Raw genomic sequence first — 52,052 nt, 5'->3', positions numbered from 1 at the left:
ATGCATAAAAGAGGAAACCTATTAGTTATCAAAATAGTCCTTTAAACTTTTAATCTTACATACTTCTTTTACAAAATCTTATGTTGTCTTAAAGCCATAACTAGATTAGTTTATGTCCAAAGCAGACCTATCCATTTGCTTGCTTGCTTGCACAATCTACATTTAGGGGAAACACCATTAATCAGAAAATTGTCACAATTTAAGTACTTGCACTTTTTTCTTAAGTGGACAGCAGTTGAATCCACCCTCCTTTTACAGAAGGAATCTCCACTTTTTCAGTTCAGAAGCAAAGGAAACCCCTCTCATCGGCTCCTTCAATGTCTCTTGCTTTTCCTATAACACAAGGCAGAAGTCAGGAAATGTCATTATGGCACATATTACTTGCCATTCTTGTATTCCCTCCATCCTGCAGTCCCCACACAGGGCATTGAATGTCACTTTTGGCACGGTGTTACTTAGCCACGTGCATACACGCCTCCATCTTTGTAGTTCAGTCTGGCATTGGCAGAGCGATCCCTGCCGGTATGCGTTGGCTCCACTCAGACTGTTGGCTCCAGGACCAAAACTGAAACTGGAAACTGCTCTTGAGCTGAGCAGACTTCAGGCTAAGTGTCTTTTTTGCATTTCAGTCCATCTCGTTTTTCAAATATCTTTTGTAAATTGTCTTTTTGCGGCATCGGTAATGCCAGGCAACTTGTCTTTTCATCTTTATACTTTCTTTCCTTCTTTCTTGATATTAAACACATTTTGTGTTCTCCTCTTCTTTTTTGGGCAGAGAAAAGGTATTGTGACTTGTGACCACCTTCGAATTTTAGTGCCCCAAAACCAATTGCAAGCATAATAATTTCTCTTAGAATAGACTTCAGATAATCTTTTATCAATAGTGAATTCTTACTAAAAAGGGGATTTATTTGTTTATCTAACTCTTCAACCCAAATGCTAAACCTTTACATTGCAGTGCACTGTAATCGTTTCTTCCAGTGCACTCTCAGTTAACCAGCTTCTGGAAGAGAAAAAAGGAAATGTTACACATTTAAAATAGAACCAAGGGATTCTCAAACCTTCAAAACTGTTGCTCCCAAAATCTCTTACTTTTTAATTAATCACGATGTTATTCAAAAGATTTTATTACTTACCCACAAACCACAAGGTTTACTGTTTTTTACTGCAATTTAGAGCATGCTTTTTAGCCTACTCAGATGTAAAACTTAATTAAAATCGCTTATTAACTTAATTAATTTTTTCTAGTTAAACTCAACAGGTCTAACCTTTTTCTAACAATTCAATCTAGCTTTTTATTAGACCTACAAAATCAAAGATTCTGTTTTGTTTTGTTTTTTTTTGGAAATAAATGTGACCAATCACACTTCAATGATTCTTACTAGATTTAAGAGATCATTTTTACTTAAACTTCAACACTGAACATTTTTCACAAACAAAACAGACATTTTCATCCTCTTTCAATCACATGAACAACGTACACTCACGTTTTCACACATGTTTCAGAGAACTATGTTTCAAATAACAGGTGACAATGCAATTTAACGCTTTTAAACAGCTTTCAAATCCCAATTGAGAAACAAATGGTTACATATCAGTGTCTCTATTTTCCGTATATCACTGAAACCCCTGTAAGGTATTTTCACAGTTTCAATAAACCTTATCCTAACTTAGTTCACTTAACACCTGTACTCACAGAGTTTAATAAACCCATATTCTTACTTAGTTTAATTCTTACTAAACACATGTCACCTCTTCTTTTATTTTTTATTATCTCATATGTCTCTTCAGTGTCTTAAGGGCACAGGCAATTTAACTTAGATGTTTCATTTTATCATATCTCCAGTGTCTTAAAACACAGGCAATTTAACTTAGATGCTTTATTGTATCATATCTCCAGTGTCTTAAAACACAGGCAATTTAACTTAGATGCCTTATTTTCAGTACAAACCAATTCTTATGTTAAGCCAAATCAAAGAATGTACCATTAGATTTTATTTCCTAATCAATTTATTTACTTTAATGCTTTCTTACAGATTTTTAAGATAAAAAATCAGAGCTACTGTTCAGTCTCTCCCTCCGGCTACAGGCAGCTATTATTAGCCTGCCTGCATATTTGACACTCAGGCTTAGAGCAAAAACGGGAAGGAGGGGGGAGCGGGGGAGATTTTTCTTACGAGGAGACTGCTGAGGCGGGTCTCGGTCCCCACACAACAACCGTGGTGTAATCAACACTTTTGACTGCTCTCTCCTTTAATCTAGCAACCATGCCACAGAAATTTTCAGGCTGTACACAACTCAGTGCCACTCTTTGCTCAATGAACCAACACAACAGCTATACAATTATACCAAAAATCAACGCAACAAACAGCATTACATTAGTTAATTTACTCTTTATATTTTTTCCCATAATCTTATCTCGTTTTCTATCTTTTTTCCTCAGGTTTTTATCATCTCTTTTCTACGTTTTTTAAACCTCTTCTGTCGGGAAACTACGTCTATGACCCTGTGATTCTGTCGTACTTTATTAAGCATAGAAATGATCAGGTAAAATGCTATTTTCAGACAGAGCAGGTTTTCATGCTTATATGAAAAACAAACTCTCCCAGGAGCCCTTTTTCAATATAACGCCGTCATTTTGAGCAATGAATGTCCGACCCCGAATATTTTATTATTTCAGCCAGCTGTGAATAACAATTTGACGTATATGACCACCGTGGGAACATTATTTGTTACCAGACAAATATATGTGTGCTCGTGATTCATGCCGGCCGCGTCGACAGGTAAACTCTTTTCTTTTTAACGCTGCAGCGAATTTCTTTACAATATGGAATGTCAAAACAGGAAAAACACCAAGAGGCCAACCAACTAAAACAACACAACCATTTCTTCCCAACAAACCAAGTTTCTTAACAATTTACAGAAAAGCCAAGATTCAGTTATAACGACTAGCAGATATTTTATCCTGACAGTCTATGATTCTGCTGGCCTTAAACAAGCACGCAAGTTTAACAGACTTTCAAAGAAAAACAACAGATGACAAGTAGTGACAAAGGGCAACAATACATTACCCAGATGCCGTTTGTCTGTCTGCTGCAACTTCTGAAGGTCTTCCGTTTCGACAACGCCATTTATGTAGTATCCTGCCGACAACGCCATTTATGTAGTAAACAAGGAGGTGTTGACAGTGGCCGAGTGGGCCAATTGTTTACCTACATTTGATATTACTTGAGAGAGAAGGAGACATCTCACAGGCTTCGAGATAGACACGGAGGAGAGGGAGATCGGTCTAACGGGTTCTTTATTGAAGGGTTGACATAACAGGATATCAGCTTAGTAGACAACTTCTACTATGAACACAAAGGTACTTATTCATTACAATAGTTCAGATCTCATCCTACCCTGTCCTAGTTATCTAGCCTCAACTCTGGGGGTAAGGAGTACCCCCCTCAGCAGTCCTCATTCCTCGGGCGTAGGCAAAGGCCAAGGCCACGATCTAGTGCAGGCGGTTGGTTAAATACACTATCTGTCTGGGTGTGTGTGTGTGTCTGTGTACGTGTGCATGTGTGTGTGTGTCTGTGTGAATGTGTGTGTGTGTGTGCAAGTGTGTGTGTGTGTGTCTGTGTGTGCATGTGTGTGTATGTGTGTGTGTGTGTGTATGGGGTGGGGGTGTGTGTGTGTGTGACAGATCTTATATCAAGCCTTATTAGCAATAGTGTGCTTTTAATAGAGGCCAGGTCTCGCAATCGTGTTCCTATATTCTGCTGTGTCTGCAACAGTTGTTGTTGCCGTCTGTAAGGTCACTGTGTGACCTGTGTGTGTTGTGGTGCAGTTATTGCTTTTCTGTATTACCTCAAACCTTACTAACCTATTTTAATATAACATAAATGTTGCAGAACACTACAAAAGCAAAGACATTAAAGTGACGGTTTACTGTTTGTTTTCTTTTTAGAATCAAGCCACTCAACCACATGGACAGGGAGCCATGTTTACCTGTGGACACAGCGTCCATGACATTTACACCAACCACAAGCTCAGTAAGTCCATGAGACGTGTTATTAGTCAATAGGGAAGTAACATGCTATAAGTTAATACCATGGCTGTATCTGCTTTGGTGAAGTTTAAGGATCTGGACCCCCATATGAGGAAGCTTTTGATGCAGGCCAGACTCACTGAGAAAGACCTGAGAGACACAGAGGTTGCTGATGCTGTGGACTGCATCATCCAGCGGTTTGGAGGACTGAAGGCTGTGCAGAGAGAGATGAGGAGCAGAGGTATACTTCAATTCATTGTGCAATGTAATGCTCCTCTTATGTTGATTTGAAACATTTGAAAAATGTATATACAGGATCAGGGGCGTTGCACCAAATTCTGGGCCCCTATACAGGAAGTCCTGATGGGCCCTCTGAGAGGCGGTCTCTATGTTTGTCTATAGTCCAAAACGTATGAGTGACTGGTCCCTCTCTGAGCCAGATAACAACACAATGTTTCTATTGATGAATGACCAAATCATTACGCGTACTTGAACACAACCCCTGGTCTAATGACTCTTAATAAACATGCACACACACAGTGTTTCTCACAGGAATTTGGGAGACTGTGTCGTGGACCCTGGACCTTCTAGGGGGGTCCGGGGGAATGCTCCCCCGGAAGATTTTTTTTTAAATGTTTAAGTAAAATTCATCAATCTGGTGCACTTTGAGAAGAAAACTAAGGCTAAATCAACTGTTCCTATGTAAGCTATTTAGTACTATTTTCTGGAATAATTTATAGACACAGAATGACCAAAAAGCAGAAAGAAGAAATGTACATGTTTAAAAAATCCAGTCAGCTTTGGGAATTTTCCCTTCGTTTGTATTTATTAATGGCCCAATATAGGCCCCTGATCTTCGTAGCCCCGAACAATGTTATTTAAAAAATAGCAAAAATGTACTGACGAATGAAAGGCCCCTGATATATATTTTTTTTTCCTAAATAAAATTTTTCGGGGCCTAAATTGAGCCAGTAAAAAAAATTAAATAAAAAAAATACGTTTTTATATTTTTTGGGTGCAGCCCCCCTCTGCCTTGGGCCCCCCAAGCCTGTTCGCAGTCCTACGGCCCTGAACGGAACTGACCATCGTCAGATGCTCATAATTACCGAGTAGAAGTTGAATGCGTCATAATACAATACAATGCAGCCTCTGAATGGGCGCATAGGCTACTGGAGCACTGTCAGACAGTAATATGTGTAAAACACATAGTCACTGTAGTAGTAACGTTCAGTTATTATAACTACAGTAGGAACCGTTGCTCTACAATGAACTGGCGACTTTTTTTTTTTTTTTCTTAAATGAACTGGCGACTTGATCAGAGTGTAGCGCGGCCAGATGACAGCTAACGTAGGCTCCAGCCTGCGCCCCGTCAAAGGTAATGTTATGAATAAACAAGTAGTAGGGTAGGCCTAATTGTTTCAGCCTCCCTCTGTAGTTTTACTCTCACCATTCTTAGAACAACTGTTTTTGATGTCCTGGGCCCCTGCTCTGCTGCTCATAGCCTACTCTGGTCTCCTTCTCATCTCTTTTCTGGTGTGCGAGCTTGTGCTTTTTTGGGGGCATCCTCGCCTGCTGGAGTTCACTTCGCTCGCGCTCACTTAATTCCAATGAGGAAGAACGAACCGCGGGGTGGACCAAACCATTTTTTAAGAAGGGGCCAAGGGGGTTATTGAAATGATTACAATTAGAATATTGTATGACTTGTGGCTTTGTTCTAATTCGGACTCATTCGTATGATTATATATTAGTTCACTGTATAGGCCTACACAATAATTTTGTCATAGATTCTACTGGGGGCTGTGTGGGCCCTAGCTGGCTGTGGGCCCTTATAATCGTCATAACCTTTACCCCCTTAACGACGGCGCTGTACAGGATACGTAACAACAGTGCTGCTCTGGCATATTTGACAGGCCCGGCATCACAGACGGTGCACAGAACAGAAGGGGCGTCCATCTCCCTCGCTCTGAGAAAGGGGCCTTTGCCACCTGTCCCAAACACCCAGCAGACACCACCACGGGGCAGGGACACACTGAGTCAGATTCCCCCTTGGGTTCCCCCTCCTCCACTGACTCCTGCTCCGCTCATCCCAGAGAGGATGAGAAAGAGTGCAAGCTTCAAACATGTGAGAGGACCACATGCAGTTAACACTACATCTGTTTACATCTGTTAGAGTTGAAAATCGTTAGCCTCATAGCATAATTGCCTAAATCATGTTTACTCTACTTTACTTTTACTCTACATCTACTCTATTCTACATCTACTCTACTCTACATCTACCTTACCCAGCTCTATAACCCTTAAAATATGACTTAGGCAATTATGCTATTAGGCTAACGAAAAGTAGATGTAGAGTAGAGTAGATGTAGACTAGAGTAGATGTAGAGTAAAAGTAGAGTAGAGTAAATATGATTTAGGCAATTATGCTATGAGGCTAACAAAATGTAAAATGTGCTGACTGGATGATACCAACTTTTTCTTCTTGGTGTTAGGTGGGCTCTGCAGAAAAAGACGACCTCCTGGATGCATTGAGAGAAGTAGTATCCAAACGAAAGTGAAGCACAGCTACAGATGGGAGACCAAATGGAGCAAGACAGTGACCAGCACCTTCTAAAGAGAGTTCGGTTTCAACCATGTTGTGTATGATACACCCATTAAAACAGTGTGATACATCATGATGTATTTGAGATACTACATTTAGTCAGATGGCTATGTCAACCTGTTATAAGGCCCCATGGGGCAAAAGTTACTGCTGGGCCCAGAATGTCAGCAAGCCCTATCACTAAACTTTTTTTTTTAAAGCCAATCATTGCAACTTGTTTATCCCTTTATTTACCACAACAAGTAGACCGTTTCAATAATCATTTGTATGCAGAGAATGTATAATGTTTAGACTGATAGGATACACAAAACGGTCTAAAATACTATCTAGAAAGGTGTGGAGGAAAATATGAAGGTTACATGAGTACAGCCAAACAAAAACAAGGAGGCGTGTGTGTGTACGCGTGCATGCGTACGGAGGCGATAATGAGCTCCCAGCTCAGCTCGCTCTCACTGACTTCATTCATTGCCACCTATGCTGCTGCTGCTGCGGGGACTCGCTCTGCTCAGCACGCTGGGAACAAGAGGCTTTAACCCGGGACCATGCGGGTCTCCTGCCGCCCGAGACAAACGCGGGACAGGGCAGGTAGGGTGCACTCTCCAATGGAGTACTTACTTTTCTTTTTCTCTCTAAATACATGTATTTTTGACACTACTTGTCAGTGTGCAGTCAGTGAGTGCAGTAGAGCAGCTGGGCTAGCGAGCGGATGAAGTAAACAAGTATGTGTCACGTAGGCATGCTTCGCAGAGGCAGAGCTGACAGGGCGAACTACAGCGAGGACAAGGCGGGACACGCTGCGGCACACAGCCGACAAATGTGACGGGGAGACCGGCCATTTCAAGGTTTCATGTAGCGGAGAAACAGTTTGTTACTTTGCAAATGTCTAGGATGCTTCTGTTGGCTAGCACCTTCTTGTCTGCTGCTAAGCCTGGCTGCAGCTAGCAGGGAAGCTAACTGGTTGGGTTGACATATGAGAGTAGAGTAACACAACCACAGGATGTAAACACTGACGGTTACAAAAAGGTTTGAACAACTCATGTCACTTATAATGTCGTCTCAGGTTATAATCCATTCCCATCTGATTAAGTTTAAGAAATGTCTAGATGGATGTGGGACTGCAAATACAATGGTTGGGAGATAGATAGCCCAGGCTACAGTTTGGCCATGCTGTGTCTGTGTGGCAGATGGAGAGAGTAAAACCTGGATCAGATGGTCATTTTTGCATAGTCCTGAACTAATGCTGATAATATGTATGTAATCCAATCAATCAGTTATTAATTAGTCATTATTAATTTGCTCATGATAAGGCTGTTGTTGCATAATTTGGAAGTGTAGCCTAGGAGGGTCTGCTTAACATTATGCTGCTTTGCTGTGTTGTTGACAAACAGGCACACAGAGTGGACACACACTCTAACAAGCCTCTGCTAGGGACTTTGTATCCTAAAAGTGAGTGATTCACTGCTGTTTGTTGTGTCAATATGGTCACGGTGTTTTTAAATGCTGTGGCAGATGTGTATAGGGGATGAACAGAGCTCAGGCTGTGATGGTGAGTTGGAGACGTGCTGTCTGTCTGTCTGTCTGTCTGCCAAAACACTGAGAGGTGGGGCGGAGCAGAAAAACAGGAAGAACATGCCATAAAATGATGTAGGCCTTTTGCATCAAAGAGGTGGGTCTGTTTTATCTCATGATCAATGGCATAAAGCTTCTTTGCATCTTACCCATCCAGTGTGATGATAACAGTGAACAGACACTGCTGCTCACAGTGAAATAAAGTATGGCGTTATCAAGACACTGGTTGGATAAAGCATGGAGCTAGCTTGGTCCAGAGACTGCCCACAAAGCCTGTACAGTATGTGTTTATAACGGTTGCTGACGCAGGGAAAATATGCTTCAATGGCTGCAGACAGCAGACCAAACACACACAGATTGTATCCGTACACAGTGGCCGTTTATACCCCACCGGATATTTAATTTTTTTCGTGCCTGAGCGAATCTGCCCCTTTTCCCACCTTTCCATCATGCTCAATAATCCTTACGTCTTTGGATTTTTGTATCTCCGTCAGATCCCTACTGAACAATCACAATACATGACTCCCTCTCATCCTTTTTCTCTACTCAGTCTGCCTGCACCTCGCTCCCTCCCTCCCTCCCCGTCTGCTCTCTATCTAGGGGAAAGTTCACCCGCTCACTGAGAATCTCATTATAGGCTCCAGGCACACAGCTGTAACCTGCATGTGTGTATGTGGAATGCCCATGCAGTAACATTTTGCTCGCTGCAATCATCCAGCATATGTTTTGAATCTGGGAGCATTCAAGTGCAGGCTTGTTGGGGTTTTTATATGTTTGTTCCTGCAAATGTCACAGCATTTCTGTGTAATGGAGAGACAATAGCCCTTCTTGTTCAGATGGAACAGCCTCTTCCTTTCACCCTCTGTTGCATGACACACAATAGAAACCTGTAGCCCCATTCTGGATTACACTGATGCCAATTAAAGTGAGAAACGGTGTCTATTAAACATATTGGGTCAACACAAAATGAATTGCATGTTTAATAATCAAGTTATCATTTAAGGTTATGTGTTGAGCCAACATACTAGAGTGTTCTCTGTTGGCAGATTTCCTGCAGCATGTCATTGTAAAAATGATTATGTTTGTGTTTTGTCGTTGCACAAAACAAGCAATTTTCACATGTCATCTTTGGCCTCTGAGATATTTTGTTCAGCATATTTCACTGAAGAACCCAACCCTCCCCAAGAGTGGAGGCTGTAAGAGCAGAGGAACTAGGGGGTAACTACATCATCAGGTGTACTGTTGACCTTGTAGTATAGGAAGTCAGAGCATTTCACAAACCTAAATTCTGAGCTCCTGAAATCTTTCTACCAAAACAAGTGAATGTGACTAACTCACTTATAGATTGTAGATTCAATATTATGTATTATTTTGTTCCTCTTTGACCTGCACAACCAAACATAACTTAATGGATACTGAAATACAGGCAAAATAAGAAAACTGTATTATGATAAGGTTGTTGGTCTATGGCATTATTAATTAATAAAACTGAAGATGACTACTATTCTGCCAGAAGCATGCTGTCTCATGCTGGAACTAAGAAAGCATGACCATTAGAATGTGTTACATTTTTAGTATAGACTAGATTTAGAGATTTTCAGAAAGCAATTTACTTTATTTGATGAAAAACTCATCATTCTGGTAAAAGGGTTAGAGCATGACTGATATTGACTCGACGTCATTGAAAATGAGGGTCACCCCTCAATTGGTCTCTCGAGGATAAATAAAAGTTAAATGAAAAAAAAATGAAAAATATTGGTCTATTCATTGGCTATCTGCTTTTTCCTGCTCCAAACTCATTTATCAGCCGCCTTTAAAAATCCACTCTCACTCTAATTGTCAACAATGAAAGAGGAAGTTTCTCTTGACAAAGAGGACACACGGAAAGTGGTCACTGCAACTCAACTAACCAGCAGGGATTTGACAGGATAACTGCTGCAATATACTTAGCCAAATGTGACACGCCCTCTGTAACAGTGTTTTGCAAGGTCTGTATAATCTACTTCCTAAAATTTAAGAAGTCCTTGTTTATGACAGTGGCTGTGTAATGTTGTCGGTTAAGTTCTAGTCCACATTACATGCAGGGGTTTAAAGTTTTTTGAGGAAGATTTGAATCGTTGGCCGAAGGAATCGGCATTATGTAACTTTTGTTTTCCTGCATTTTCCCTAAGAGAAATCTGGGACTAGATGAGGGAGGGCGAGTAAAAGCACTTGAGTGTAAAATACACAGAGAGCAAGGATGTAAAGTGTCGGAAACGGGTTGACTTCTGTCCCTTTCCACCTATGAACAGACTGAATTAAAAATAAATATTATATACTGTATATATATATACCTGTATATACAGAGAATGGAAAAATATTCAGTGAGTGGCACTTGTGAGGATTACAATGCCTTGTTGAAGTTAGAGGTCAGAGGAGGATGGGCAGATTGGTTTGAGATGATAGAAAGGCAACAGTAACTCAAATAACCACTCGTTACAACCAGGGTATGCAGAATACCATCTCTGAACGCACAACATGTCCAACCTTGAAGCAGATGGGTTACAGTAGCAGAAGACCCCACCAGGCTCCACTCCTGGCATCTAAGTAAAGAAAACTGAGGCTACAATTCACAAAGGCTCACCAAAATTGGACAATAGAAGATTGAAAAATCACGCCTGGTCTGATGAGTCTCTATTTCAGTTGCCACATTCAGATGGCAGGTTCAGAATTTGGCGTACACAACATGAAAGCATGGATCCATCCTGCCGTGCACCATCAACCATGCCATGTTCAAAGTCACTTAAACGCCCTTCCTTCCTACCCCATTCTGATGCTCGACTTCAGCCTGTGTCTTGACCACGTCTACATGCCTAAATGCATTGATTTTCTGCCATGTGCCATGTGGCTGATTAGCTATTTGTTTTTATAAGCCATTGAACAGGTGTAACTAATAAAGTGGCCGGTGAGTGTATATACATATAGGCCTTTATACTGTTTTATATTGCACAGAAAATTCCTTTGCACTACAGGGTTCGACATAACGTATAGCCCGATGGCCCGGGGCCAGTAAAATCATATGCAGGGCAAGTTGATTGGCCAGTCACTGTCCCGCCCGGGCCAGTGACTGGCCAATCACGGTTCAGTATCTTTTTGTAGACTACATCATGGTTCATTGAAATGCGCGTTGAGAGTCGGAATGAAAGCAGTGTTTATTTAAGACTCAATATAATAAACCTAATATAAAATATATTTTTTAATGAAAGGCCAGTGGACAACCGATGCGTGGGCGTTTTGACAGGCAGAGCAACAAGCGGGTGCACTCTCGCTCCGTTGGCAGAGCTGCCTACCGTCCGCCTGCGAGTCGACTTGCTTTGCCCCCTTTCTTCCCACAGCAGAGGTGTGCAGAAAATGATAACTGCGCTTTTCCTTTATCTGCCGCCGTAATGTTACAGTATTTGCATCCAAGCTCCAATGGTAATACAAATGAGAGGCGTTATTTAAACGCTGTGAATGCGTCTCCGGTGATTGTGTCGGTTGTAGACAGAAACGAACGGAGGGACTCCGCTCACTGTACAGTTCCTATAGTCGCGCAGTTTGGCACTGTGTTTTCAGGCTCGAGACATTCAATCAGATCGCGGAAGTCTTTCCCATTGAAATCGCTAACGGGGAGAATATCCCCGGTTATTATTTTAGCCACAAACCACAGTTCATCTGCGCAGCGGCTCACTCGCTGCCGAGATCACACGGTGAAACGCTGCTGTGATCGGACGAAGGCATTGTGTGTTTCTAAGGTGATTTAACGTCATAGTCTTAGACGAGCGTTTAACTTATGCTGCATATTTTGCACTGCATTGTTTTTTATCAATAGTTTGAAAAAATGGTCCCACACCGGACTCTTATGTGAAGCTGACACTTCATGGAGAAGTGACACTCCTGCAGCTCACGACCAGACGTGAACTCACATACACGGTGAAATCTCCCATTTAAAAAAACGGCATAACCCACTGATTTTCGGATTTCTATTCTATTTTTAAAGAGGACCTATTATACTACTTTTCTGGTCTTAATTTCTTGTTTTACACTGCTATAGAGCAACCTGACACGAATCACATCACAAAAAACTATGTAGATTTTCGGGAAGCTCTTTCTCTTATTTTGGCGATCCAGCACGTCCTGTCAACACTTGAGTGTGTGTGCTTCGGCAATCTCCGCTCCCTCCGCCTGTGCATCGGCCATCTCCGCTACCCTCCCCCCCCCTCCTGCAAACCCCACTCCGTTGTGATTGGTTACCTTCCTTCCGGAACACTTTCAGTGGCGGGAAGCGCGAGCATGGACCTATAAGGGCGCGAGGCAGACGCGAACAGGGAAGTGACAGCATTACCATACATGGAAACATCCGCGTGGGGACTTCACGAAGTTTTATGCGACGTCACGAATTATGAAAGGGTAGACCGCTTTGAAGACGTGACTTCTCGACTGGCTAGAATAGTGTTTAGTGCTCGGCACAGACACCCCAGACGGTCAGCAGGGAATACGTCGAAATGCATGTAAGTCATTATTTGATAATTTAGTATGGTTAAGCATGACTATGAATCATCATAACAACGTTTATAGGTCATAAAAGTCAAAAAGCATCATAGGTCCTCTTTAAAGTCAACTTGAGCGCAAGTGGAAAACCGGTCATTCGGTCGACACATTCACATCCCTAATTCATATAGAGAAAGTAATAAAAACAGCCTACCACACCACAAAGAATGATCAGACCTTCATATCTTATTTTTTTTTTTATGTTTGATCATGACTTCTGCAGGTGAACTATTCATTAAACTGCCCAAATTCAAGAATACAAACAACCATCAAACTACTGGACTTTAAAATACTGGCCGACTCTTTCAACATACTTTCAGTTGTAGGCTTCTAATTCAATATGTTTGCCTGGTTTTTATATTATGTGTATGAGCAATATCAACATTTCATATAATTAACTATAAGAAAAATAACCAAATCTAAAGGGAATATATATACTGTTACAGTATAGATATTCCCTTTAGATCTGGTTATCTTTCTTTATTTTTCTAACACAGGTATTATAATTATTGACACTAAATTATGAAGAAAAAAAAAGTGTGTGCAGGGCCAGTGAAAATATACAAGGGGCCAGTAAAACTCGGATCCACTGGCCCGGCGGGCCAGTAGGAAAAAAAAGTTATGTTGAACCCTGCACTACTTGGTATTTACAATGTATCGTCTGTAAATATTGTTTATGTTTATCTTGTTTATCTTATTTAACTCTATATTTTTTAATTTATCGTTCCTACTGCACTGTGGGCCAGAGATAAACGCCATTTTGATTCTGATGTATGTCAGAACTGACAATAAAAGACTTTGAAATGCTGATCCATTGGGACTTTATGATATTAATGGGGAACAGTCCAGACATAAAAGATATATTGAGACCAGAGGAGAAGAAAACCCAAAGCCATAATGTCATAAAGCCTTTCAAGTAGAGATCATTTGATTCATTTATAGAATCATTCATTTTGATTGTTTAAAAGGCCTTTGGGGACAGGGGCCTTTTGTGCGTCTGCCCCCACTCTGTGGAATCTGCTCCCCCTCCATATCCGCTGTGCCACTTCAGTGGAGTCCTTCAAGAAGCTCCTGAAGGCACACCTCTTCTCAGAGGCCTATGACCTCTAACCCACCCCCACGCCCCTGTGTACACAAACACTGTACTTCCCCCCCCCCCCTTTTTTGTGAAGCGACCTTGGGTACCTTGAAAGGCGCTATATAAATTCAAATTATTATTATTATTATTATTTATTTATCAACTTCCTCATTTTCTCACTTACACCCAAATGATTGTTGATCAATACAAAGTTAAGTTGTTAAAGGTAATACATGTTTCCTCCTAGCTTTCATGTTCAAACATAAGAGTGTTTGTTGTTGTGCTTCCACAACAGTCATATTATTTAACTGTCCACCAAACAGCTTGTTAAGAAGGGGTTTGTAAAATATTTGTTGCCCTATCAAAGACATGTGCTTTGTTGTTGTTGTGGATTATTGCCAGAAGCTCTGGGGTGAGCTGTCTTGCTGAGAACATTTAGTAATGCTGACTTTTAGACAGCAGTGCACTCAGCCCTCTGGAGGTGTTTACTAGTGTCAGGTAGATGCTCAGATGATAATAAGAGCTGCCAGGACATCTCTGAACTGCATCCTCTACTTTACACTACAGTTCAAACGTGTGGCCTTATTAAAATGAGTGCACACTGCCACCTGGTGTCACAACTTTGAGACTACATGATGTCTCATGAGAACTGAGGAAAAACAACCTCTAAAAGCACTAAGCGAGCGTCCACAGGATGTACTTGTCACGATCCAGCCAGTACTTGAAAGCAAAACCTGAACCAGTTGTGCAGTTGTCCATCTATTGTTTTTTTGAATTGCATATACATATTTGGCTTTGCACCGCTGTAAAGAGGAAAACACACATTCGCAGTAAGAGTTTGCTGTAAGTGAACCTGAGACTTTGTGGAAGCCTTAAATGCACTTGAGAAAAAGAACATAAGGAAATGTCAGAAGAACAAACCATTGTGAAGTCTATAAATGACTTGAATTCTGAGGAACAACCCAAATATAGTCATTCATTCAAAAATGACTGAAAACATTCATTTTCAAAATATTTTGTTTTTATTTTGGTCAAAATAAATAATAAGCAGATTCATTGATGAGAACAATAATGTGTTTGTTTGTTGTTTTTTAAGTATCTGCTTTCTGGTGTGGCTGACTTTGTCTTAACACTAGAGTGATATATTAATAAGCAGCTGATTAAAATTTAGAAAATATTGTCATTGCCATAGATAGACGGATATCCTTCAGTGTGTGTAGTTGAAGTTGTTGATGACTTTTGCCACAATAACACTGTGGACCGAACGTGTGGGGCCCGTGGCAGGGTCGTGGTACCATGCGTGGTACGCATGAGGCTGCGATAGTTTTTGAGGATGGTGTTTAGCCGAGCTCCAAGCAGTCAGCACGCCCCTTGTAGGTCCATGGCACGCCCTTCTTATCTCCGACCTGCTTCTCCTATTGGCTACTGGACATTTCATCTCGTTTCTGATTGGTTCGTTTCGCAGCTGCATTCAGTGCCCATGCGTGCTGCATGTGAACAGCTGAACTTGAGCTGAATGCTTGTTATGCTTCTAACATCTGCTTCTATAACATTTATTTTGCTCATTCCCAGCGTCATTACGGTAACGGTTGCAATGTGTTTTCTTAGGAGAGTGTAGGCTCAGTTGTCTGTTTGTGGTCTACAGATATTTATGAAATGGATTGTAAGAATTGTAATTTGTCTTGTGGCAAGTTCAGTAGCCTAACATTCCTTATACAACGTAAACAACATTTGCAATAAAAGGGGACAAAAACAAAACCTCCCTTTCCTGAACATAGGCCTACATTTCTTTGTGATAAATGTGTTTATATAATGGCTGACGGAAAAGGTTTTTTCTATTTGTAAACTCAGCAATAGGCCTATTTGTGCTTCTCTTCTGTATTTTCACAATATGGATAGGAGAAGTAAAGGCATAGGCTAATGCAAATACCATTTATAGCCTCATTCTAAACGCTGGAAGAGATGGATAGGAGAGTTAGGATATCGTGTCAAATCAAAATAGGCTACTGATATGGATAGCCTATGTGTTAGGCTTTAGGCTACTGACAATAGTTAATTTGAAGTCTCTTTCAAGTTTGCCTGTGATAATTGACTGCGATAACATGCATCCAGTTCATAATTGAAATAATGGAGGTAGTCAGGTGAGGTAAAACAACGCTTCTAAAACAGACAAAGTCGCATCCTGTTCCCAGCTCCTTGTTTTTGCGTCCTTGTTTCTCTTTTGCGCTAAGTCTCCAGTCGTTACGGTAATGAGAAACTGCTGTTTCTCAGCTGATATGTGCACCCCCTCCTCCACCGTCTGCACATTCATACAGCCTGCGCTAGAGCCCACCGCCTCAGTTTCAAACTAGGAGGGTTTCATTGATAGTCCAACAACCAAGATGTTAGACAACGAGGAGTTCATAGTGGACACTTACCCGCGGGAGCTCACCCAGAACCCGCTCAGGAAGATCTGGATGCCGTGCAGAAACGCACACATTGCTCAGAGACGGGGTAAGATCCTGGATATGCAGCTGGTCACACCGGCAAGTGCCGCAAAGGATGTGACTGGGAGATGATGTTGCGCGTCAGTCAGCTCATATAGCCTAATTATTATTTATATTTTTTTATTTAATCTTTTATTTAACTTTAGTCACCATGTTTATTCGTGCCAATCCGTCATTGTCTGCGAACATTATCGATCTTTACGCGCGATTGTTTTATATGTTTCGCACTAACGAAGTGCTGTATAGTCTTGTATTTTTTTTAATGTTGAGCTTTACAATATTGCATCATGCGTAGCCGACTCGCATGTCCCAACAAAAATCAATTAAGCCCGCATCACGGTCCCCCAGCTACCGTGTGTGATGGAGAGTCAGCAGATGCGCCTCCTGTCAGCCGGTCGCTCTCTCGGATGTTTTGCTGAGTCAATCTGTCTTTCTTCTTCAGAGCTCTTTTTTCTTTTTAAACTGGCACCAGATAGTCACGTCCTGCAACTGGCAACAAACGCTTAACCTTCTTCAACGTTATCTTTCTTCATTTCTAGTTTCTAGTAGGCCTACGGAAATCCCCTTTCCCATAACATCGGTGACATGAACGAGGGAGTGTGACTATTTATGTTTTTCTTTTGCAATAGGCAGTTGGGAGTTTGGCACGTTGAGCCAATACTTTTCAAGTAGTGTTTTAAAAATCACATACTTAGCCTTAATACTTTATTTGTTCTATTTATGTTTAACAATAAAGAGGGAATTAGGTGAGAAAAAAACTTAAATGCTGTGATTTGCCTTTTGTGTATAACTTTCCTGAACAATAGTAAAAAAAACACAGGAAGATTGATCAAAAAATCATGAATTCAATTCACAAAACATCTTAAACCTCCAGACACAGCTTCCCAATTTTCAGTCATAGCCTACTACCTGCTGAATAAGGTGCAGCCTAATTTATAGTTTGTGGTTGGGTCATTGCAACAGACAGGAGAGATCAAACCTGACCCGTTGTATTCTGCATTAGTCTTTTGTTAGATTGTTAGTCTTACATTTTTTTCTCACCCTGCATGGGGGGGGGGGGGGACCAAAATCCAAAATGCTGACGGTAAGTTTTAGCGTCCGGAGAGGCATGTGGCTGTTTTTCTTTTCAGTCGGCTCACTGTTTCAGTTGTTGGAGTAATGATGTCATCTCTGATCTCTGGCAGGGTTTTTATTATTTATGTGTGTCACTGTCACACAGGGGAGAATATTAATCTTTACAACAGGTGCTCACACCTCCAACAGTATTTAAACTCTTGCTAAATGGAACACTGTTGAAAAGCCATGCTGTGCAAAATTCAACGCAAGGAAGTTTAATTCATTAAAAAGTGTGTATTTTCTCTCTCTCACTCTCTTTCACAGTATGTATGACCAATTGCCCAACCCTTATTGTGACTGTTGGACTTCCTGCCCGAGGGAAGACTTACATTTCAAAGAAGCTCACACGCTATTTGAACTGGATTGGTGTGCCAACCAAAGGTATACCAGCTCCACCCCACATATGTCCACATACTACTTTACTCTAGAAACCAAGTTATACTTTGAACATTGTTAGCCTCATAGCATAATTTCCTAAATCATGTTTACTCTACTCCACTTTTACTCTACATCTACTCTATTCTACATCTACTCTACATCTACTTTACCCTACTCCATAACCCTTAAAATATGACTGAGGAAATTATGCTATTAGGCTCATGAAAAGTAGATATAGAGTAGAGTAGATGTAGAATAGAGTAGATTCAGAGTAAAAGTAGAGTAGAGTTAATATGATTTGGGCAATTATGCTATGAGGCTAACGACATACAACATTTTCATCCATAACAGAGTTCAATGTTGGCCAGTACCGGAGGGAGTGTCTGAAGATCTACAAGTCCTTTGAGTTCTTCCGTCCAGATAATGAAGAAGGCTTAAAAATCAGACGGTAAGTACTGCTGCTGACTACCTCGCTAGGCTGCACTATTGCACTGTTGATCATCCACAAGCAATGAAAAGTCAACATAGTGTTGGATTCAACTCCACCCAATGATAACCACTCATCTGTGAGATCACCTGCTGGAGCAATCGGCACATGGGTCTGGACAGTAATGCACCACTTTATATACAGTTATGTCATACTACAGTGCTAAATGTAGCGGTTACTGACAATGAATGCACTGGAGAATAAGCTGAATTAAATGAATGTAAGGCTAAGTCATTTTGCAGAGCATTTCAGAAAAAAATAGTTCTTTAGGACCTGGGATTATGTTGATCTAAACTGCTTTATCCGTAAAGAAAAGCACATGTTAGCATCAATGATATTGTAAAACTCTGATCTTTTAGATACTTATTCTTAATTATTGTTTGAGTGGGATTTATATCGTGGAGAGCCATTTTACCCATCTTCTTTTTGCCTTGAGCCAGTGGGGTGCAATTTCTTTTTCTTAAAAAAAACCTTCTAATTATTCATAGTACTAATCTCTACAGTACTGACTCTCTCTCTCTCTCTCTCTCTCTCTCTCTCTCTCTCTCTCTGCTGTCCTTCCACAGTCAGTGTGCGTTGGCAGCACTTAATGATGTCCGCGAGTACCTGAGTGTTGAAGGAGGACAAGTGGCAGTGAGTCTCTTAAGTTCTCCATGGGCAAATTCTGGTGAAATCAATATATCTACTGTACATCAGGGCTGCAATAGGAGTGTTCCTTACCTTCTGTTTCAGGTTTTTGACGCCACAAACACAACGCGAGAAAGAAGAGGGACCATCGTCAAGTTCGCTGAGCAGAATGGGTTCAAGGTATGCTAACCCGAGGCCAGGTTATTCAGATTGAACCGATCAGCTTTACTCAAAGACCCTCTAAATTGACTATATTGTCTCTTTTCCATCCAGGTTTTTTTTGTGGAGTCTTTGTGTGAGGACCCAGACGTCATTGCACAAAATATAGTGGTAAGCTTTGTCTCTCTTTCCGGAATTAATAAACTGAAAATACATTAGTAAGCAATGCACTGCCTTTATTTTGAAAAAAAAAGTAGGTCAACATAAACAATACTTATAATAGATATTGGAAACATTCACTTTCCCTTTTATAGATAGTGACTTTTAGCACACATAAAAAAAATAGCAATTAAAAAGTTGACTTATGTTCTGCTGTATTCAAACAGTTGAAACCGTTTGAAGATAAATCGTTATGCCTTCTTGTTTATTTGTTGCTCTTTTCAATTAGAATTGCTTTGTTGCTTTAGCCTTCCGAGTCTCGCACAGCCAGACTTAACTACAGCTAGTAGTATGGTTTGGAAGCATGCTGTTTCATTTTGGGGATTGGGGGGGGAAAAACTGGGCTTGCCTGTTTTTATCTCTTTAAACCAATCACAATCGCCATGGGCGGCGACAAACCCAGGAAGCCGCAATGCGTCCTTTCAAAATAGTGCAATTTGATGCGGCGAACTTAGCCATTTGGGGGCTAAGTTCGCCACTGTTGATGCCGACCATGGACCAAGTTGACTATAGCCTTCGTAACATCAGAGAATAACATCATCACCAACAAAGAAATGTATAATAACTGGTATCAGCCGATATCCAAAACCCAGATATCGTAATCGGGTCGTACTGAAAAAAAGTGGATCGGTGCATCTCTAATGCGTTTGCTCACATGAAGGCTTTATCAGTATCACTGTGTAGACAAAGAAGACTTTCAAGCTTGTGTTCCGATTCTATCAAACACAATCATGGCCCTAACGCAGTTTCAGGCGGATAACTTTCTGTATTTCTACGGCTTACATCCTCTGCTTGTGTTTCCTTTTCTCTGTAGCAAGTGAAGTTGGGCAGCCCGGACTACATACACTGCAACACAGAAGAGGCAGTCGAGGACTTCATGAAGAGGATCAAGTGTTACGAGTCCTCCTACCAGCCTCTGGATGAGGTTCTTGACAGGTGAGAATACAACAACCAAAAATTAAGATTATCCAATGAAAGCCCCTGCTCACGCTCAGAGATGGTTGACTTGTCCCCCTTGTCCCCAGGGATCTGTCCTACATAAAGGTCATGGACGTGGGCCGCCGGTACCTGGTCAATCGTGTCCTGGATCACATCCAAAGCCGCATTGTCTACTACCTGATGAACATCCACATCACACCGCGCTCCATCTACCTGTGTCGCCACGGTGAGAGTGACCTCAACATCAAGGGACGCATCGGAGGAGACTCGGGCTTGTCTGCTAGAGGAAAAGAGGTAGGTGGGTGGGCGTGTGTGTGTTTGTGTGTGTGTGTGTGTGTGTGTAGGGGTCTGGTGAAATCATTGGTTCTCGCTGGATGGATTTCGAGTGTATTTTTCTACATTGGAACTCTTGCCTTTCCTAGTTTGCCAAAAGACTGAGGAAATTCATCGATGACCAGAACATCAAAGATCTCAAAGTGTGGACCAGCCAGATGAAGAGGACAATCCAGACGGCGGAGTGCCTGGAAGTGCCATACGAACAGTGGAAGTCCCTCAACGAAATAGATGCTGTAAGTTGAGTAGTACCTATATTCATCAAAATACCACCATCTTTTTCAAGGCTTTGTTTTCTCAAACTAAACGCATCTTCTCCCCTCTTTAAAAAAACAAAACAAGGGTGTGTGTGAAGAAATGATGTACGAGGAGATCCAGGAGCATTTCCCCATGGAGTTTGCCCTGAGGGACCAAGACAAGTACCGCTACCGCTATCCTAGGGGAGAGGTGAGAGTGGGACTTAATTTCTTTCAGAGACGAATGTTGTGTCCTGTAAAGTGCGTGTGCTTGATGGGGCTCTGTGATTCTCCCTCCAGTCTTATGAAGACCTGGTGCAGAGACTGGAGCCCGTGATCATGGAGTTGGAGAGACAGGAGAACATTCTGGTGGTTTGTCACCAGGCCGTCATGCGCTGTCTTCTGGCATACTTCCTGGACAAGACTGCAGGTATGACGGAACTTTACAGCAAGCGATACGAACTAAAAGATTTAAAAGTTTGTTGACATTTCAAACAAGCTTAAAACATTTATTTGGCTAAATTGCATTGACAAAATATTGTGCTCCGAGAAACATGACCCTTAAACTTAACGTTCTGTCTCTGTCTCTGCCTCCACAGATGAGTTGCCTTACCTTAACTGCCCTTTGCACACCGTGTTGAAGTTGACCCCCGTGGCTTATGGTTAGTTTAGTACATTTTTCTTTTGTTCATTGAATATGATTATTCTTCTCCAAGAATTTTTGTGAAACATAAAAGGATGAATCTCCTCTAACAATGGTCATTGTTTCCTTTTAATCCTATTCAGGATGTAAAGTGGAGTCTGTCTATTTAGGCGTGGACTCTGTGAACACACACAGAGACAGACCTGAGGTAGGTATCCCTGGTAGCACACAGAAATGTCTCTAAACAAAAGGACGTAGACAACTTGAATCCGCTCCAGGTGTGGTTCACCTCACTGCTTCCGGGGGTCTCAGTCGGGAGGACGTCTTTCAGTGATCGCTTCAAATGTAGCAGCTCTGTGTGACTTTCTTTGGTGATTTCTGTGGGCACCTTGTGTTTATTCCACGGTGTTTATTAGCCTGCATCTCCCTGCTGCAGCTTGCCTAGCAGTAGGTGCTGATCCGTCCCTCTCTTCCCCGTTGCACAGAGAATGTAAATCTTGAATGTAAATTGGCAGAGTAAGCAACCAAGACCACTTTGACGTCACTTAACGAAACTCCTACCTCCACCTCCACCGCCACAAATCCTTTTTCCCCTCCTCATTTTGTTTTTGTCAGTATCATGCTGTTATTTTTCTTTCATGTCATTGTGCTTTGGGGACCTGAGAGGTCAGTGCACTGCAACTTAAGAAAACAAAAAGCAAATGGAAAAAAATAGAAAATTGTCATCATTTGACAAAAAAAAAAAATTGTATATAATTATAAATTATATAATTGTATAAAAAATATATATATATACTGCAATGTTAGCAACAAATTGCATGTCCAAAGGGTGGAAATCAAGTCCATTTCAGAAGTTGCAGCACGTTGGGCTTCAACTCTTTGTAGTAACTACATAACTGGAATCCAGTTTCAGGACAAATCATCCAGCTGTGTGTGTGTTTGTGTGTGTGTGTGCATTTGTACATCTATATTTGTGAGGAAACAATTTGACTTTTAGAGTTTGAGAGTTGTTGGAATAAATATGATAGAAAATTAATAAAAGAACATGAACACCACATGACATGATTGTTTCTAAGTCTGCCTTTAAGTACCATGTAGAATTTTATACTTTTTTTTTATTAACCTCGATTGTGTTTTGTAATAACATGAAGTCATTACATGAATGTTATCTTTTTTATGCTTGTTTATAAGTTGTTAACACCTGTTTAAATGTGAAGGGTTAATGTGCAATGCCCACTTAAGTCCCGTCCAAACATTTCTTGACTTTCAAGTGGAATCGAGACACTGTTTCCTTTTCAATCATCACTCACAGTACGGTGTTAGCATGTTGTTGGATGACACATGCTTAAATGTCACTTTATTTTAAATTCTTTTGTGTTTGTCAAGGTTTACTTTGTCAATATAAAAATCCTAATTGAAAGATCTCATTCTCCTTTCTCCTGTTTTGTCCTCCTCCTGTATTTTTTTCTGTTGAAAACATCAGTGATTATCACTTATTTGTTCTAAGAAGCGCTGCAGTCAGACAATAACTATAATGTGCCTACAATTCCATTTCTCTAAAGTTGCATATATAAGTGTGGATTTCAGTAGGATATTAGACTCTGCGGCACAAAAAGACTCTGAACCACAGACATGTTTTTATGTCTTTAGAAAGCTTCCTTAATAGATTTCTTTTAATGATAAACATTTTAACAGCACACCCACACACCATCCATTCATATGCTCTTATGAATACCACATGAATTCTGCTTTCATGTGACTAAATGTTACGTTTTGTTGTAAAACATGAATACAAATATGAATGAACAAGAGTCAATTTATAAATGTTAGATAAATGAATGAATTATAATTAGTGAATTATAACTCCTTTCCTTTCTCCCACTCGCTGTTTCAGAATGTGACTACGCAGCGATCCACTGAAGACGCTCTGGACACTGTCCCACAGCACTTCTAACCTCCTGACCTCGTCCCACTTCCTGGTTAGGACCCCTGAACTGCATTATGGGAAACCGTGCTGCTAAACTGCCCCCCCCCCCACCCCCATGGCAGCTTCTCTACTGCTCTGGAGAAATGAATATATTTTCCTTACTCTTAACTTAAAAGCACTTTCACTGTTCTGTCGTGAACTAGACTGTACTGCTAGTGTAGCTCCAATCCCCCAGTGAGGAAAAACTAAAAAGGAAAATGCCAATATTTTTGTATTGAGTCTACTGTTATCGTTGCAATGATAAGATTGCCCTAACTTTCATGGCCTACTGTATATTACAGTGTGTGTGCTTTCTATACTGCCATATGCTTCCAGTGTTTCTTAAGATGTTTTTATTGTGTGAAAAAGTCTATTAAAAACTGAGGAAACTAACTTCTTTGATGTAAATGGTAAATGCTCTTGATCAAGTCCTTAATCCAGTCCTTAATCCCCTAAGAGCCGATGTTCTCATTGTAAATAATAATGATGATTAATATAAATCTTTAATATTCCAAGAGGTGAAGAATTATTATGGTGGAACCAAAAATGATTTGAATCTGGGTAAGGACTCTGTTGGAGATACAGTGAAATCAGTGAAGTGTCAGTCACTTAAAAAGGCAAAGTGTTTGATTGACAAATCGATTTGATCATTCTATTGAACGCCTCTTTGAGAGTGTACTGTGCAAACTATAAAATGCATGTCTGTTTGATGTGAGTTGTGTGTGAATCATGTATTATATTGTGTGTGTGTGTGTGTGTGTGTGTGTCTCTTCAGCTTGTTTGTCAAAATCTCAATAAACCTTTGATGTTTGGGATAAAGACAGAGCTGCGGTTTGAGCTTCATTAACGCAACACAAAATGAAGAAAAAAAAATCCCAAAATTACAAAGGATAAAGATTTTATTTATCTTCATTGCCAGCAAGTATATTTCTTTTTTAACTGCTTCCATTTACAACAGGGTTCACTCCGTGTACTTGTGTACTCAGACAAGAAAGGTGCACCAATTGATTGGTTTCAGGTCTGTCATAACAAAACAAAGCTAAATTAAATGTATGTGCATAATATATATATTTAAAAAAAAAAGAATTAAATTATGTAATTTAAAAAAACATCCATATAACCCTGTGCCCATTGATATTGATAACAAATATCCATTTTAAAAAGGACCTGCCTTGACTTTTTTCTGATGTTCTAAAAGGCAGAAATAACGGGTGTGAATATTCATTATGTACAAACATCAATATTTTCGAGTAGAGGGGCATTCTAAGGTTAAGGGCAAAAAAAAAAACATTTGGCCTGTACATCCTTACTGCACAAGGTCTTCTTCTCGGCCGATCCTATTTGGTCTCCTCTCTGCACTGGGGTGTTAAATGCAAAAGGAATGTATTCCTGGGTTCCCCTCTCTCAGAACTGCAAGAGAAAAACAAGGTCTAAGCTAGGCAAGACAAGTTTATATAGCACAATTCAGACCCAATGCCATTCAAAGTGCTTTACAGGGGCAAGATTAAAATACATGATACACATTAGAAAACTTAATGAATAGAAATAAAACAATTAAAAGCTAATGAGTAGAAATAGAACATTTAAATAAAATACAAATTGCAGGTTAAAAATGGAAACAGAAAAGTCTTGAGACTTGATTTAAAAGAGCTGAGAGTTGCAACACACACACACACACACACACACACACAGTAGCTACAGTAAATCTACAAGACAAAGAGAGATATGTGACATATTACTTCACTCACCTCTACCATTCTAGCACATACAGTGGAGGAAATAAGTAATTGATCCCTCACTGATTTTGCTAGTTTGCCCACTTACAATGAAATAAGCGGTCTATAATTTTAATGCTAGGTTTATTTTAACAGTGATAGACAGAATATCAAAAAGAAAATCCAGAAAATCACATTAAAAAAAAAAGATAAAAATTATTTTGCATTTCATTGGGTGAAATAAGTATTTGATCCCCTATCAAAACATTGCTTAGTACTTGGTGGAGAAACCCTTGTTGGCAAGTACAGAGGTCAGACGTGTCTTGTAGTTGATGACCAGGTTTGCACACAGCTCAGGAGGATATTTGGACCACTCCTCTTTGCAGATCCTCTCCTAATCTTTAAGGCTTCGAGGCTGTCACTTGAGCTTCAGTTCCCTCCACAGATCTATTGGATTAAGGTCCGGAGACTGGCTAGGCCACTCCATGACCTTAATGTGCTTCTTCTTGAGCCACTCCTTTGTTGCCTTTGCTGTATTTTTAGGGTAATTGACGTGCAGGAAGACCCATCCATGACCCATTTTTACAGACCTGGCTGAGAGAAAGAGGTTGTCACCCAGTATTTCATGGTACATGGCCCCATCCATAGTTCCCTCGATGCAGTGAAGTCCACCTGTCCCCTTAGAAGAGAAACAACCCCAAAGCATAATGCTTCAACCTCCATGCTTGACTTTGGGGATGGTGTTCTTGGGGTCATAGTCAGAATTCCTCTTTCTCCAAGCATGGCGAGTCACTATGATACCAAAGAACTTGATTTTGTTCTAATCTGACCACATCACCTTCTCCCAAGCATTCTCTGAGTCGTTCAGGTGTTCATTGGCAAACTTCAGACGGTTCTGTACATGTCCCTTCTTGAGCAGGGGGACCCACAGGATTTCAATCCATTACGGCATAGTGTGTTACCAATGGTTTTCTTGGTGACTGTGGTCCCAGCTGCTATGGGATCATAAACAGGCTCCTCCTGTGTAGATCTGGGCTGATCCCTCACCTTTCTCATGATCATTGACACCCCACAAGGTGAGATCTTGCATGGAGCCCCAGACCGAGGGAGATTGATGGTCATTTTATGTTTCTTTCATTTTCGAATAATTGCACCAACAGTTGTTTCCTTCTCACCCAGCTTCTCGCCAATGGTCTTGTAGTCTGTTCCGGCCTTGTGCAGGTCTACAATCTTGTCCCTGATGTCCTTAGACAGCTCTTTGGTCTTGCCCATGATGGAGATGTTGGAGTTTGATGTATTGACTCTGTGGACAGGTGTCTTTTATACAGGTAACAAGTTGAGACAGGTGTGTTTTATACAGGAAACTAGTTGAGATTGGGAATACTTTTTTTTAAAGCAAGAGGACTAATCTGTGGGAGCCAGAATTCTTTATGGTTGGTAGGGGATCAAATACTTATTTCACTCAATGAAATGCAAAATAATTTATATATTTTTTTTAATGTGATTTTCTGGATTTTCTTTTTGATATTCTGTCTATCACTGTTAAAATAAAACCTAACATTAAAATGATAGACCGCTCATTTCATTTTAAATGGGCAAACTAACAAAATCGGTGAGGGATCAAATACTTATTTCCTCCACTGTGAATACCTTAATAAATAACTGTAGTCCAGAAAAGTGCCAAAAAATAAACTACGAAAGATGTGGCATCAGTGCAAGCTTTGAGACGCAGAAGAATTTAGAAGAAACTACAACTTACGTTTTTCAGGAACTCTTCAGCGACAATACGAGCCCTGGCGTTGACAGACAGCTTCATTTCACTGATCTCCTTATCAATTTCCTCCATGAAATGAATGACGTAATCCACCAGTTTATGTTTGTACATCTGCTCTGTGTGGAAGTTGGTGATGAGAAAACTAATGTCGTAGCCCTGTGGAATGAGGAAAGAGGGTTAACAATACAGTTTTGTCGCCGTTTGAGCTGAATATGGTAAACGTTACTTAATGTAAATCCCACAATTTGCAACAAAATCATACTAGGACATTTCCTGAATATTATATAATAATATATTTATGTCTAAAACAGCAAATGGAAGTAAAGTCATTTTGTTTGTGTCTTGAGGTGCATTCAAGTGCTCCTACCATTCATGGTCATTCTGCGACTACATTTAGGTTTTCTATTATGTTGACATTTTTCATATAGAAATTATTTTTTTTATTTTCGTACAACATTAACTTTTATAGGACCACATTACTTCAGGTTGTGAGTCAGGTTATTTTGGATCATTCTCCACAAGTGAATGAGTATGATATGTGTGAGTGAATGAGTATAATATGTATGACAGCCACTTACCTCCACTGGTTTCCTCCTCAGGATGAAGAAGTTCTCTGCTCTCATCATCATGAAACGCATGAATTTATGGCACAGAATCTTCTCGATCTCGTCAGCCTAGGGCAGCACATTTAAAAAACAATAGCCAGGATTACAAATACAGCTGCATCTTTACATCAATCATATTTAAAATCACACATTTCTAAAAGCCACCATCTGTGTTGTATCAGGGTCTAAACAGGTAACCGTTGTCCCCCGGCCAGCAGCCTGACTGACCTGCTTGACGGCGATGCTGACTCTAACAGAGTTGATGGAGCCCTCGATCAGAACTTTCTCCTTTTCATTACGGCTGATGATCACAGGCTGGAGGAGCAACTCTTTACTGCTCCTACAAGAGGGACACACACAAACCATTCACTCTCTGACATACACCCTGCGTTGGTAATCGCATACTCTTTCTTTTTACTATTCTACATACTACATCCGACGATAAAAATAATCTAGTTAGGATGCAGTAGGCATACTATTGGGACATACTTTTACTTATGTATTTCATCATAACGTTGCGCCTTGATCTTGCCTCTTGCTATTATATCCGTTGCATCCCCGTTTGTTTTCATATGGAGGCTTCGTTAATGTGAAGTCACTTCAGGTTCGCACTGGATTATGGTTCAGAATCCATAATCAAGCCCATTAGGATGCTGTTTTCAACACTAAAGATCTTGGCCGGATTTAGTAGACATCCGGGTCTTTCTAACCATCCTAAATCTGGCCACAAGAATCGGGACATCCTAAATCTTGTTTCTACCATACTAAATAGTAGAAAGTATGCCAGTTATGTATTTGATATATTTGCATTGAATATTGTTTATGTATTGTTGTTTTTCCTTTGAATTTGTTTGAACTCGACGTCATTGGTCTCTCGAGGATAATGAAATGAAATTTGGAACGCAGGGTCAGTGGCTCCCCTGGCACTGAGAGGTGGAGCTCAGATTTCAATACACTGTTTGTTTCTAATCCAGGGCCACACTTTTTTTTTCTTTATTTTTAGATTTTTTTGCCATTTTTATGCTTTATTGACAGTGCAGAGAGACAGAGGTGAAATGGAGCAGAGAGGGGAGTGACATGCAGAGAACGACCACGGGCGGGAATCAAACCCGGGTCTGCTTTGAGTGTGCCCCCCCAGGGCCACACTCAAAGTTACAGTGACAGACTCACCGTACTTCCACCTCCGGCTTGTTGTGTCTTTCCACCACTTGCGAGGAGAAGTTCTCCAGGCAGAGGGCAGCCTGCAGGGTGGCACGCACCGCATTGAGATATGGGCGCAAGGTGGCTGTCTGAGGGAGGAAATTGAGAAAGAGTATTATCCCTAAAATAGAACGACTTGTGACTGAATTGTGACACAAGTTCCTGTGGATCAACAAGTTTCAAATTCAAACTCTTCCCTGGTTTGACTTTGCCTTATATCAGTGTACTGTATAAAGTCATTGACTGTCTTCGGTTTCAACCAATAGTGGGCTAATACTGGTTGTTTCAGTTTGTCTTTGTGATACAACTCTTAATGCGCCTGGACTTCGAGCTTTAGACATCTGAAACTGTTAAGACAAACCTGGCTCTATTATATAATGAATAAAGATAGAATAATTAAAACAGTTTATAACTTTGAAATGTATACAAATGTGTTATGCCCCTAAAGCTAAGCCTTTGGGAAAGCTTAATGTTAACAGGTGTCGTAGAGTAGAATACGATGATGTATAATGTCTCAAAGTATGAAAACCAGCAAAACATTGACATTCTACAAAATGCAAACATCAAAATAACTTTACATGGATTGAACATGTCTTTGCATTTTCTGAAGAAAGTTCCATCAAAATGATAGATCTGGGTGATATGTAGGCTATAATCTGGCACAGTGCAAAACTAAATAGGCTATAGAATAAAATGATGGATGCTTACTTATGATATCAATGAGCTTACAGTAGCCTATCAAGCAAGCTATATAGGCCTATTCCAAAAAAGTAAAAACAGCTGATCCTCACCTAATTGTAGCTCAACAAAAACGATACCCATGATAACGCCATGTTTGAGGTCAAAAGAAACATAGCCTACTGTTAAGACGTGGATTTTTTTTTTTTTTTTTTTTTTTAAATGGTATGGTGAAAAAGGAATAGCCTATGTTTTTTTCCCAGCATCATCTGCTCTATCAGCATCTGCATCTAGACTAGCTAGTTCACCAGGAAAGACTGGTAGGATGTTAAAGTGGTCATCCATTACGTGTATTTGTACCTATGTTATATAGGCCTACAGTCGATTGTGTAGACACTTTTATTCAACGATATTTGTTTTAAAGCTGAGGTAAAGAGCTGAGGGTGTGTATCATATCACAACACAACATCATCATAGCAGTCAGAGCTAGTTCCCCCGAATCGTCTTCTTCTGTCCATCACTGTAATTAGTTTTCTATATTACTTGGCAACAAAGTATCACCACAGCGCAACAACCAAACATGCTCGGTCATCATCAGAACCAAACCCACTGTGACGAACACACACTCACTCTTATCATCTCGTTTGTTTTCTCTTTTAGCTAGGAACCCAATCAGCTAAAGTTAGCCTGTAAGCTAACTACCTGCTTAGCTAGTCCAGATAAAGAGTAGAGGAAAACCAAGCTATAACGCTACATAATATGTGTGAAGTCGAGCAGCTGTAACGACCTAACATTGACATGTAACTATTAAACAGCGTCGGTGAATCAGAACATGTGTCTTAATAGTTCTTACCATTTTTCTGTATGATGTGGGGCGTCTAAAAGGCGGAAGTAGCTAACACTTGTCAGGGCTTTTCCGCGAACATAAAACCGGAAGTCACCGATGCCTCCGAGCTACTTCCGATGTAAAGAAGCTACAGTTTGGGGAACTGTTTTCGAGTGAGACAATTACAGTAATAGGCTACTACAATGAACTAAAAGGGCTGAATAGTTTTTTCCCCTCACCAAATAATGACAAGCCCATGGGAGATACGCTATACTTCCGTCCTCTTGCTCATTACTTTCATCATATATTTGGTTAACTCATTTCTGAATGTCTGTTGTAATGGGAGCCACGTTTTCATTCAGTTTCTAGGCTAGGTTGTGGGCCAGAATGACTTTTCTCCATTGCAAACATCTGAATTTTAATGTCTTAACTGTTTAATATGTTAGGCCTACACTAAATATCTTAAATGTGACGAGGCAAGTTTCAGTTGCATGGTCCTGGTGTATGCTAACATGATTCACTTTGGTTAGGTTATAAGTTAACCTTCCGTTTCATACGATAACACATCAAAATGAATAGGATGCATGACTCTTACTTTCCACTAAATAGTTTGTCCAAGCATTGTATCACACATATTTCATATTTCAAATAATATTTGAAAACCTACAAATGTCAAAAACAAAATAATCCGTTTTTCACCATGTAGGCTACTGTATGTTAAGCAGTGTCTGGATGCGTTAATAAAAGTAAGAAAAAAAATATATAAATTGAGACACATAATGGTAGGCCTTTGATATATTCAAGAGTTTTATTATTTGACGTCCCAATTTTCTTTGACAACATCATTGGCATCGCAGTGATTTTTTTTCCCAATAAGGAGGAGGAGTAATACCAGGGCCAAAAGTTGAATCTTCAGTTTTATAATGGAAAGAGAGACTATCCATTTCAGTTCAATCCATCAGCCATTTACCTTTACCATCTATACACCGTAATGCACAATCTGTTAAAAATATTAAGTACTTTGCCAACCTGAGCTACAAGCAGATAGCGAGAACAGCAATAACAAAGACATGACAGATGACAGGTGTATGCTGTGTTGGGTGACACGTATTGTAATTTCATAGCATTTGAAAGATGTCTGATGAAGGACATAACACATACAGCAGTAATACAATTAATGTTACATAAAAGGCAAATATTAATATATCAAGGAATTAATCCATGTTTTACACTGAGGCTGTTTTGTCAGCTTTCACTTATTGTCTACTTAGGAACACTTCTTCTGCAGTGTGAGGCAGTTATAAACCCAATATCGCACAACCTCTCAGGGAAAAGGGTAATACATCACCTAAGTGTTAAACAGATTCTCAGGGATTGATTGATAGGAAAAACTAGCAAGGAAGTATAATTTGAAGCTTACCAAAAGGCATATGGTAGCAGATGTTGCCCAAAATCAGTCATCCCTCTATAACATTAAAAGGCAAAAACATAGAAAAAAAGAAAGTGCAAAAAAACAAGTATGTGTTTCAGATTGGCGTGAGAAATAGCATGGGCCAATTAAAATATATTTATATATAGAGTTAAACTCGACTATTTCTTGAAATAAAGGCAAAACAAAACAAAGAGAAAGATACACAGATAGACAGATACACGGGATGCTGACGGTAGCCAACATAATCTCACATTACAGAGCGACAGCCAGTCCAGCTAGAGTTCCAGATTGCACTCTTTGAACCTGGCTCCATCTTGCCCACCAGTGTGAAAGTCAGGGGCCACAGTCAGAAAAAAATGGGTGGACGAGTCACTATCGGTCGGAAAGGGGATTCATTCTTCTCTCGTGTGATCTTTGGGGGCACTGGATTTATCAGCGTATTTTTAGGAGAGTACGCTAGTGTATTCATTTGTGTACTAAGTGTGTGTACTAAGTGTGTGTGTGTGTGTGTTCGTGGGGATAGGGGTACATCCATGTGCAGCAATCTGCGTGAGGGGGTCGTGTCGGTGGAATGAACAGTGGTTGTGAAGGAGGAAGACCAGTAGGGAAGTCCAATCCCTGGGAGCGAGGTTTTCAGGTGATGTAACCAGAGACGGGGTTGTTTCAGAAAGCCAAGAGAGAAGATGGTCCAAGTTGTCCCCTTAGCAGCTGCAGCTTTCTCCTGAAGATTTTAGCTCTGTGTTTCCCAGTTTTATGGGCTCGGGGAATTCATTATACAACTCCACTTCTGTCTCCTGACGGGCACAAGAGAAGAAAGAAAACATCGTCAGAATAAGAGAACATTTTCAAAACAAACAAGACAACATAAAGCACAAATCCAACAGTCTTCAATGTTTCATTCTTTTCTCAAGCAACTGATACTCACTTGTTTGAGGGCGTTACGTGCAATTGTCTGGAATGCCTGTTCTACATTTATGGCTTCTTTGGCGCTGGTCTCAAAGTAGGGGATGCTGTTCTTGCTCTGACACCAAGCCTGGGCCCGTTTGGTGGTTACCTGTGAGCACAAAGAGGAAGAGATTCATCAATAGGAAGATGAAATATGAAATGAGAGGTTGGATTCCAGGCTGTCTACAGTATGAAGAAAAATCATTTTTAATATAGTAATTTTCAGATTCCAATGTCCTTCCTTATGGACTATCAGGACAATGAAGCAGCACAGGGGCTTTAAGTCGCCTTAGAATGCACACCATCTATCACAGTGTCCTAAATGTGATCTGATAAAAGACACAAATATGCTATTATGAAGCCATACTCAAAGAGTGAGTATAAAAACACCAATCTTTACTTTAATACATGACTGAGTACTGAACGTTACTGACGCCACAGAAGCTTTGCAAAGGTAAAGTGAGTTTTGCTCTGTGCTCAGAAGCATTCCAAAACAGGTTCCAGCCCAATACTCAGGTAAGCATACAAGTCAGAGGAAAAGAAAACAGCGCACAGACAGTCTCTTGGGGTGGACACTGGACTTGGGGCCCTGGTATTTAAGGGATCTGACATTTGTAATGCAGGATGGGTAATGATTTCAAATTAGGTCCAATGCGGAGGCATGTGGCGAAGTGGGTAGGGCAGAAGGGCACTGGAGTGCAGGGTCGGTAGTTCAATGCCCCGTTTCTGCGCCACATGTCGAAGTGTCCTTGGGCAAGAAGACATTGAACCCCCCAAATTCCTCCCGAAAGTTAGCGTGGTAGCTGCTGCTATCGGTGTATGAATGTGTGTGTGATTGGGTGAATGTGTACAAAACAATGTAAAGCGCTTTGAGTCTGAAAAACCAGGGAGAAAGCGCTATATAAATGGAGTGCATTTACCATTTTCCACTCACACCCACCTGTCTATTCTCCAAGTCAATCTTGTTGCCTAGCACCACGAAAGGGAAGTTCTCTGGATCTCGAGGGCTGGCCTGGATGAGAAACTCGTCCCTCCAGCTGTCCAGTGTCTTGAAGGTGTTGGGCGCGGTCACATCAAACACCAGCACGCAGCAGTCGGCTCCGCGGTAGAACGCCACACCCAAAGACTGGAACCTCTCCTGGCCAGCTGTGTCCCAGATCTAGACAACCACACAGAGAGATGTTGCTTTTAAAGTAAGTCGATGGTAAAATATTACAGAACAGATAAAAAAACAAAAAAAAACGACCAATATATAAAACCATGGAGATAAATGCAAACACTAATGTCATTGAAAGGATCTAGTAAAAGTAAAGTTACAAATAAGAATGTGCTTGTAGAGTTTTTTTCTTCTCTCCAGAAAGTAAGCTTTTCCATTTCCAATGTGCTGTACCTGCATTGTAACGAGCCGGTCATCCACCATCACCTCCTTGGTCAGGAAGTCTGCTCCTATTGTAGCTTTGTACTGGTTACTAAACTTCTTGTTGACATACTGGTTCATTAGGGAAGTCTTTCCAACACTGTGAGGAGACAGCAGGATAACACATGGCAGATGGTAGACAGAGCAAAATAAAAATGTGATACAGGTCGACTGATGGCTAGTGTGAATTGAAATGTGTAGTAATTTGATTCATTTAAGTCTCGCTTATATATGGATGGAATCAATCAATCATGAGTCTTGGGCTTAACAGGTAGGTCTCCTCACCTCAAAACATCCAACTGTAAATGCAACTAATAAGCATGAGGGATGAAAGAAATAATCATCCCTTAGGAGAATGCATTGTCTAAGTGGCAACTGAAGTGTCACTAAAATCCCAATGAGACGAGCCATTGTTTTTCCTGTCACATATAAAGCGACAGGAAGGAAATGGCTCAAGCCAATTCTATCTGATCCTTAATCAGTGCAGCAACCGCCTGATCTGTGCGTGCGTGCGTGAGTGAGTGAGTGAGTGAGTGAGTGAGTGAGTGAGTGAGTGAGTGAGTGAGTGAGTGAGTGAGAGAGAGAGAACTATTTTGAACTGTAGAGATGTGAGAGTCCCTGAGGAGACGTTCAAAGTTAATTTAATTATTTATTTTCTGGCTGCTACCGAATAGCTTCAGGTAATAACACCATGACATAGTGGGTGGATCAGTGTGGAGCCTGATTCACATGAGGAAAAGGGCTGGAGACACATATGTAGGTAATCTCATGTGGGTTTGATCTGAATATGAGGAACTTGAAATGCAAAGGAGAAACGGGCGCCCGTATAGTGGGAAGTGACCAGATACTTCCTGGGATTTAATGCCAATTGTAGTTTCATAAATTGCTGTGGCTTAATGTTCCCTTTTACTACAACATTACAGACTTCTACTGTTTGAGAACAGTTACATTTTCTCATTGCCGCTTACTTTTTGTTGGGGCCAATACAGAAAATGACCTAGCATAACAATGCAGTTTATTTTCACAGACAATGCCGTGCAGTGAATGTATTCAATAGAATTGTAGTGATTACGTTTTATTGGGTCAAAAGATAACAAGCGTACTACCAACAAGTAGGGGATCATTTAAGCGCTTTGAGTGTGAGAAAAGCTCTTTATAAATTAAATATATTATTATATATTTGTTAGGAGCAGAGTTCTCCCTGGAGACAGCTTAGGGCAGAGTAATAACTCCTGCCAACAAGGAAGTAGAACTCATTCTTTTATGATCTTCAATGATTTGAATCAGAACTATTTAGGTTCTTTCCCAGCAAACTATTCTTAGAACAGGCCTGCATTGCTGCACAAAGGAAGAGAAATATGCCATGTTGCCACTCACCCAGAATCTCCCAGGATGATGACTTTCAAGAGGACTTTCTTCCTGGAGGTCATTTTGTCCACAGCTAGAACGACAAAGAAAAGACAACGGGCAAGAGGTTTAGCATACAGAAAACACCCACAAGCCTTTCCTAATATCTTCATTACACGTCACAACCTAATCACCAATTCCCTACTGTTCAAGGACAATACAATCAATAGTACAAAAGGTAAATCAGTTACTATGCAGACAGGTCTTATGGAAAAAACACTAGTCTAGATATTTGAGTGAAAAGTTGTGTGCCCCTGGACCAATCAGCTTTGAATACCATTCATTCCAGTCATGTGATTTCTAAGCTGTTGGGCAAATCACGAGGAACACATCATTCACTATCTCTCTCTCTCTCTCTCTCAAAACGTGTAATGAATTATTGTTGAAATTCTGGTGTGAAATTCCGTGCGAACTCGGAAAGCTCAAATGCAGTTTGCAGTGACGTCGTCATTTCCTCCAAATCTCTTGTGAAAATGAAGTGAGAAAAGATATGAGATATTGCCCAACCAAGGAAGTGAGTAAATGATGTGTTGTCCCCCATAGACTTATATATATATATATACGGTTGTCCCACTATAGCAGATGAGATCCATTTAGAACATTTCTAAAAATGCAGCCGGGAGATTCACGCTCGTTTCCACAAAAGCGAGGAATTTAACATTGTGATAATAGAAATGCCAGAAAGGACCAATGACATGCTGCCTGGAATTAAACAAAATCTACATTAGGACAACAATCCTGATGGTTGGATGACTGATATAGAACAAACTGATAATCCTTATTCATTCTATGCCTTCCTTTTTTTTCAAGGTATTTCCCGTTCCAGAATTTCAGTATGACAGACAAAGATACAATTTCACATTTCATAGAGGGAATTTATATTAGAAATGTAAGCTACATGGGTATCTATGAACATTATCCAGGCATAAATACACAAAACTGACTAAAATAAACATTGATTTTAGGTTTACTTTATCTTTTCTCAAACATTGACCTTATATGTGTGCCAAGTAAACGGTCCAGTAAAAAGCTATTAACAAGAAGACCAGTCCGTACTGTCATTTAGAATACTGTAGGAAAGCAAACTATCAGTGAGACTGGCAGCACTAGCAGCTGTCTGAGTTGTTTCACCATAACACTAATGTTGTTCTGAACAGTGCCTTAGGTCAAATGGATATATGGCAATGACAGACAGACAGACAATTACAGGAAGATATATTTGCGAGTGTGATATTGTATGCAATTCGTAGGCCAACATGCCTTTAATGAACAATGCTGTCCCTTAGTTGGGGAAAAGACTAAATTACGTTCATGCTGTTTTGGCAGTGAAACGCAATAACCTGTTGTGCAATAACAGAAAACTTCTCACCACGTCTTCGAGTAAGTCAACAACATCATGCTCAAAAAAGCACAACATACATTTTAGACATACCAATCCAACCAACCCAATTGGTCTAACCCAAAAAAAAACATCTATAATACTTAATAAGTTCATCTTAATCATTTTCATTTAATCAAAAAGATGAAAAAACTAATCTTTCAATTCAACAGATGCGCTGAATCATAAGCCCTTAAAATGGATCCAAATTCCAAAACTAACCCTGCGTTCCAAATCACATACTTTTTCTTTTTACTATACTACATACTAAAGTACAGAAGAGTTTTAGGGCCACAGGAGAGAGAAAAAAATCAGATAAGGACGATTTTTTTCATTATGTCGAGAAATGGCAAGAATAAAGACGAATACTCCAAAATGCTATTGGAGCCTACTACAATTGACGTGCATGTATTGCGACATCCTAAATACTTTTCTGGCTACTAAATAGTAGGGAAGTATGGGGCTTGGAACGCAGGGTAAGTCTGTAAAAACACAAAGACTTGAGAGCACACTTGTGTTCTTTCTGAATGGCACTCCATCGACCACCGTACTGTGAGGCACAGATTAGCTGACAGAGGCATGAACAACAGCACACTACTGAAGTCTAGGCATGCTCACGACCACACAGTCACATGATTGCAGAAGAAACTCCAATCAGATCTTTAACCTTTGACAAACTCGCCTCTCTGACTGGAGGTTCACTAAAAACACAAACAAAACAAAAAATGCACTATCCCAATTTAACAGGCTACAATAACTATCTTCATACACCAACATAAACAGGCAGACTTCCCTATAGTGTAAGCTTTTCTTCTTTGTCAAACTGAAGTACAAAAATAAAATATTAGGTTGTGGATATTTATATAACAATTCATTTATTCTTAGTTTATGACTATTACAAATCTATCAATTTATTTCTTCATTTGTTATCATAATCCAATCATTTAAAACATTTCAAAGCCACAGTCATTAACTTATGATGTATTCTCCATCCATTCTCTATGATCAGACAGTTTTCCATTGATTTAGATTATTTACGAGTCTAAACTGATGACTGGGCAGCAATGGCATTTATCTGTAGTTACTAATAAAATAGGCAGCATGACTTTTGAGAATACCAATAGTTAGTTTTCTAATGGCGGCAACTGCTCACTGCTCTAGATACTATTAGAATGAACTGTAATTGGATCCGTATTGAGAAATCAGTTTTTAAAAGTATCGAGTGTGGCAGTCAAAGTCCCCCGACACATTTTCCCCCTCCTGCTCCTAAATCACCTACCCTCCGCTATGGAGCATGCATGCATACCCATGGACAAAAACAATCTCTGGACTAAATATACATTTGGGAGGCTGAATGAAGTTGTTTTCTATGTGCTCTCCAACCTATGTCCACACGTCATGAAGTTTGGCCATTAGTAAACAAATGGTTAGTGTCCCAGGGTTAACTAAAGTGTAAAACTGGAATGTTCAAAACAATAAACGAAAACTTTGACTTAATGTGACAAAGCACAACATAAGTATGTGTTATTAAGTAGCATACAATGTAATTTGCAGCAAATAAATGTATTATACAAAACATTCAACAATCCTATGATGCAGTCATAATTTTTTTTAGTCTCTGTTGTTGCCATTCAGAACTGCATGATCCTACAGAGAAATATATGCATTCAACCATAAACACTGAAGTGCTCCAGTACTGAGTGGACCAACTGGAAGGTACACTGTTGAGCCGCAGCGTAAAATTAGACCCAGATGTCTGTGGATGCTACAATGTTAGCTGTGGAAAAGATTTTCAAGCGGTTTAACCATGAAAAGCCCAAATGAATATCATTCGTGGTGAACAGCTATACTCAAAGAATCAACCAATTCATGCTAACTCAGGATGTGACAAAATAAGAGCTTATCAAAACTAGGCTAACTAACTACTAGGCATGTAGGCCTACTTCACTATCTAGTAATCATCAGAGATAGGTTTGTGCGCTTTAGTACTTGCCTACTATTGCAAATGATCATTAACAACTTAACAGTAAGCTGTAAATAATGAGCAGGATTTTGTAAAAATATTTAAAAACTTAGATGAAAAAAGTAAGATGTCAGTGTTTCGTCTGAACACTTGAATAAGAAAGAAGATACAGGACTTCTGTGTTTTTTTGGCACAAGTAATGGGCGTTGTAGCCACATCAGATGACTAAATTACGTAAATATGATCTAACATCTGAACTGAGTGCCAGGTACCTGCGTGACCTGTGAGTCACAACCAAAACAAAAATGTCTGAAAAACATAGTCGGTCTGCCTAGCAACAATTACCGCAGAAATCCAGTCCATTTCTCTCAAGCCTGTTGACAGGAGGTGACACGTACAACACTTGCCACTTGTCACCATTAAGAGACATGCTACCAAAAAAACACATCCACGTCAGAAACATATAACCCACGGAGAAATGTATAGTGTGGAGGGTAGACTGAGGCTTAGCAAGCAGCCCCCTAGGTCTCCGTATGCAAGAACGCCAAATAAAAAACAAAGTATTAGATAAATCACTAATTCCTCTACTCTATCAACATTTTGCAAAATATTGCTTCTATCGAATTACCGACCTCGTCTCCCAGGTTTCCCTCCCTTGTCGGAGTCGACCGAAAGGAGCAACACCGGCCTTGTTTTTGCCAACAGCTTCTCGAAAAACATTGCACCATCATTAGCCGCTATCGCGTCGGCGTTATTGGGACACTTGACGAACTGACGAGCGGGCAAATATCACACTTATAAACATACTGGTGTCGTCTGAAGTACTTACTTTCAACTCGTAATACACCGGAGCGGAGACTTCTTGAAGGGTGCCGACCTGTCAGTGAGCTAAATAGCTGTTATTGTTCAGGACAGTTAGCGTTAGTGGCTAACTAGGCGTTACGGTAGCTAGCTTACTAGCTCGCTGGCAGTGAAGACGTTGGTTACCGTTAATTTGGCAGTACCTGGTTTCAAATTTAGAGAAAAAAACGTGTTGCCCTTTGCGCTAACACTTACTAAAACAGTGTCGTAAACTGACGAGGCAACTAGTGTGTAAATGTTGGCACTTTGCTTGAACGGTTGCCTGCCAGTAAGCTAACTATCTGCTATCCCCAGCTTCTCTGTTCCCCTTTCACTTCCTCCTCCAAAGCAACGCCTGCCTCCTACGTCACACGCAGCTAACCAATAACTCCAGCCCACTTTGATATTTTATTATTGATCATAGGCTTTCAAATTTGCATTATTTGCATTATTTCTGAAGACATAGGCCTAACTAATTTCAAACATTAAAAGCGGTTATATAATCAGGCTAAGAAATTAGTTAGTTTTTTTTCCCATCAATGCAACATGGGCCAAAGAGAGGTGAATTCATAGCTGCATTCCAATAGTAGTTGCACTTCCCCTCGTTCATTTACCCTCAGCACTTGGTATGACGTAACAGCATACGTTGCACGGAGGGAACTTGGAGAGCGGAGGGAGACTGGGCGGGGGAGGAGCGAAGGATTTAAATGGAACCCACTTGCCCACTTGCCCTTGTAGTCGCAATGGACCGTCAGTTAAATCTGAATGCAAATAATACAGAATTATAACATTCTGCTAAGGTAGCCTATTTTTTTTTATTTTATTTTTTTTATTAACCTTTATTTTTCCAGGAATATACTCATTGAGATTCAAAATCTCTGCCTATGTTGCAGAAAGCCATTTCCATAGCATAACAAACATTGAATTTCGACACGGTAACTCAGATTATCAAGATATTGTTACTTACACATGTAAATTGTTTGCTCCGACATATTTTCTTATTTATGTTAGTTTCAACCAAAAACATTTGTTTTAAATAGTCCTCTAATTGGCAGCCATCGGAGTTATAGCAGCAATGTGTAAACTGCAATACATTCACTGGATTGTTCGTATGGAAATAGGATAGCCTAATTGAGGCGTTTTGGAATATATTTATATATATATATTTGTCCTGCGGGTGGCCGCGATGTCCCTAAAAGCATACAGTCTATACCGGAAAATAAAAGGAGAAGAAGAAGAAGACGAACTGCAATGCACTGTGGGTGATATCCATCTCGGAGTGGCCATGGATGTTCACTTGATCACTCAGCCCTCCGAGGGTCTATATCACGAAGTTCACTTCAGTTTCCAGACAATTGGAACGACACTTAAGATGGCGGCGGGGATTCCCCCGAGGGCAAGTGCCTAGGGAAAGTGAACGAGGGCATGTTGAACGGGTATTGGAACGCAGGGCATGAGATGGTTCAGCTTTGTCCCTGCATGTGTTGACTCCCCACAAACATAGTAAACAGAACCTCAATGAGACCTGTAAGTTTGGGAGACTCACAAAAGACTTAAAGGCCTACTTCACCGGTTTGAATATGAAGGTGTATTGAATTCTGAGATCCTATGTAGTATAAATGTGCGAAAAAAATTGAAATCGGTTCATCCTAGCCTGAGAAAAGGCAGAAAGAGTGTTTTTTTTAACCCTATATTTCTCTTTCTCGTGACATCACAGAAAGAGAAATATAGGGTTAAAAAAAAACTTACTTTGTAAATATTACTGTGATGTCTTTTACTGTGACATCACAGTAATATTTACAAAGTACGTTTTTTTTAACCCTATATTTCTCTTTCTGTGATGTCACGAGAAAGAGAAATATAGGGTTAAAAAAACACTCTTTCTGCCTTTTCTCAGGCTAGGATGAACCGATTTTAATTTTTTTTTGCACATTTATACTACATAGGATCTCAGAATTCAATACACCTTCATATTCAAACCGGTGAAGTAGGCCTTTAATCAAAGGTTTTAAGTTTGAAGCCTACCAAACTTGCCTGCTCACTTTCTAGTGTCCCAATGTTCCCCACATCCCCAGTTTGACACATAGCCTACGTGTTCTGTTCAAATTTCGCCCAGGTTGACATTTAGCCTATGCCTAGCAACATAATGTATTAATATAATTGGCTGAGTAGCATTTCACATGGAGAGAAAACCTACTTCATGTTTAAAATTGGTGGAAGTCCAATTTATCACAGCCTTTCTGGAGCTTTTGATCATTAGGCCTATATCACATGATCCTCATTTTAAGATGGAGTTTGTTCAATGTTAAGAAACAACGAGTAGTCACACAAGATGGCTTTATATTAGACAATGCCCCAACTATGAATAGAACAGATTAGAGCTTTGTCACAATGATGGTGTAAGCCTATCTCCTGACCCTTGGTATAGGCCTGTCTTGTGTCTATACAAACAACTTCACCGCACGCAGAGGAGGCCTTCTTACTTTAATCACTCCCCTCACGGTACCAATGATGCTTTTTATTTTTTCAATACAATTTATATGGTCAAAGTAACAAGTTAGAGATATGATAGCACAGTCAGTTTGGTTGATTGTAATGAGTCATTGACCAAAGGGAGAACTGCGATGATCCACCACTAGAGGTCAGTGTCAATTCATTTTTAGGGAATGAACCAAGCACACCTGATATTGCTTTATTATCATCTTATTATTAGACATTATTATGATATTTGAAATAATGCCAATTTAACTGTCATTCTCAACTTGAAACCACAGACTTTCTTTACTTTAAAGAATTATGATGATGCTTTCTGATTAGTGACACAGTGGCACACACACACACACACACACACACACACACACACCATATATTCAGCATGACTGAATCGCTCGTCATAAATTGAAACTATAAGTTAACGTTTCAGATGCAGCCAAATTAAACTGATCTGAATAAGCTCACTATAGACAAATCTGGTGTTTCTTTGAATGTGCACAGTACTATCTTGTGCATGACATTTACGTATATCCCTTAATGCGTACGATGTGCAGTTTTACTCTATTTTTGTGTTGGAGGCATAAAAATCTGATTCCATTTTGGGCAATAAATCAAATAGATAAATTCAAAACATAACAAATACACTGTATAAAAATCTTATTGGAGAAATTTCATGCACAGAGTTAGAAGAATGTGAATAAAAATAACAAAAAAAAATCTTCTTTTTCTAACATCTTACTGTTGAAAGAACCCACACCAACACCAGTGTCAATGCATAAATGAGGTTATTTTTTCCTGACTGGACCTATTAAGGATGTCATCTTAATCTTAAATTTGGTCCTGCTACACAATCATGTGTGAATGTGTCTGTGTGTGTGTGTGTTTGTGCTCCTTGTTAGGAGGAGTGTGCCTCCGCCAGGTCTTGATGACTGCTGTTTACAGAGGAATTCCTGGCTTCTCACACCTATTGAATGTGGAGTCTTTATGGCCTCTTTGGACCTCAGTTTGTAAACACAAACTCGGTCAACACAAAAGGACGTGAGTGACAAAATGGCACACAGGAGGGAAGGAGTCGCATACTTGACGCATCTGCTGCATTTTCATCTCGACAAACATTGGCGCGTATGCATGTCCATTGGCAAGAGAGGAGGTTAGATTGGGTTCAGGTTGGGTATGGGGCTTCTCCAGAGGAATGAATGAAGTGATTCTAGAGTGAATATACAGCAAGTGAGACAGGTGTAATACCAGAGGCAGGTGAAGATCTCCCAAAACCGACCATTAACTTATGAATCAGTGTTTATGGCATTTTATTAAACTACATGAGTTCAAGACAGTGCAAGATTTGTACTCACTGGTGTGTGTGTGTGTGTGTGTGTGTATGTGTGTGTAAACAAACACCTGTGTGTGTGTGTGGTGGGGGCGGGGGGGGAGTCTAGAGAAAGAGAGAATGAGATGAGTTAAGGAGATGGACAGATTGTGTGTGTTGTCTTTGTGTGTGTGTGTGTGTGTGTGTGTGTGTGTGTGTGTGTGTGTGTGTGTGTGTGTGTGTGTGTGTGTGTGTGTGTGTGTGTGCGTGCGTGCGTGCATGTGTGTGTGCATCAGGGGGTGGGTGCATTAGACCGTGTCAGACAGCAAAGAGTGCCGCAGTTATCTAGGAATCTGAGCCAAAGCTATCTCACTAACAGAGAGAGAGCAGGAGACAGAGGACTACCAGGAGAGAGATGGACTAAGTAAAAAAAGGAAGAAGAAGAGGAGGATGAAAGAAGATAAGACATTATAAAAAAAGAAAGGCAAGGACACCAATAGAAAGATCAACACTTTTCTCATGAGGAGGCAGCTATTGAAATACAAAGAAAAGTGAAAGTTTGCTGAGAATTTTTTTTTTTTTAACGACCAAAGACCAAACAACTCACAGCTCGGAAGAAGGAGGCTTCCCTCCTGGATGAAAAAAAGGTGGACCACTGCTCAGGATTTTAAGACAAAAGGTCAGGACAAGCTGGCATTTCTGCATTTTTTTCCCATGATTCCATTCGGTGCTCTCGGCTTGCTGCCTCTGCTGTCACTGTATGTGGGAGCACTGTTGTCGTCGGACGCATCCCCGGCCTGCACTAAGCCTCCCTGCAGGGACAGTCTAGTGGCCGTACCCATCCAGCCTGGGGCCGGAGCAGGAGTGGGTAGCGGGGCCTGTGAGGGCCACACTGGGACAGCAGCATGCAGGATGGGGGCTTCTCTCCCAGCCGTCTCAGACGTCCCTCGGAGGGTGGAGCACAAGCAGGATTTCCCCCAGATCCAGCCTAAGGTAAGTGACATCCATCATAGCATTGTGGGAGGTCATATGCTTTACTTTTCCAAATGAAAAAACTGAGACGTATTTGTTTCTAGCTAACATTTGTTAACATCTTATTCTTCAGTCTAAAAGTCAGATATTTATCGGCAGTGAAACAATGAAATGCATCAGAGTAGAGCTGGAGCCGTGATCTGTTCATGCACACATGCCAGGGAGTCTGAGCAGTGTACTGTCAGCCACAGGCCAGCAGGTCCGCTCTCATGGGACAGTCGGGACACTAAACTTGGCACCACCTAACAGCCACAGGGCCAACAACAGTCAGCAATCAAAGAAGGGATAAAATTAGGCCTGCTTTAAAAGTGTCCTCATCATATGGTTGTGCTGAGCTCATGCAACAACAGGTGTACGGGAGACGTGACTACAATCGCTGATGTAAGTGTGAGAGATGGATTGAGTGGAACACAAAACATGCCACTGAGCTGGGAGTCTTGTGTGTGGATTAGCATTTGAGCCGGTGCTCGATATGCACAAGCACAGCTTCATTTCTTTTACTTAAAAAGCAGAACTATTTTACTCACCGACATTTACAAATATGAAATATACGTTATGAATAAAGGGGAGGATTGATGGCTGACTAAATGTGTGGCCATATACAGTCTATGTGTGTGACTAAACGCCTTATCAAGAAGTATCCTTACAGACTGGAGGTGTCAAAGAGCGTCTAGTTCAGCTGCAGCGCTGCATGCGCTCTCTCCAAGAAACAGGGCCTTCCTGGAGTCACGGGGGCCAGGAGAGCAGCTCTCTAGGGGCCATCCTGGCACTGATGGCAGCTGTACTGACAGAGTGTGACCTCCACTGTCACAGCCAGGCCCTTGGAGCCATGGCCAAACGACTGGGTGAGTAGTACACATTTATATTCCTGACTCCGCAACACAAAGACAAATGCGCTCTCTCTCTCTCTCACACACACACACACACACACACACACACACACACACACACACACACAGAGACTTGCATGCACACACACACACCCACAGACAGAAAATATCTGTAACATGTAATGTGTAGTAAATTATTAAAATTATATCCAAAAGTTATGTGCAATACAATTTTTATCAAGCCTTGGAAAGGTATGTAAACTTTACTTAAATTGTAGTTGAGAAAAATGCAGAAAACCTTTTCATTTAAGTGACTATCTACAAATCAGCTCGTTGGCCATGAAGATGAAGATGCACACTTCCTCACCAAACACACATGCGTGCAGGCACGTACGTACGTACACACACACACACACACACACACACAAATGCCAGCGAGGCACTCCCCCCACACATAGTAAACAGAACCTCAATGAGGCCTGGTAAGTGTCGGTCATAGGTGAGTGCATAGGAATTTAACTGCACTGAGAAGGATGTTAAAGCCTCTATGTACAGACACACATACAGTATGGCTCCCAATGTGAATAAAAGCTTTAACGAGTCATCGCACACACTGGGACCCTGCTGTGTAGTATATGAAGACAACGCTTCTAATGTTATCCTCTGACAGCAGTGTAATATGTCTCACTGATAACCCTGTCTCTCTCTCTCTCTCTCTCTCTCTCTCTCTCTCTCTCTCTCTCTCTCTCTCTCTCTCTCTCTGGGTGGACAGAGAGTGCCGCTGTGGGAAGAGAGGGGGAGAAAGACCTGCTGCTTTTCCTGAAGAGCATCACCCAATATCCACCCACAGGTAAGGAACAGGGGTGGATTACTGCACGGGCACACAAGGCACAGGCCCAGGGGCCCAAGGGCTTAGGGGGGCCCTAAGCCAGAGATACTGATAGTAACTTTTCATGTTGCATAGTCAAAGAGCTCAGTCACTCATGTCAATAACAGGGTCCAAAAAGGAATAGCCTAAATATAAGGATACTCATTAAAATGTAACAAGATAGAAATCATCATGGGCCCCTCAACTAGTAGGGGAGAAATACAAAAGCAAGTTAAAAACAACAGCATTAGTAGCTCTGTCTAAGGGGCTTCATGAGGGGCCTCACACATACAGAAATGAGCTTTCTATATGTAAATGATATACTGTTTATATAAAGTAGCTATCCACCCTTTATCTGTTGAAATGGGCCCCTCCATCATAGAACATGGGTCTGCAGACCAATCTACTGTACTGTTTTTACAGTTGCAGAGTAAAGCGTGCTGTCTGTTTAAGAAAAATCAGAAAAATAATGTTCCTACTGCATCTCAGGATTTCATATAGCCTCTAAAATTTCCTCTCAAAGTGCACCAGATTGATGCATTTTACTTTAAAAAGGTAAAAAAAAATCAGGGGGGGGCATGCCTCCGAACCCCCCAACAAGGACCAGGGTCCCTCCAACAGTATCCCAAAATCATGTGGGAAACACTGATTTCCTTAATATGTTTTTGGCATTAATTGTATGTATCTGTGGAAAAGTCAGTGTACCTTACTGGATAGGGAGGAGTGGGGGGCCCATTAAGAGTTTGTGCCCAGGGGCCCATTATCTCATAATCCGTCTATGGTATATGTAGGATCAATTGGCCTTAATTGGTGAAGCTCCAGCTTGACGCTCCGTTTTTCCCTCGAAACATATATCATCCATTATCCAAAAGAAATCCACGGGACCACGACGTAACGTTTAAAGGTTTAATTGTCCAAAGCAACATACAAAAAATCCTTTTCCACAATGTAATGGAGAGATATAACAAAGAGAGAAGCGAGAGAGAGAGAGAGAGCGAGAGGAGGTCAAAAAACTGTGTGGCTCCACGCTTGTAATCCTGACTGTCTGTCCCAGGTAGTTAACACAATAAAGTTTTTTCTAACACTTCAAAATAAAGTTATCCAAATGTCAGTTACACCAAAATAATGTGAATGAATTTCAAAATAAGATACTATATATTCGAAATGACCACAATTAACTTAAATAGAGCGAATAGGCATTTAGGCTCCTACAGTATAGTTGATTTACAAGTGAAATACAAAAATTGTACTTTGTGTGTGTGTATGTGGTTCTCAGTCGCCCCCTTGGAGAGGTTACATCCTCAGGACTGTGCAGAGATTTACAGGCTCGGGATCAAAGAGAACGGAATCTACACCATCCAGCCTGACCTGCAGAGGCCGGCATTGGAGGTATTTCAGATTTCACCACACTCATAAAAACACACACAGACGAACCCTCCCCACCCTTGTCCCCTTCTTTTTTAGAGATGTCTACGCTATCTGTGGGGATCATTAAAGGCTGGGCTTTACGATATCAAAGTCTTTGTTTTGGGTTCAGGCTAAATGTGACATGGAGACGGCGGGCGGCGGCTGGACGGTGATCCAGAATCGGCAGGACGGCTCGACGGACTTCAACAGGACATGGCAGGAATACCGCGAGGGCTTTGGCAGCCCGCAGGGAGAGCACTGGCTGGGGAATGCGGCCCTGTGGGCCCTCACCTCCACCGGGCAACACCAACTCCGCGTGGAGCTGGAGGACTGGCACCAGCAGAAGCGCCATGCGATCTACAACACCTTCAAAGTGGCCTCAGAGGCACAGAGGTGAGACACATTGCACAGAGGCACAGACAGACACTTTGTGCAAAAGCTATTGTATAAATGTTTGAGCCCAAAGAAAACTTGTGTCTACCTGTTAAATATGTCACTATGACAGTCTTGACTAAAAATAGGAAACACTGGTAACACTTTACAATAAGGTACACAAAAAAGAGTGCGCTTGCCGGATTCTATAACTTGCAAGGTGTGACTTTTATAGGAATTCTTCACCCATATTCACCGGCGTTCTATCATTATAAAATCGCTATTATAATATAATGAATGAGTTTTTTCCCCCTCAGTCCCTTGGCCCAGCTGTCCTGTTACAGTTTTTCTCAGTCGCTTTGGTGCTTTTCTCACATCACTATTAACATTTGCACAGCAGTTAGTGCATTTCTCAAAACAATTAGTGCAAACTGCAAAACCTAGTGGATAACCTGCAAAAGTACGTCACTTGCTCAAAATGGATAGTCTATTCCTCAAAAGCAAGTATTCATGTCAATGAAACTGCCAGTGTCATCAAAATGAGAAGTCTTGACACCATCGTTTATGAACAAGATAGTCAAATGGCTTTCTCATGTTTTCATTATGACAGTTTATTCTCTCAGTGTTTTCCAATGCAAAAAAAAGGTCAGAACTCGGTGACACTACCTGAACATGCTCAAGACAGCACTATACACTACTTGTACAGCCATTTGAAAACTACAGTAAAGTTACACATTGCTGTAGTTAGGGGAGTAAGTGAGTACAAGACACTGAATACGTATGTTTCACATTTTTACTGTATATGCTCTTTGCAATTCTACAGCATTGTGCAAAAGAAAAATCACTTATTTAGAACAAACATAAAAAACACCCTTTTGGTAGAGCTGTGCACAAATGTGAACAATATAACAGGACATATTGTAACTGGACATATATAGGTAAATCATTCTGGCACATCCAGACGTTCCTGTCTGTCTGGCCACATATTTTCATCTACATCACAACGGATATTATCCCTTGCAATACAGCGAGGAAAGTATCTATGATAAAGAAAAGGTATAAAATTTGCTTGACAGAATTTGATAACTAGTTCAACAATTTTGTATGTAATGACTCAAGCAATGAAATGAAGACTATTAGTTTTATTGGGAACGACTATTCAGCATCCATAAGTATAGTTCATTTTGACTGACATGACATAAGCAAATGACAATGTTATAAAACAGCAGAGAATTGTATGAAAGCAACTGATACATGTCCAAAAGCATTTGCAATTTGTTCAGAGGAAGGAGAAATTGCTACTATGATGTGCTCAAATGACTAAATGTTGCGGAGGTTGAACTAATAGTTATGAGAATTTTCATTCTGATCTGAGAAAAGCACCAAAGCCACTGAGAAAAACTGTAATCCTAATCCTAAATTTTAAAATGACAGTGAGATAGTAAAACAGTCTTTGTGCCCTTCCTCAGGCTAGGATGAACCGATTTCTATAATGTTTGCACAATTATACTACATAGGATCTCAGAGTTCAATACACCTTCATATGTCCACCAGTGAAGCAGGTCTTTAAGCTTATTTGATACATTCATACAGTGAAAAGATACCAAGCATCAGAGCTGACGGCCCTGTACCCCTAATTGGTCTGGTTGTGGTATCATACCAGTGAGATCAGTGAAAGCATGGTTGTGTGTGTTTGTTTTGTTGTTCCCCAGACAGTACACACATATACACTAAGTAGTTGAACACAACCCTGACTCAACCTATGTGTCACGTTATTTCTCTCTCTCCAGGTTTCGTCTGACAGCGCGGGAGTACTCGGGTGACGCGGGCAACGCGCTGAGCTACAGCAAACGCTACAACCACGACGGCAGATCCTTCAGCACAGCAGACCGAGACCACGACCGCTACACTGCTGGAAGCTGTGGGCATTACTACGGCGCAGGCTGGTGGTTTGACGCCTGCCTCGCTGCAAACCTGAATGGAAGGTATCACGGTGGCCGCTACACTGGGGTCACCAACGGTATCTACTGGGGCACCTGGTACATCCTGACAGACGGACGGACTGGAGAACGCTACTCCTTCAAGAGGGTGGAGATGAAGACAAGACCCAGGAACTTTGCAGGAACATCCTAAAGATAACAATGCAACAAAAGAAAAACAGTAACATGTGCTCGACTACATTATTACTGTAATCATGGCAACTGCAGTTTGGATGTCTAAGTCATTGTGTGACACTGCATAGAGCACTGTTCATGTCACTCCTCAGCTAAATGCAAATGGCAGCTAATTGATTCAAAAAAGGAAAAAAACGTGTAAACATTCACTCGCACTACAAATTACAATATTATTTAGTTTATCAAGTGGTTTCTCTCAATACTCTCATACAGGAAACAAATAGATAGATAGATAGATAGATAGATATATAGATAGATAGATAGATAGATAGATAGATAGATAGATGGATGGATAAAAGTAATTTATGTCAACCCACAGACCATGTGTACTGCCTCCAACTGTTTTAAAAGAGCCAAACCCAAAGCCCACCATTTGACACTGAACAGACAGAAGCCCAGTTTTGAGAGAAGACATTTTTCTCACCTTACCTAGCTCATACTTTCCCAGCTTCAAGATTGACACACTGATGCTGACCGTCAGGACCTTTAGCCATCTCATCATACCACGAAACCACCCTCTGCCCACTACTATCAAGGTGAACACACACACACCCACACACACACTCAGACCTAACCTGCTTTTTGGAGTTGGCGTCAGGCGGGCGACTCCCTCTCTGGCCGCGCTTCACAGAGGCTTTTCTGGGAGTTTAGATTTGCTGTGTGTGTGTGTGTGTGTGTGCGTGTGTGTGTGTGTGTGTGTGTGTGTGTGCGTGTGTGTGTGTGTGTGTGTGTGCTTGTGTGTGTGTGTGTGTGGGAATGGTCAGTGAGAGTGTGTCAATGGCTGCACCTATTTTTGCAGCTTTCACAATGAGCTGTCAGTCTCTCCAACAAGCAGGGCGTCTAATATTAACCAGTGTGAGGGGGCGCAGGGCCTGAGGGGGCTCAGCGGGCTCTGATCCAAACACACAGACACACCGCAGGCAGGCTCCCGACCAGCCACGGTATTTCACATACACCACTTATACACACACTCTGACATGCCTGTGTGTGTGTGTGTGTGTGTGTGTGTGTGTGTGTGTGTGTGTGTGTGTGTGATTGTGTGTGTGTGTGTGTGTCCGTGGCAAACACACACACACACACACAGGACACTCAGTGGATCTCTCAGCAGATAGAGAGTTGAATGATGCGCTTGACTTCATCAAAACAAGTGAACATTAGAAATGAGAATGGCTTTCATCAAAGACGGTTGCTGGCCTTAATTATTGTTTTTGCAGCCACAAGCTCCTCTTCCCTCTGTTCTCTGTCTCACACTTATACTAGACACACACACAGCAGTCAGCTGAAACCATAATCAAGATCAATCACCCATATGAGCCATTATTATACATATCAGCTTTCTCATTTAATTTAGTCTGTGTGTGTGTGTGTGTGTGTGTGTGTGTGTGTGTGTGTGTGTGTGTGTGTGTGTGTGTGTGTGTGTGTGTGTGTGTGTGTGTGTGTGTGTGTGTGTGTGTGTGTGTGTGTGTTGCCTCACTTGAGAAAAAATATAATCCCTGCGTTCCAAACCACATACTCTTTCTTTTTACTACACTACATACTAAAGTACAGAAGAGTTTAAGGGCCACAGGAGAGAAAGAAAATCAGACAAAGAAGTTATTTTTTTCATTATGTTGAAAAATGTCAGGAATAAAGACAAATACTCCAAAATGCCATTGGAGTTAGTAGGGCATTTATGTATATTCAGCATACTACAATTGACGTGCATGTATTGGGACATCCTAAATCTATTTCTGGCATACTAAATAATAGGGAAGTATGGGGATTGGAACGCAGGGCAAGTTTGAAAGGAGAAAGGCTTCATGTTCTGCCCCCTGGTGGCTCCTGAACATATTGCAGAGTCAAAGGAAAGCTTTATTTTAGCTGAAGATAACTGGTTAAATCTGCAGTTGGTTTATTATGGAATAAACACATTGTCCCATTAGCCTTGATACAGTTTCTGTCATTGAGAAATAT

General features: G+C 40.8%; 4 protein-coding genes across 6 annotated transcripts; 2 read left to right on the top strand and 2 right to left on the bottom strand.

The window, feature by feature from the left end:
- The first annotated feature begins 7,128 nt into the window (after positions 1-7,128).
- Positions 7,129-24,195, top strand: LOC307249549 (6-phosphofructo-2-kinase/fructose-2,6-bisphosphatase 4-like). 3 transcript variants are annotated; one of them, XM_080026327.1, is made up of 14 exons: positions 7,129-7,217; positions 17,715-17,831; positions 18,180-18,276; positions 18,882-18,948; positions 19,048-19,122; positions 19,216-19,272; positions 20,135-20,256; positions 20,346-20,553; positions 20,682-20,828; positions 20,935-21,039; positions 21,129-21,258; positions 21,428-21,490; positions 21,615-21,679; positions 23,366-24,195. In XM_080026327.1, the coding sequence occupies exons 1-14, from the start codon at positions 7,175-7,177 to the stop codon at positions 23,423-23,425; spliced, it is 1,356 nt and encodes a 451-aa protein (XP_079882453.1). In that variant the 5' UTR covers positions 7,129-7,174; the 3' UTR covers positions 23,426-24,195. The 3 variants fall into 3 exon arrangements, with proteins under 3 accessions (XP_079882453.1, XP_079882454.1, XP_079882452.1); XM_080026328.1 differs by lacking the exon at positions 7,129-7,217 and adding an exon at positions 14,582-14,691; XM_080026326.1 differs by lacking the exon at positions 7,129-7,217 and adding an exon at positions 16,214-16,341.
- Positions 24,196-24,329: 134 nt separating this feature from the next.
- On the bottom strand, positions 24,330-30,351 carry arpc4 (actin related protein 2/3 complex, subunit 4). The gene is made up of 6 exons (XM_080025867.1): positions 30,263-30,351; positions 28,702-28,820; positions 27,760-27,871; positions 27,505-27,600; positions 26,912-27,082; positions 24,330-24,847 (listed from the first exon to the last, which is right to left on the bottom strand). The coding sequence occupies exons 1-6, from the start codon at positions 30,263-30,265 to the stop codon at positions 24,842-24,844; spliced, it is 507 nt and encodes a 168-aa protein (XP_079881993.1). The 5' UTR covers positions 30,266-30,351; the 3' UTR covers positions 24,330-24,841.
- Positions 30,352-31,035: 684 nt separating this feature from the next.
- LOC307249024 (ras-related protein rab7-like) lies at positions 31,036-39,945 on the bottom strand. Its single transcript, XM_080025619.1, has 6 exons — positions 39,607-39,945; positions 35,407-35,470; positions 34,003-34,129; positions 33,553-33,771; positions 32,593-32,721; positions 31,036-32,461 (listed from the first exon to the last, which is right to left on the bottom strand). The coding sequence occupies exons 2-6, from the start codon at positions 35,457-35,459 to the stop codon at positions 32,369-32,371; spliced, it is 621 nt and encodes a 206-aa protein (XP_079881745.1). The 5' UTR covers positions 35,460-35,470; positions 39,607-39,945; the 3' UTR covers positions 31,036-32,368.
- A 4,185-nt stretch (positions 39,946-44,130) lies between these two features.
- LOC307249792 (fibroleukin) lies at positions 44,131-50,058 on the top strand (the record flags this gene model as incomplete). Its single annotated transcript, XM_080026644.1, has 6 exons — positions 44,131-44,409; positions 45,098-45,293; positions 46,051-46,128; positions 47,423-47,535; positions 47,684-47,946; positions 49,716-50,058. 6 exons carry the CDS (start codon positions 44,131-44,133, stop codon positions 50,056-50,058), a joined length of 1,272 nt encoding a protein of 423 aa, XP_079882770.1.
- Between the last annotated feature and the right edge of the window lie 1,994 nt (positions 50,059-52,052).

Source organism: Ammodytes marinus (assembly GCF_949987685.1).
Source record: "Ammodytes marinus genome assembly, chromosome: 4".
In the NCBI taxonomy this organism is placed as follows: domain Eukaryota; kingdom Metazoa; phylum Chordata; class Actinopteri; order Uranoscopiformes; family Ammodytidae; genus Ammodytes; species Ammodytes marinus.
The sequence above is the reverse complement of the archived record's forward strand: the minus strand, read 5'-3'. Positions and strand labels throughout refer to the sequence as shown.

What these genes read in the sequence shown, in the direction of transcription:
- LOC307249549 (XM_080026326.1), top strand. Translation starts at nt 16,230, where the DNA reads ATGTTAGACAACGAGGAGTTCATAGTGGACACTTACCCGCGGGAGCTC. An exon ending in ACACATTGCTCAGAGACGGG is followed by an intron (nt 16,342 to 17,714) that starts GTAAGATCCTGG and finishes TCTCTTTCACAG; the next exon opens with TATGTATGACCAATTGCCCA. An exon ending in TGTCTGCTAGAGGAAAAGAG is followed by an intron (nt 20,554 to 20,681) that starts GTAGGTGGGTGG and finishes TGCCTTTCCTAG; the next exon opens with TTTGCCAAAAGACTGAGGAA.
- arpc4 (XM_080025867.1), bottom strand. An exon ending in AAGCCGGAGGTGGAAGTACG is followed by an intron (nt 27,872 to 28,701) that starts GTGAGTCTGTCA and finishes TCCCTCTTGTAG; the next exon opens with GAGCAGTAAAGAGTTGCTCC. An exon ending in TCAGCATCGCCGTCAAGCAG is followed by an intron (nt 27,601 to 27,759) that starts GTCAGTCAGGCT and finishes GTGCTGCCCTAG; the next exon opens with GCTGACGAGATCGAGAAGAT.
- LOC307249024 (XM_080025619.1), bottom strand. Translation starts at nt 35,459, where the DNA reads ATGACCTCCAGGAAGAAAGTCCTCTTGAAAGTCATCATCCTGGGAGAT. An exon ending in ATCATCCTGGGAGATTCTGG is followed by an intron (nt 34,130 to 35,406) that starts GTGAGTGGCAAC and finishes GTCTCCTCACAG; the next exon opens with TGTTGGAAAGACTTCCCTAA. An exon ending in ACCGGCTCGTTACAATGCAG is followed by an intron (nt 33,772 to 34,002) that starts GTACAGCACATT and finishes GTGGTTGTCTAG; the next exon opens with ATCTGGGACACAGCTGGCCA.